The sequence below is a fragment of the Ixodes scapularis genome, unplaced genomic scaffold (assembly GCF_016920785.2).
Source record: "Ixodes scapularis isolate PalLabHiFi unplaced genomic scaffold, ASM1692078v2 ptg002725l_1__unscaffolded, whole genome shotgun sequence".
NCBI lineage: Eukaryota > Metazoa > Arthropoda > Arachnida > Ixodida > Ixodidae > Ixodes > Ixodes scapularis.
Genome location: NW_024610265.1, coordinates 133,519 through 205,607, shown reverse-complemented (window position 1 = coordinate 205,607; position 72,089 = coordinate 133,519). Strand labels below are relative to the sequence as shown.

General features: G+C 45.0%; 1 protein-coding gene across 2 annotated transcripts; it reads left to right on the top strand.

Annotated features, from left to right (window-relative positions):
- Positions 1 to 18,406: 18,406 nt before the first annotated feature.
- Positions 18,407 to 64,419, top strand: LOC8037980 (methyltransferase-like protein 7B). Of its 2 annotated transcripts, XR_005715023.1 has the most exons (4): positions 18,407 to 18,931; positions 60,119 to 60,373; positions 61,222 to 61,261; positions 64,388 to 64,419. XR_005715023.1 is itself a non-coding variant. In XM_040207658.2 (2 exons), the coding sequence occupies exons 1-2, from the start codon at positions 18,407 to 18,409 to the stop codon at positions 60,359 to 60,361; spliced, it is 768 nt and encodes a 255-aa protein (XP_040063592.1). In that variant the 3' UTR covers positions 60,362 to 61,122. The 2 variants fall into 2 exon arrangements, 1 of the variants encoding a protein (XP_040063592.1); XM_040207658.2 differs by lacking the exons at positions 61,222 to 61,261; positions 64,388 to 64,419 and having other exon boundaries at positions 60,119 to 61,122.
- The last annotated feature ends 7,670 nt before the right edge of the window (positions 64,420 to 72,089 follow it).

Sequence of the window (72,089 nt, the reverse complement as noted above, 5' to 3'; positions counted from 1 at the left end):
TTGTTCATCGTCGTCCGCGCAGGGTTTCCCCATCAGAGCGTTCTATAATCGAGGACCATGTAACTGATATGCTGAAAAAGGGTGTAATTCGTCCTTCACACAGTTCATCCTCGTCACCGGTAGTCCTGGTAAAAAAGAAGGATGGAGGCAATCGCTTTTGTATCGATTACCGCCAACTGAACAAAGTCACTTGTAAAGACCTTTACCCTATGCCACGCATTGACGACGCACTGGACTCCTTGCAGGGAGCTGAATATTTTTCATCTCTTGATTTACGGTCCGGTTATTGGCAGATCCCGGTTAATGAATAGGACAAAGAAAAAACTGCGTTCGTCACACCGGATGGCTTATATGAGTTCAACGTCATGCCCTTCGGACTCTGCAACGCGCCAGCGACTTTCGAACGCATGATCGACAACATCCTTCGAGGCTTAAAATGGAAAACATGCCTATGTTACTTAGATGACATTATAACCTTTTCTTCCAACTTTGAGGAACACCTTGAACGGCTTTCCGAGGTCCTGTCCTGTTTATCTGCCGCCAACCTCCAGCTTAATACTAAGAAATGCCCGTTTGCGGCAAAAACAATTAAGATCTTAGGGCATGTCATCAGCAAACACGGTAACAGACCTGACCCCGACAATATAAAAGCGGTTTCAGACTTCCCTCGACCACAGCGCCAAAAGGAATTGCGAAGCTTTCTAGGCCTGCCGTCGTACTTCCGTCGTTTTATTCGCGGCTTTGCAACCATTGCCGCTCCACTTAACAACCTTCTTAAGAACAATTTCACCTTACCTGGTCTCCTGAGTGCGAATCTGCCTTCACATCCTTAAAAGCAGCCCTGACTTCCGATCCTGTCCTTCGACACTTCAACAACAACTCCGCCACCGTTTCCACACAGACGCTAGCGGCTACGGCCTTGGAGCAATTCTTCTACAACCCGACGACTCGTGCGTAGAGCATGTCATTGCTTATGCGAGTCGATCTTTGAGCAAGCCAGAGCAAAATTATACAATAACAGAGAAGGAATGTCTAGCGGTGGTTTGGGCGATCGCAAAGTTTCGTCCTTACTTATACGGCCGTCATTTTTCAGTCGTCACTGATCATCATGCGCTCTGTTGGCTAGCCTCCCTAAAAATCTTTGAGGTCGTCTCGGACGCCGGGCGTTACGCCTGCAGGAATACGATTATACAATTGTTTATAAATCTGGCCGAAAACACCAAGATGCCGACGCCCTCTCACGATGCCCGCTACCTCAACCCTCGACAATTACGACTATATTAAATATTGAGGCGAGTTCATCCCCGACAGAACTATTTGATGGAATAGGGATCGCCACCCAACAACGCCAAAACCCCCAGCTACGTAATATCATTGCCCAAATGGAAGGAACCTCACCTACGACAAACGCTCGCTCCCGACGCCAGCTCTTGCATTATCAGCTTCAAAATGATATTTTGTACCGTCTAAACTACTCGCCCCACGGACATCGTTGGTTTTTGGTTATTCCCCGTACCTTACATGCCCTGGTTCTTGAATCTCTGCACGACGATCCCACAGCCGGCCACTTAGGGCTCTTCAAAACTTACTGTCGTGTCAGAGAACGATATTTCTGGCCCGGAACGTACACCGCGGTGACAAAGTATGTATCTTCTTGTCTCGTATGCCAAAAACATAAGTGTCGCGCATCTGCACCCACTGGCCAATTACTGCCACCCCGCTGCCTTTCACAACCATTCGAGATCGTAGGAATTGACTTGTTTGGACCACTACCACGCACAGTCAATGGCAAACGATGGGTTGTAACCGCTGTCGACCACCTTACACAATACGCAGAAACAGCGGCTCTTCCAACTGGCTCCGCCACCGAGGTTGCGGATTTTTTCGTCCACCAGCTACTCCTCCGACATGGAGCACCCCGCGTGCTGCTCAGCGACAAGGCCGTACCTTCTTGTCACAAACAATGCAAGAGGTCTTAGCTGCTTGTGCAGTCATCCACAAAACAACATCCGCTTACCACCCACAGACCAACGGGCTCACTGAACGCTTTCATCGTACCCTTGCGCACATGATCGAAATGTACGTATCATCAGATCATACCAACTGGGATGCAATTTTACCATTCGTAACATACGCATATAATACGGCCATTCAAAGTACAACTGGGTACTCGCCATTTGAGCTCGTCCACGCAAGACAACCGACATCACTGCTCGACACAGTACTCGAGTATACTCCAACTGAGTCCCATACAACTCTCCTCGATGACCTCGTATCCCGTGCATCTTGCGCGACTTCGCACTGTTCAACACCAACAGGAACGAAAAACCCGACACGACTCCATCCACAAGAACGTCAGCTTTCAACCTGGAGACCTTGTTCTCGTCTCGTTGCCAACACGCAAGCCCGGCCTCTCTGAAAAGTTACTGCCTCATTACATCGGCCCCTACCGCGTCATCGCTCAAACAACTCCTGTCAACTTTCTCGTGGAACCAGTACAAACACACACCGATCGCCGCTACCGCGGCCGCGAACAGATTCACGTCTCCCGACTGAAACCTTTCACTCCCCGCTCAACGGCACCCCTTCCTTCCCTCTGTGGCCAGATGGCCACCTTTCCGCAACCGGGGGAAAACTGTGAGGGCACTTCTGCGTAGCACTGCCCACGGACATCGTCGTCGTCACTTTTGGCTGTGGGTGGCGCGATCGGCATCGTCAGCTGATTAGTGGCACCTTTTTTTGAAACGTTCTATAGCTATCAGACTCTGATAAAAAAACGTCATCTGACCGACCTGTCTCTGTCTCACAATATATATATATATATATATATATATATATAACGAAAGTGGAGGAGATCCAGGAAAGGCCTTTCTTTACTGCACCGACTTTTCAAGCGGGGACCGCTTTTCTTCAGGGTGAATGGTTGTGAAATGATTTCACAACCATTCACCCTGAAGAAAAGCGGTCCCCGCTTGAAACGTCGGTGCAGTAAAGAAAGGCCTTTCCTGGATCTCCTCCACTTTCGTTTTACGTCCAACCGGCCCGTTGAACCTTCTTACCGTATATATATATATATATATATATATATATATGTGTGTGTATATATATATATTGTGAGGGTGTTTATGAGAGACGTATATGATGGTGCGATGTGGGAAGACCGGAGGCGATCAATGGCGGAACCACGGCGGAACGGCTGGATCGCTTACAGATCGTGTGGCGAAATATGCAGCGCGCGCCCCTATTTCACAAAGATGTGCGTCGTCGTCTTCGTAACAGTTCCCCCCGGTGGTGGTAGTGCCGGTCATCCGGTACTGTAGGGTCGTTAGGGTTGGGGCGAGTAAGGCTTGATGCGGGAGACGTGTACGATGTCTTCTGGTGTGGAGCGGTGGTCGCGGGGCGGAGATATTGGTAGCAGCTCGTAGTTTATGACGGAAAGACGACGTATGATGCAATATGGACCGGTGAATTTAGGTAGGAGTTTTTCACATTTTCCAGTCTGGCGATTTGGTGCCTTAAGTAAAACAAGGTCGCCAATATTATAAGGCACTGGTATGTGGGTGTCCGCGTGAGGAAGTTGTTGTCGTTGTTGCGATTTCAGAGTTTGTAGCCGGGCGAGTCGACGGGCGTCTTCGGCTCAACGAATGATCTCAGCGGCGAAAGGGTCGAGAGGTGTGTGAATATATTGCGAAACAGTGCCGAGAGCAGTGAGAGGGTCGTGAGCGTCGAGGAGATAGTAAGGAGAAAATCCTGTAGTTGTGTGACGTGCGGTATTGTAGGCGTAGGTGACGTAAGGAAGGGTTTCATCCCAGTTGGTTTTTTATCGGAAATGTACATGGACATCATGTTAGCTAGTCTGTGATTCAGCCGCTCGCTGAGGCCGTTAGCCTGCGGATGATAAGCTCTTGTCACATGGTGAATCGTACCGACGAGCCTGAGGACCTTGTTCAGTAGCTTTGCAATGAAGGGGTGCCACGGTCGTTGGTAATGGACTGGGGAGCGCCATGGCGTAGTAGTATGGAGGTGAGGAAAAAGTTTCGCAACTTCTTTTGCGGTAGCCTCAGGAACAGATTTGGTTTCTGCATGGCGGGTCATTTAGTCAACAGCTATGATGATCCACGGGTTGTTATTGGTGAAGACGGGAAACGGGCCCAAGAAATCAATTCTGACTCTCTGAAAGGGATGATGTGGTGGGGACATGGAGTGCAGTGTACCAGAGGGTTTTGTCGTTGGACTCTTTCTGGTTTGGCATTGGTGACAAGAACGGACATATTTGTTGATGGCACGGTACTTCCGGTCCAGAAGTAGCTGGTTTGGATTCGAAAGTACGTTTTGGAGAAGCCTAGATGTCCGGCCGTTGGGTCGTCATGGTTTGCACGAATAACATCTTTTTGCAGCTCTCGTGGAATGACAAGAAGCCAAGGACGTCCTTCCGGCTCGTAATTTCGTCTGAATAGGTTGCCGTTCTGAAGGGCGAAAAAACGCGCTGAGCGTGCTGTGCTCTGTGAGACATGTGGGGTTATCCCAAGAAGGTAATCAATTATCGGTTTCAGGTAAGGATCAGACGCCTGAGCTGCAGAAATTTTAACTTGTGTCAGAGGTTTTCTCGTCAGCAAGTTTCTTGTGTCTTGATGAGGAGCGACGAGCGGTAGAGGGCATCAAGACAAGCCATCGGCATCGAGTTTTTTTTTTTTTTTTCCAGATTTGTAGAGGACGGTGAAGCTGTAATCTTGCAGTTTGAGGGACCCTCACCCAAGGCGTCCTGAGGGGTCTTTCAGACTGGCGAGCTAGCAGAGTGCGTTGTGGTCGGTCACTATATGGAAGTGAATGCCGTAGATATGTTGGGGTGAAATTTTGACACAGCCCATACAACAGCCAAGCGTTCGTGTTCAGTTATAGTGCAATTCCGTTCACATTGGGTAAGAGTGCGACTCGCGTAGGCATTAACACGTTGGTTGTTTGGAACGTTTTGAGCCAAGACGGCACCGATACCATGTCCACTATCGTCTTTACGTATTTCGGTTTCGGCTCCTTCAGTAAAGTGGCCAAGAATGGGACTGTTCGTCAAGGCCGATCTAAGGGACTCAAAAGATTGGCGTTGGAGTGAGCCCCGTTTGAATGCGGCGTTATTGCGAAGGAGCTGTTTGAGAGGTTCAGCGACGTCAGCAAAGCCAGGGATGAGCTTTCGGAAGTATGTGCATAGTCCAAGAAAAGCACGGACGTATTTTTGAACTTCTAGAACAGGAAATACAGAAACGGCTCTGAGTTTGTCGGGGTCCGGGCTGGTGCCATTGGCACTACTGCATGGCCAAGTACTTTCAGTTGTCGAGCAGCGAACGTACATTTCTTCGAGTTTAATTGTAAGTGTGCGGAGCGAAAACAACCAAGAGCTTGCCTCAGTCGGTGTATATGTTCATCAAGTGTGGTTGAGAAAACGACGACGTCGTCGAGGTAGCATAGACATATATCTCAAGTGAGGTCGCCGGGCCATGTATCCATCATCTTTTTGAAGGTCACTGGGGCATTGCTCAGACCAAACGACATTACGTTGAACTGGTAGAGGCCGTCAAACGTGAAAACAGCGCAAAAAATTGAACAAAGGACAAGTGAAAGGAGTGCACGGACAAAGCGCTGGTAGAGGCCGTCAGGTGTGACAAACGCTGTTTTAGGTCTGTCAGCATCAGCGACTGGTATTTGCCAGTAGCCGGTTCTGAGATCCATCGATGAAAAGAAGGATGACCCTTGGAGCGCGTCTAGGGTGTCGTCGATCCTGGACAGCGGGTAGACATATTTCCTGGTTACTTTATTCAGACGGCGGTAGTTTACACAGAAACACCCGGACCCATCCTTCTTTTATACGATGACGACGGGTGACGACCGAGGGCTAAAGGAAGGCTGGATGACTTTCGTCTCCAACATTTCGGTGACGTGCTGTTGGATGACCTTGCGCTCTTTGGGTGAGATTCGGTACGGTCTGCTTTTCAGTGGACGTGCCCCTCCAGTGTCAATGTGATGATGGACAACAAATGTTTGAGCAAGGGCTTGACTGCTGAAGTCCAATAAATCAGGATAAGCTTTAAACAAGGTGACCAAACGATGTTGGTCCTCGGGAGGTGTCACTCATGTCGCGTGCAGAAGCGGGTAGACAAGTGGGAGGGGGGGGGGGGGGGGGGAGAAATGTTCCAAAAGAGTGACGATGTGGTGTTCCTCATACATGGTCATATTGGCGGCCCGAGTGTTCCGGGGAAGTATTTGCGACTCCGTAGATGCGTTGGTGAGGCAAAGACACATACTGCCTTCTACTAGGGACACGATGGAGCACGGGACGACAGTACTTTTCTTCGCAAATAGTGATTCAACAGGTTCCACTAGTCCAGATGTGCCTATAAACCACGCGCCGGCTGTGAGCGCTACGGCAACGGCAGACAGTGGTGGAAAAAAGAAGGTTGTCGTTTGTAGGAAGGGTCATGTTGGTCGAATGGGAGTGATCAGTGACGGGGTCGATGCAGCTCAGCTCTATTTCGCCTCTAGCACAGTTTATGAAGGCGTCTCTGGACGTCAGGAAATCCCAGCCTAAAATAACGTCAGCGACGCAGTTAGAAACGACGAGGAATACGACAATATAGGATATGTCTGCAATGAGAATGGACACTGATGCACATCCGAGAGGTTGCACCGATTCGCCGTTACCCATGCGCAATAGGTGCATGTTGACTGGAGTAATTACCTTACGTAAGCGACGGCAGACATTGTCTGATATGCATGATTTGGCGGCTCCTGTGTCGACCAAAGCGACGAATGTGTCTCCTGCAATATGAACGTTGAGTGTCGTCGGTTTAAAAAAAGGAGGGTTTTCGGCAACTTGTGGCAGTGCAGCCTGACCTCCGGTGGCAACACAGGCTGCCCTCCTTAGTTTGACGACAGCGTCGATGCTGCGGCTGCGTGGTTGAAGGGTGACACTGATCGGCAACGTCTGGTGTACGGCGAGGGTGATCGACCGCGGTGGTCTTGAGATGTTTGTGAATCATTTGCAGAACGGCGTGCGTCGGAGGAGCGGCTGTCGTCAAAATATCTCGAATAGCAGGACGGATTACCAGGTACATGATAATAGGAGTTATTATCAATTCGTCGACGGCAGTAACGGCCGATGTGACCAGCTGTGTGAAAATAGAAGCGCACCGGGCGCTGGACTTTTTGTTCTCCAAGTGTCGGTGCGTCGTTGTTGTCCATAAATTCGTCAAGGGGGGAGGGGGGGGGGGGCTGGGGGTGGTGTAGGAAGGACGTCTGGTAGCGGGGTTGTGTGTCGTGCAGCATTGGGCAGCAGGGTGTGGGTGCTGGTGGTGCTGGCACGTACGTAAGGGTAGGCGGAGCGAGTGGTTGGAGAGCAGGTGTACTTCGTCCTGTACTACCCTTTGTATAGTTTCGGTGTCGCTCCGTTGGTTTGGGGTGACAGCTGACGATCGTGGTGTGCCGAAGTACGCCAGCAATTCCTGGCGGATCATTAGCCGAATTAATTGTGGGAGGTCGGACGCCGTTGTGGTCTGTGGGGATACTTGGGGCAGGCGTTCGAAGGGTTCCTTAGTTATACGGGTGCTCTGCAACTCCTTGTACTTCTTGCACTCTGTAATGAGGTGCTGAACAGTTGGAGCCGATTTTGGAGCTACGCTTGAGAATAGCTCGTGGGAAAGCCCTTTGAACAAATGCCGGATTTTGTCTTCTTGGGTCATGTTAGTGTCAACGCGCCGACACAGGCGAAGGACGTCCTCAATGTAGGACGTGGAGGACCCGGTTGTAGTTTGGTACCTTCGTGCAAGTTTATCTTTCACCTGTTGTTTGCGGCATTCGGGTTCGCCAAATATTTCCGCGAAAGCCAATTGGAATCCGTCTCAGGAATTTATCTCTTCTTTGTGATTATCAAACCATTCGAGTGCGGTATCTTTCAAGAAGAAAACCACATTCGCGAGCTTGAGAGTATCGTCCCACCTGTTATGTAGGCTAGCCCGGTCGTAACTTCTTAGCCAGTCGTTGATATCGGCCTATGGTGCTCCATTGAAAACTAGTAAATCTCGCTGGCGGTTCTGGATGGGCGTTGTAGTGGGTGGTCGTTGTCCGTTGGCATTGCCCGCCTCATCCGGCATTGCGTTGTGTGTTGAACGTCCGCTGCGAAGCTCCAGGGCCGATCACGATAGCACAGGAACCAAGAGGTTGGGAATCGTCTGCACCTCCACCACTTGTGAGGGTGTTTATGAGAGACGTATTTGATGTGCGATGTAGTAAGACCAAGGCGATCAATGGCGGAACCACGGCGGAACAGCCGAATCGCTCCCAACTCGTGTGGCGAAACATGCAGCGCGCGCCTCTATTTCCAAAAGATGTGCGTCGTCGGCTTCGTAATTTGTAACATTATATACACACACACACATATATATATATATATATATATATATATATATATATAACTGGGAAGAAAAAACCCTTAGTGAAAACAGCAACAACGCACGATTCATTCTTCGACGTTTTGGCCGGAGTCCGGCCATCGTCAGCGGAGTCTGGCCTTCGTCAGGAAGCTGACGAAGGCCGGACTCCGGCCGAAACGTCGAAGAATAAATCGTCCATTGTTGCTCTTTTCACTAAGGGTTTGTTTCTTCTCAGTTATATACCCACGCCTTCGGCCTCCTGCCACCATGTCCGTTGTATATATATATATATATATATATAAGTCGTCTCCTGACGAAGCCCAGTCTCTCGGCGAAACTGTCGATTAAACTTTCGCTGTTGTTACTCACCGCGAGTTTTTCACTTCGTTATATATATACATTTATATATATATATATATATATATATATATATATATATATATATATATATATATATATATATATATATATATATATATATATATATAATACTCCTTTGCCTACATAGTTCATGCGGCCTGGTAAGCGCACTTTAGCCATATATACACTTTATATATTAAGAAAAAAAATCTAGAACAGAGTTTAATTTATTTCCTCATTTCAAGCCTCCACAGCCCCCTGAAACTGCTTTGTTTAATGGGTCTTTTATATATTTTAAGACAGTACTTGTTGAAGAGCGCGTTTTTCTCTCTTTTGTGACCCAATTGAACAGGTATGTACAGATGTGAAGATTAAATCTCGCACCTCTCCCGCGTCGGTTGTACTTGCTTTCTCCTCTGCGTTTGGACTGTCTTTTACAGCATTTTCTTCTAGTGAACGTTTGCCAGCACTTGTGTCAGTTTCATTATAGAGACCTCCCAAAATCGGATCGCCGATAAGCGATACCTGCTGTTTTTTGTGTTTTTTTTTTTTTTTGATAGTCTGCGTGTTTTGTCGCCTCTAAGGGATGCCATCTTCGTCTCCTATCAAATTAGCTGTGTTAATTTCGCCAGAATACAAAGGCCCAAACCGTAAAAGCTTTTCTAGCAAGCGAGCCAAACAACGCGCAGGGCATACATTACTACAACAACGAACACTGCCGAATCTTTAGGTTTTGTCAAAAATAAATACTGAAAATCCAGAAACATGAACTGTATTTTTTTATTTAATTAGTTATTTAAATCTCAAGTCAATAGAAGCATTACAGAAGGGAGCCGGTGACATAAGTAAAAAACAACAGTAGACAAAAAAAAAGCGGCAAACTTGCACCAACAAATATATTATACAATAGTTATATTTCTCTTCACAAAAAGGATTAGCAACTTAGTTCATAATTTTTTGTTATCGGGGATTTTCGGTGACGGCTAGAGGAAGGTGATTTTATACTATATAAGTGCTGGACATGAAAGAGACTCGTAAAAATATTTTGTTTGACCGGACAGGATGACTACTTTGACGGTGGTCGATTTTGTTTTCTTCAGAAATGTGCAAGTTCTAGGCTTTCTTTAATAATCACATAGTTACAATATAGGTTCTAAAATAAAAAAGACGAATTTTTGCTTTACGTTGTGAAATATATAGTTTATTTATTGAAGTTATACCTGAGGTACGATTATAGTTAAAAATGATATAGCCAGATGTGCGATTTGTAAATCTTCTATTTCTGAGATAAGCAATTCCTGATTAGGATCCTAGACAAGAACTGCATACTCCAGCCCAGTGCGAGCCCGGATTTAGAAATTGGTATTTGAATAAACTGAAAGAAGCATAAAGATGTCTATTAAGTTATTCAGGCTGGCGGTTAGAGTTATTCGCAGCATAATCGACGTGAAGCATCAATGAAAGTTTAGACGTTGCATGCACACCCTGGTACTTATATGCTGAAACAGTTTCAACAGTGTTCAACAGAGTCACGACAAAAAGGAGCTGGCGCAGTGGAGATTAGTAAACATAACAGCCCCAAGGCTGCAGAAAGCAAAAAAAAAAACACACACATAAACTTTGTGCATGTGTGTGTGTGGTTCTGTGTGTGCTTGTCTGTGTGTTCTTGCGTGCGTGCGTGCGTGCACGCGCGTTTGTGCGTGCGTACGTGCGTGCGTGCGTGTGCGTGTATGCGTGCGTGCGTGTGCGTGTATGTCTGTGTGCGTGTGTGTGTGTGTGCGTGCGTGCGTGCGTGCGTGCCTCCCAGCCTGCCTGCCTGCCCGCCTGCCTGCCTGCGTGCCTGCCTGCCCGCCCGTCCGCCCCCCCCCCCCCTCGCCCGCCCTCCCGCCAGCTTGCCCGCCCGCCCGCTGGCTTACTTGCCCGCCCGCTTGCCCGCCCGCCCGCCCGCCCGCCTGCCCGCCCGCCCGCCTGCCCGCATGCCTGCCCGCCTGCCTGCCCGCCTGCTTGCCTGCCTGCCTGTCCACCGCCCGCTCGCCCGCCCGCCTGCCTGCCTGCCTGCCTGCCTGCCTGCCTGCCTGCCTGCCTGCCTGCCTGCCTGCCTGCCTGCCTACCTTTGTCGTTTTGGCTTCCTGCAATCCCGTGGGGTTGTTGTCAATTAATCTTTAATAGAGATATTGTTTTGGTGGTAAGAAGGACGTATAGTTTTAACACGAGAAACACTCATAATATCTCACTTATCGGTATTCAGTTCTATATTTCAGAGATTGCACCACTCGAAAATATGAATATCCTAATGTAGGAGATAGACATTAGAATCACTATTAAGTTCCCGATAAGTCACACAGTCATCGGCAAGAATACTAGATATGAACGTACGTTGCCTGGCAGGCAATTCATATAGGTGCGGAAACGGAAGGGCCCTAAGACAGAACCGTGGGGTGCGTTTGAACAAATTTAGAAAGGATGAGAATCAGTACTGTTAACTGTTACAAATTAAGACTGGCTATAAAGGAAAGAATGCAGCCACGTAAGAGCGTTAGTATCTAAGTTATGCTTGCTCAACTTAAGGAAAAGTTGTTTTTGTAATAAGTTTTCGAGTGCCTTTAAAAAATCAAGATATACAAAATCCGTCATAGACCCCTTCGTCATGAATGGAATCAGAGAAGGCAGTTATGACATTACTGCAATAAAATTACTGACATTAAATTACTTTGTTGCTGTAATAATTAATGTAATAAATTACTCTTCTACGCTGGTAATGTAGTAATGTAATTAATTTCTTTCACGCAATATTTTTGAGAAACTTACTCCTACTTCGGTAATCTCCTTTTCCAAAGGCCCATCTGAGAACAAAATCGGTGACGCGGGAGACGAGAGTAAGGCAAACAGACAACTAAATTAGAGTAAATACGCAGGCGTTCTAATGCACTTCCATTATGAGTAACCTTGAGACAAGGAACAGAAGGGACAAGGACAACACCGTGCAGTACCCAGCACAGAAATGATTTACTTAAGGACCAACGTCCTCCCTCGTTCTCTAAAACACATCACCACATCATCTGCAGTTCTACATTGTAAAAAACCTTGCCCTAAAAAAACATTCAAGAGTGGGTTCGGAAGGGGAAGCGGATGAGGGAAAGCTTTCTAGTGACGGCATATATGAGAGGTTACGGTTCACGGAACTTTAGTCAATACGGAATCATGGCGAAAAATAATTGGGGACTGTTCCAGGCTAGAACGTGGAGGGCACGGCAACTACGACGATCAACACGTTTCAAGACCCGTGACGAGACGTCAGGTGTTAATCTTAGATCTCTTGCCGAGAATTCTGAATTTCTTGTGTCTAGCAGTGTCCTTGGTAAGTAAAGAGACTTTTGTATGCTCCGGTTCTCGCCTAAGCTCACAGCGCGGTGGAAGCTGCGGTCTCTTTGAAACAGTTGTGCGTTGATCTTTCACCGCTTGATCACGGCCCCGCCAATACCCACTGGCGGAGAGGGAAGTAAGGTGATAAAAGGGAGGGCGGTTGGCTGGTCCGACAAGCGCCTAGCTACTACCGTACTTCAGCTTAAGGTGAGCGGAATATAATCGGAAACGGCGAAAATCGAGTAAAGCATGCTTACCTTGGGAGGTTATGTCAGGGAAAAGTAAACGCGCAGATACAGCCATTTTTTGGGGAAGGACACATTTCTTGAGGTAGCCACCACCCCTTTCCTTCTCTGGAGTTTGTCACCAGAAAACATTCGGCCTCCTCGCGTGACCACGCGCGATAATTCGAGGTCTTCTGGCGTTAAGAAGCAGGACTCCTCGAGAAGAATGTGGGGAAATGCGTCGACCAGTGCTCTTGTAAGAAAACAATTCGGCTGCGTCTGAGTCAGCAAAAAACAAATCTTAGGCATTTTCTCAACATCTTGAAAAATGAACTCGGGAACCATATATCCCGTTTACCAAAGATTCCATAAGGGACAGCTCAGCACACCTTACAACAGTCGTTACGACGTCATATAAAAAAGAGAGCAAACCAAGGCCTGACCAACCGTAGTGGACGGCTTCTCCAAGGTCTACAGGACGCAATAACATCAGCGATTAACCGATCAACTTCACCGTTGAATGAACAACAAAACCGGTGAGCTGTTGTTGTATTCATATCTCAAGAAGCTCTAAATTATATTTAAGACTTTCGTCGTCACGAGCACAAATTACTGCCTAAAGAATTTAAAAGTAATTTCAAAGTAATCTTATTACTCTTCGAAACAAATTGTAATCTACTGTAATTACTTTGTCTACGGTAATTTGTAATGCAATTGATTTACAATTGCGTGTTTCTGAGCAAAGTAACGAGTAATGTAATTTAATTACATTTGAAAAGTAATATGGCTATCTCTGAATGGCATGTACTGAGCTTATTTAAGAAAATAAAACCCCGTTTCACGGCCCCCTTAACTAAAGTAGGCAATCTAAGAAAGCTGAAACTCTGGTATAACATGAAGCTAGCGGTGATGATAAAATGTAAAAGGTTGAGTACGCAATATTACGTGGATGAAAAGATGCTACATAAAAAAGACGTTACTCAATGAGCCGACGTCCACCAAAACATAAGATTCATGAAACCGTAACTTGAAATTCTGAGCGCCTGTGGCGATTATTTCAGTGAAAAGTCTTGCCATTGAGAAGGACGATGCCGTTTCTTTTATGTTGACAAGCTATTTTTATTGACATATTTGTTGCAGACACCTACAATCTCAAGATATGGTTTGATGCAAATTAGTTGGATGGAGACGTCGGTTCATACTGAATTTTTGTTTTTTCTTTGGTATCTTTTCAGGCAGTTAACGTCATGTGCTCATAGTTTCGTTTTCTATCGCCACTTCTAGCTTCACATTTTAGTGGAGATTCAGCTTACTGCGACGCTTAGTTTGATTTTTGATGGCCGAAAAATCAGGTTTATTTTTTGAGTAGCACCCTACAAATATAATATGACACAACATTTGTGACTTGCATGAATATGACTTGTAAACTGCAAGCTGACCAGCATTAAGAAACTAATTTGAGCCCTAAGAAGCTTGCAAGAAGAGTAAATGACATGAACAATGATTTTACATAACTTACTGGTCAGTAATGCAGGCCGATAGTTAAAGACCATGCTTGCCCGATTTGCTTGAAGAAATCATTCTCCATACCCGTTAGTCCTCAGGTATTTGAAATGTGTGAAATGTTTGCTGAAACAGTTCATCCAAAATAATGAAAGGGTGACTGCAGCAGGAAGACCCACTTTCTACAGTCGCTACTTGTCTTTCTGCTGTCGACTTGGCTCGCCGAGATATAGTAATGAATGCACGCTACGTCTGGGCGACGAAGAAGCCACGCGACAGTGCGAATGTTTCAAAGTTGTATGGGCGACGAGGTTCAATAAAACGTTTACGCAATCAAGAAATACTGTTTATGAACTTCCACGTGTGTAAATTCCAGCAAAATAATGTGTTCGTGTTTAGGCATGATACTCTGAGGCTTTGCTTCCAGTTCACGGAAGATCACCAAAGATAATCTCGCTCCAAAGACAACTGGAACTTGGATTCCCATTCTGTGTTTTATCTGATAAGTGCACCTCGTGTTTCACTAGACTCTCAAGGAGAATAAATGTCACGCTGTTATCTTTGACTTGTCTTGTTTTGTTGGTGGAACGATGTCAAAAATCGGAAAGATATTCCTTCGGACCCAGTTTAACAAACAGAATCGTTGGCTTAATATTCAATTTGTTTTATATACGTTTTGTAGAATTGCTCAGGAATCCAGTTCAATTCTTCTTTAAAAAACAAATCGCCAAGAAGTTCGCTACGGACTATTTAGCACGAGCAGTGCGATCGTGTTTTGCTACACAAAGTCTTCATGTGTGAAACTTGGGGTCCTGGTGGTTGTCAATGGCGTAAAACGATAACGTACTCTTTTTACTGAATATTATTTTGGAATCGTTCCTTCGTAAGCCTTTAGAAAGACATATAACTTACGCGTTAAAATGAAATGGTAGGCGTACTATTTTGTTTAGCTCGATAGATATCTTTAAAAAAAAGCTTTACTAACAAGAGGCAAGGGAATCGGAGAGAAATCCGTTTTCTGTACTGCTCCATTAAAGCGAAGGGAACGAACGCTCGTATTGCTATTCGGTCCTTTCTATAGCGCAATAAATTCTTGTAAAATCATTATCTACTGAGAAAGTAAATAATTACTATAAATAAAAGAAGCTGTGAGGCATTTTGTTTTCTAGATTTGGATACTAAAATTGGTGACGAATGACAAGAGGATGATGTAGACCTTTTCAGCGTCTTTCTATTTTGGCACACACAGTAATCAACAGAATGAGCCCGGACGCAGAGGCGACATATTGATCAAAGCAGGCAGCACTTTATTGGTGCTCGAGTGCACCGCGTGGTTAGATACAAAAATGATTTCAAGTTACTTTTCTTTTTACACCAGATGCAGGTGTTTATATTAGGGACTTATAGTTGGCTGCACGCTAGAGCTTCGCGTAGCTAGGTGGGGCTCGTCCGAGACTTCGAAGCATGCATTGATCTCTCGCCCGTTAGACCGACAATCCGCAGCGTAGGGTCAACTAAAAGTTTCTAATGAGAGCTACTGTGCATAAACAAAAACCGGTTAAGTGACTAACAGCTTCAAGAAACGCGCGTGTGGCGAGTGCCGGAATCTTATGATGGCTTCGCGGCCAATATCATCGCGGCGTTAAAGGGCTTATGATGGCTTCGCGGCCAAATATCATCGCGGCGCAATTAATTTTGGCTGGGATAAATTACCTTAGAACAAACGTTTACAAATTGAATATCCTTTAATGAGCTAAAGGACGGAGGGCACAAAATATACTAGCTAAAGGAAGGAGGGCACAAACTAAATATAGCTAGTTATTTCTTGCCTCGTTTCCCTCAAAAGCTCTCCGCCTGTTTATGCTGTCCGTTCCTTTTTCTTTTTGACCAGTAGAGCAATTTTTAGTTTATTTCGCAGAAGGAAATTTCAAAAGAGTGTAGAAACAATCACTTTGCGAAGAGCAGGTTCTCGTTAACTTTTGTGTTACTTATTTTAGGCTTTATTTTGTGGGGTCCTCGCTTGGCAGCAGTCGGGCGCAGGCGAGCTGGTGGACATGTATTCTTTTTTCAGTGCCTGGGACCGTGGCACGAAAAACAAAACTTTTAGTCGAAGGAAAAGACACATAAAGAGGACCTTTTGAACTAAGCTACTTTCTTTGCTTTCACGAACACTCATGCACCCAGAAATCTAAGGCCGACTACAGCCATCCCTTAACGTCGCTAAAGAGACCTACACTTACAGCAGTAGCAGGCTACCGGAAATTGAACGCACTGTTTAGCTCGAAAATTGGTCGCTTAAAACATACACAAAATTAACCTTTATTCCCACTCCCCTTCTCGCTCACCTTCAAACTGCAGAACAAATCCGACCTTCACCAAGAACGACTGGTAGTTTTCAAGACTGACCTTCCAAAAGCCTTAACCTCTTCCCCACTCGCCCGTCTTGCGGACAGCTACCCCGAGAAGACTCTGTTGTTAGGTTCAAACAAGGGACTTGGATTGAAATGTGTGAGGTTGTTGTGAAACGCTCATGCAATGTGGGGTAACCCTTTAACAAAAAAAAATAATAAAATTACCCCGCTCCTCCTTCCCGGCTCACAGTACATCTAACTCATCTGAGCCGCATAACACAAAAAAAAAATTGTGTGCATGTTATTACAGCCTGAACTTTGTTTCAACGGGCTATTTCTCCATCAGCTGTAAATGAGCAAGTTTAGCCAGTGCGGTACAACCACTTGCCTGGAGTCTCTAACGTGCAGAACGCAGTAGAGATACACGGCCGCACGCCGGTAGGATGCTCATGCAGATTGAAACGGGCAGGAGTGGGGATTGAGCCCAGAAACCCTGGGTTCTGCAACGCGAGCTTTCACTCCACGTGCTCCAAGCTGGTGTGCCCTAGCCCACTCGGCCACCGATCCTTCGCCCACTACTCACATGAATATGATAAAACCCTAATAGTTTTAAAGGTGAATATATATACTAATAGAACCTTGCTCCGGGTTGTTGTCTTTTTTTTGCTTTCTTTCATCATGGCATTTAAACTCGCGTTGAGTTTTGATGGGGTATATTTATTTAAAAAATATTCGTTTGGACTAATTATGGTAATTATCACAATAAAGAAACAATGTATAAGTAACGATATGTTTAATTTTTTAAACAGTAACGCGGACGAGTTCCTTTTTCACAGATGGAACTTTAACGTGAACGCGTTCCAAAAATCAGAAGGAACGAGGAACGATCTGTCGTTCCTCTTCTTGAGGAGCGTGTACAAAACTGGGTCTACATAGAAAACGCTTGCCTTGATTACACACAGATGCCAATGCTAAGAGGAGCATACCGTCTGAGTCACAATTTGAGAAAGTCTTAATGTGGATGAAGACGGTTTTATTTTCCAGGTTAACTGCGGGCTAAATGTCTTGAATGAGGCTCGGCATTTGCTCAAAATACCCAGATAAACTCTCATTAAAAACTCGAAATACATATAATGCAAACCGCCAAAAAAATGATATTGTTTATTTACAGACGTAGTCAAAAACAAGCATCTGGATCATGATATCTCTCAATGACGCTATTCCTGAATTCAATTATTATGAGTTTTTCGTAGAATTGCAGGCATAAATACGCATGCGCGGGAAGAATATTATTAAGTTTTATAGTGATAACTTTTTCAAGATGCTCATATTAAAAGAAGAAGGGTTGTCTGTAATAATAGAAAAGGAGAACCTGTGGAACTAGGTGGGTTATATGTTTCTGAACTTTACAATTAAACTTCAAGTACAGTTGTTTACAGCATGGCTTTGTCGCTTTATATTTCTATTTGTTTAAGCGCATCTACGAACACTATTAGCGCCGGCGGAGGGACACGCCTCTGCTAATAATGGGACGAATTCTATAGCCCTTTGGGAGCATATCGCTGTTTGTAGAAGAAGGCACCGCAAACTCAATTTTTTTGTTATGAATTACGACATAGTTTGTCTTGCAGCTACGGCAAGTTGGGCTCAAACACGTATCGAGCGTTCATAGCATTGTTGGGAAGTGTACACGCAGTTAATATTAAATTGTGAAGACCAATCTTATTTGTCAAGTACTTAAGATCTGAAAATATCAATAGTGGAACTCGAGCAGATTTCTGATGCTTGAATTAGTGTGCCTAAATAATTCCCTTCCTAAAATCCAGTACTTTCTCAATCTCTAAAATTTGAAAAGTTCTTAGAAACTGTCGAATTCTATAGAGACCCGAAGAGGCCCTGTGCGTCACGCTCACAACCACAGACCTGCTGCGAAATAAAGCCAACTGAAACAAAGAGGGAGGCTCCAACCGGTTGGCAGGATACCGTATCAACAAAAGGAAAGAACAAAAGAAAAAGATAGCGAGAGACGTGCGATAATCGCGCGTTTATTGTTGAAATCTCTATCTCCTATTGTGTCAGAGATAATATAGTACTGATACCACGAAGGACTGTGCACATTTATCTTCTTATGAGGGAGCTTTCAAGGAGTTAGTCTTCTTGAAGGCAGACCCGATCGGGAACTCCTACGATGGCCAGGCTTAACGACTTTCTATTGTCTTGTTTTTCCTACGGGACCGTGACGCTTAGTGTGTTCCTGTATGTGCCGTTCAAGATGAGTAAGAAGCTGCACGAAGCGTTCTTCGCGCGCTTAGTCTACCCCCTGGCGATGTACTTTTCGGGAGACCGATTGACTGCGGTACGCCGTCATGGGGTGTCCCAACTAGACGACCTGGTGTCTCACGACGGCACGCTCAAGAAGGAGGGCACCATCAGGGTCCTGGAGATCGGCACCGGCTTCGGCGCCAACTTTGAGTACATGCAGCGGAACGTTAAATACTGGAGCTTAGACCCTAACGCGGAGTTCGACTACGGATTGCGGAAGAACCTGAAAAAGAACCCGAACGTAGAATTGGAGCGCTGCGTTCACGAGTACGCCGAAGACATGCGAGGAGTTCCCGATGACCACTTCGACGCCGTGCTAATGACCTTTGTACTTTGCTCCGTAACCGAAGTGAGGAAGGTCCTCGCTGAGTGCAAGAGGGTCCTGGCCAAGGTACGTCACTTCGGGGCTTTTTCGTTGCTTTTTTTCGCTGTTTCCTTGTTGTCCTTGGACTCAGGTATGACAGGGGTTGTGGGAAAGCCCGACTGTCAAGGCTGGTTATTTAGAGGAAACGTTCAGAGGCCATACCACAATCGTGGCTTGGGCCTCCATGAAGTTTGTCTTACCTTGCATGTGACGATGAAATGCTTATTTAACTTTAATACCAAAAATATGAGGGTATAGATCACCGGTGGTACAAAAATGCTCCTCCTTTGTGCTAAGTAAGGTTAGGTTAAGTTTGGCTAAGCATCTGGACAGGGAATGATTGAATGTTTGCGTAACTGCTGTACACTTCAACTACTTTTGTCTAACAGAAATGCTTAAGTCTTCAATACACCTGCTGCAAAGCGTGCATAACTTTACGGCGCTCCAAAAACAAATTGTGGGTGCTGACTTTATGGAGCTGAATGTAGGAGACGACAAAGGCGACCTTGGAGGAAAAAGAGGCAACAGAGGCGACTTGGCGAAAATGAATGAAAGAATAAATGTTTATTGCCATACGTTATACTGGCTGGCCTGCCTCGAGTCAGCTGGGTCGGAGGGGGGGGGGGGGGGGGGGAGGGAGGCAGGGAGTGTAGAATCTAGATGAAGGAGCCATGACCTGCCGACTTGAGGTCTAGCAGCCATTGTTGTTCCACATACTCGACAACAGTACTAATTTACTAAATACCCGGTTCAAAAAGTAATTATAGATATTGCTCAAGTAATTTTCACTGCAGAGTACCTTGAGTAGACTGCACATACTTAAAATATATTTAATCCCTTTTGAATATACTTCTGCACTGCGCAATATTGACTTCAGCGGCACGAGAATGCTATATGAAAGAAAACAAAGACACTTTTGAATGCTACAAAAATGAAAAGGAGATCGCTTTATGTATAGTCACATCGTTGAAAATGACACCTTGTAGTGGTAATATTATGCGCAGCCCGGTGGCATAAGTTGACATATATAAGGAGTTTATGTTAAACAAGTATTTAAGTGGATTACCCAAATGCTACAGTTAAAGATGGCAACTTCAAAAAAAAAGAAGGAAAAAAAAACACAAGTGGACGCTAAAAGCAATCCTCTCTTTCTCCTGGTTGTCGATTTTTTATATTTTGTTTTACCTCTTTTTTTGTATAAGTGCGTTCAGAAAGGCTTACAGCCTGGGAGTACTCTTTGGTTGCATATTGAGAGGCTGACATTTTTGCCATAGCGGGGTCATAGATAAAAAAATATTTACTTTTTTTTGCGGTTCATCTTCATTTTTTTTACCTGTTCTTTAAATTTCTTTTTGAGTCGCCATTTTGGGTCCTTGTTGTTTCCTGTTGTGTCTGGTACCTACTGATTCAAGTTTTCAATCACTCAGCTTTGCGCAATTGATGGTTCCTATTCCCGTAAAAAAACTTTCTCGACAATTATTTTCAACCATTACAAAATTAAATTGAAATGGGTACAAGATACAAAGTAATGTAATTAAGATTGAGTAGTAAATACTTTTTGATTTAATTGATTTGCAAGAATACAAATTACTATCAAATGTATTTGAAATACAGTTTCTTGCGCTGATTATCTGTGTCATACACAAGTTCTTCAGGGAGCCGAGTGCCGCATTACGGTGCTTTATTTCCCCGACTGAAATGATCCATTCGCACCTTTTTAGAGCGCAGCTCTTAAGGCCCTGTCACACTGAGGCAACAGTTGGACAACTCTATCCGGCAACACGGGAAAGTCGTGTTGCCGGTGACCCTGTCACATCACGGCAACAACAACACTCGGGCAACATGTTACTGCCGCCCGGCAACCGTGTTGCCAGATTTGTTGTCCGACAACCCTGACACACCGCGCTGACGGCGAGGACAACACGGGGAACACTCCGCCATCTTGATTGTTTACCTCCGTTCGTGTGCGGCGCGCTATCGCTGGAAATGTGACTCTACAAAGTGCTAGTGCGTTCGAAGGGCCGGGAATTACCACGGTACGACATCAACCAGTGACTGTGATTAGAAATCTTGACACGGGGAGTATTTTCCGCTGTTGATTTTATCGAAATGTTCTTCATTCGCTGACAAAGCAGATAGCCCTAACCGAAAACAGTGACATCGCTGATATATTTTCGGGATGTCCTATGTCTACCGTAAAATTGAGTTAGCCCCGGCAGTACCCCAAAGCGTCTTTTGTAGCGTGGTGTTGAGCTGAACTGACAGTGCTTCAAAACCGCGTCACCGACACGATCGGCCTTCATAACAATCGGTGGAATAAATATTTTGCAACGCTGTCTATTTGCCCTACTCCTGCTATATGATCGCTTCATTCCCCAAAACGTCCTGAGTGTTTTTGAAACAAATCAGGTGTCTGGTAGCGGCTGTTTCCAAGTTCCAAGCATCAACAATCATGATCAGAATGGTCGTTTTAATGCTTCGATTTTTTAATCTTTGGTTTTCTGAATTATTTTTATGATACTTCATCAGCGGGTGAGTAGGCATGTTATTTTATTTTACTATCAGTAATGTGAGCTGGTCTCTCGGCAGTTCTAGTTTCAAAGCCAGTCTGAACGTTCACGACCGTAGCAGTGACAATTTCGAAAATCGCTTTACGTAACTACGCCGCAAAAACATTAATTCAAAATTAGCTGCATGCCAGCCCTAATTATTGTTAAATAACGTTTTCGAAGCCTTTATTTGAGTAACACGTTATGGATACCCTATTGAAAATTCCATCAAGATACGTAATTTGGGACACCGACTGCCAGTCAGCAGCCTTGGTGGAACGTGCCCTGATGGTCCATCAGATGACGTCTGACTGCCACTGCCAAGGGAATTTTATCAACAAGGGCAGCATTTATATAAGAGTAAAGCTATACGCACTCATAAATATCGCCAAATACCTCGACAAAACAAAATGTTCGAGAAAGAAAAAAAAACACAAAAAAGCAGGTCCGCCACGGGTCGAACCTGCGTCCACTTGCGTGCAAAGCAGACACCTTAACCCCTATGCTAGGCCACCTTTTTTTTCTTTATTACCCTATGCTACGCCATCGCTTAGGAAACTCGATTTGACCATTGGTTTTATACGAGTTTAGCGGAGGGCGTATAGCAATTTCCGTCCGAAGCTCGCTCCGGAGTGCGTATAACTTCACTCATTATATAAAGCTCAAATTCCGAGGTGGCAACCTTGGATGGCTATGAGACGGTTCACAAGCCGAGGTGGCTATCTCGCATGGCTGTGAAACGGTTCACAAATCCTTAAAATGAATGTAATTCATGACATCAAAATCAGGAAAAGTGTGTACCCGTCCTTTGATTTTTTTCCCCCTTTTTGAAATTTGCGGTTTTCGGGCAAAACGGACATTCTTTTACAAACGGGACCACAGGCACCGTAAGCATGTTTCAAAGAAACGCCCTCGATGTCTGAACCTTTCGAGACGACCGTATACACTTTAATTCACAAACCCTATGCGACTGCGTTGAAGCTAGAGAGCAAGCATGCATGCTACGACAGACAGCCCTGGCTTCCACAAACTAGCGCGAGCAGCAGACATATCTGAACTACGCTCGCGGATGCTTTTTGGCTGCACTCTCATGAAACAATAATAACGAGGTACGACACAGTGGTAAGGCCAATAGCCCATGCCAGATAGAAAGGTATAAACTTTCGAGCCCAAACCTCTCGGACCGAGTCAGGAGTATTTTAGTATTGCAGCGCGAGATTCCGACAATGAGCGCATCACTCTATAGGATGCTTCAGCTGCATATGCAGTTAAGCCTTCAGCATGTTATGCAAAGCACTCGTACATCACTCGCCGTACTTCAGTTCTACTCACCTGCCATGTAGAGTACTTTCGCGCCGTAGAGCGATCCTTTTGTTCGCGCGTCTCAGGCCCAGTAGACCTGGTACACCCTCTCGTCTTCAACTACACCGCTAAAGTCCCTTACATCGTCGGAACTCACAACAGGCTGCGTCTTGTCGAGTAGAAATTCTACTAAAACATAAGACATTGTAGAGCCCGGGCAGGATCGACAGGTTGCAGCAAGCGGGCAAACAAAACCAGTCGAGAGCGATCGTTCACGGAAGCTCGGCGAAGCCTCTATGGACGAAGCGAAAGTGGCGTGTTCGGCGTTTCGGCGGGCTTCTGATCAAGGTTGTCGGTCGGTTGCGTGTCATACCTCTAACATCAGCGGTTTTATGGGCTCACGGTTGAAATCGTTTTCTCGTGCATAGATTATTTTTTGTATTCATAGATTTGAGAAAATAGTGGTATCCGAACGAACTTTACGTCCTTTGAACGTACGTCTGTCTGCACGTCAAAGCTTTTTGACGTACAGTCGGAGACAATCTATGTACGATCAGAATCGCCACCAAGACATCTTGATGGCATTTCGCGGCGGCCGACTGCTACCAGGAAACCATCAGAAAGCCGACAAGTGGAGTCTGACTGAAGTTTGACTGTCGGTCAGAGTAACTTGTTGGCCAATCAGACGTGCTTGACGTACAGTCAGGCACAGTCAGCGGCCCACTAGAAAACATTCACTGCCAAACAGGGTTACATCGATGGATTTTTCATTTGGGTAGGGTCTAGCTGTACCATCGAAGCTATGTATGTTGTCATGTTGCCGGCCCAAAATTCTCTCAGCCAGCGATCAGGGTAACACACGTTGTCCAACACAAGTTGCTGCTGTTTTTGTTGCCGAAAGCTTGCATACCGAGGCAACATTTTAGTTGTCGTCCATGTTGTCGCGCTGTTGCCGCGATGGGACATGTTTGTCGGACAACATGGGGAGCGAGCAACAAGTTGCCCGACTGTTGGACGACGTGTTGTGTTTATTTTTTATTTTATTTAGAGGATACTACAAGCCATTGAAGGCCCAAGTAGGTGTGGGATACAACAGATACATTCACACATATACAACGAAAGCAAATAACGCGACATTAAAAGGTTCACAACTAACTAGCAAATATACAGGATATATTATTTAAAAAAGGGGAGGGGGGGAAGCAAGCATCAAGCAGTATGTAATTTCATCACCCACTAATACAAAATGACCTATCCAGATGTAGTATGAAGGTTTATACAAGTCTAATGTCCATGCGAAAAAGATGAAGGTGCAGCAATGTACAAAGCAAAACATGCTAGTTATCAAGACGCTCAAGACCTTCTACAAAGTTGGTGTCGATAAATAGTTCAAGAGGTAAACCGTTCCAGTCGCTAATAGTGCGAGGGAAAAAGCTAAACTTAAACATATTAGTACGCGCAAAAATGGGTGTTAGTGAAAACTGATGTCTTTGCCGCGTAGCTCTTGACGCTAAATGGAAAATATATTGCAATGGGTCTATGCGAGTCTGTCCTTGCTGAAGATGAAACAAGAATTTCAACCGCGCTAGTTTCTTTCTGGCCTGAAGAGTCTGTATTCCGTTAGCCTGCATAAGTTGAGATGGTGAATCCAGCCTTCTATACTTTCCGTAAATAAACCGAACCGCTCGACGTTGCACCATCTCCAACTTCCGGATATCTTTCTGAGTGAATGGATCCCAAACGATATTTGCATACTCCGACTTGGACCTGACTAATGAATAATACGCATGTAGCTTAACCTGAATCGGAGCGTCGTTCAACATTCTTTTAATGAAACCCAACTTCCTGGATGCCGAGGTACAGATATGTTTTATTTGAGGAGACCAAGAAAGTGTGTCCGATATAATCAAACCAAGATATTTACATTCTCGCTCCACAGTAACCGGGGTGTCCGCGATATTATAAATGTATTCAAAGGGTTGCTTCTTTTTTGTAATACGTAAAAGTGTTGATTTACCAGAGTTAAGCTTCATTTTCCACGTATCGCACCATGATACAACGGAATGCAAACTATGATCTAGCAATAACTGATCCGAACTCGAAGGTATTTCTTTTAAAATAATGCAATCGTCGGCAAAAAGACGTATATGGACACGTGCGTCAATGATTGATACAATATCATTTATGTACACCAAGAACAAGAGAGGACCTAAAACGCTCCCTTGGGGGACCCCTGACGTTACAGGCAGAACTGGGGAGATGCAACCTCCGACGGAAACAGACTGTGTGCGATGTGACAAGTATGCAGCAATCCAGTTAACAAAACCATATGGAAGACCAAGCTGTTCAAATTTAAAAAGCAGCTGTTCATGAGGCACCTTATCGAAAGCTTTGCTGAACTCCAGGAAAAGCACATCAATTTGACCTCCCCTATCGAGGATTTGCACAAACTCATGGATGGTAGTGACGAGTTGGGTCGTAGTTGATAAGCCTTTGCGAAAGCCATGTTGAAATTCTGTTCGAAAATTACGACTGTCCAGCGGTTCATTGATTTGGCTGCAGATGATATGCCCTATTATTTACACGAAGAAGTCAAGGAAATTGGACGGTAGTTCTCAACTGCTAGGCGATCCCCTTTTTTGTGCACAGGTACCACTATGGCAATGCGCCAATCATTTGCCAGCGAGCTGTTTGAGCATGATGCACGAAAAATAATGAGAAGATAATGGGCTAGGGACTCAGCGTACCGTCGTAAAAACGTGTTTGGAATCTTATCGGGACCAGCACTTGTTTTCGTTTTCAGTGACAACAGCAAAAAAACTATGCCGTAATGTGGTGGAAATCGCATAATCATGGTTACGGATATCGGAGAGAACCGACTGAAAATACTCATTGAAATGGCACGCTATAACACCAGGATCAGCTGAGACAGTGTCATTCACCACGATTTGCTCAACAGGCTTATTTTTTTCAGTCAAGTAGAGCCAAAACTTTTGGGGGTCATGTTTAAGATTGTTTAGAAGCGTACCGGAGAAGTAGTTGTTTCTAGCCACTGCAATTAGGCTACGAAGATCGCTCTGCTGATTGGTGACATCACATTTAACCGGCCTTGATTTCTTTGCTCGTTTTATCCTGCGTTTGAAATGTATGATTTTTCTGTTAATCCACGGATTATTACGATTAATACGCTTGTATTTTGTAGGTACAAATTTGTCAAGGGAGTATTCACATAAGTTCTTAAATTTTAGCCAAAGGGTATCAACATTTGTATCAGTGAAATTATCAAGATTTATGTCAAGATAATCGAGTATGCTAGTATCGTCAGCTCGCGAGTAGTCTTTGAAAGGTGAATATATAACTCTTTTTGTAGGTGAAAAGCGCTCAAGTAAACAAGTCAAGAGGACCAAATAGTGATCAGATATACCCTGTTCAACAGATATGGTGCAATCACTAAGCGAATTGTTTACGAAAACAAGATCAAGTATTGAGTGACTTGTACCATGTACTCTGGTTGGATCCTGAACAAACTGCGTCAGATCAAAGGCGAACATCATATCAAAATAATTTCAGTTGCAGAAGAAGAACCACACATATTTGCCCAGTCAACGGACGGGGTATTAAAGTCACCAGCCAGGATTATTTTATGACTGCTAAATTTAAACAAGTGGTCAAATAACCTGCACAAGTAGTCAGGAGTAGCAGAGGGGGGTCGATAAACAGTTCCAAGGATAACAGTGTTGCCCCAACAGTTAAGGCGTAGAAACAAGCTTTCATGATTTTCTATTTGGGTTTCCAGGACCGCTTCAATGCCTGGTTTAAGTAAAACAGCCAGTCCGCCACCCCTTCCATCACGATCCCTGCGAAATACATTATACTGATCCAGAAATACCTCTCCGTCACCAATGTAATCAGTAAGCCAGGTTTCGGTTATAACACAAACATGCGGGTCATGCGTAAGAAGGATAGATTCAAGTGCGTGTGATTTGGTGACGACACTTTGTGCATTTAAGTTCAAAAGTCGAAACTGTTTACGATTAGGTACAGGTCAGTCAGAACGGGTGGTTTTTATCTGGGTTGAAATACTTGCGCGTTTATTTTTGTTTTCGTCCCATACAAATACACAGTCATTCACGTGAAGCTTATCATTGAATAGATAAACACGGGCGCCTTTATCTTTATCGTTTCTGGCACTCTCCCACAGCATTTTTTTTTTTTTTTTCATAAGTGTAGCCTGCGAGTAATCATTGTTCATAAACACTTTCGAGCATTTAAGTTTTTTAGCATTACGAAGGATCTCCGTTTTGTCATTGTAATCCTGAAAGTATAAAATAATCGGTCTTTTGGAGCCATGTTTACCAAGCCTGTGAGCACGCTCCACGGACGAACACGCAACGCCCAGTTTGCTTTGAAAAAGTTCAACAAGTACTGTTCTTTTTAATTGGTCGTCGGTTTCATTGGGAGTTTCGGGGGTGCCATGGATTACAAGGTTTGAACGGCGACTTCTGTCTTACAGATCAGTAATTTTTGCATTTTGTTTCAATATAATTTGCTCAAGAGCAGTTACAGTTTGCTTTAGGGAATCAATCTGCAAAGTCTTTATTTGTATTTCGCTCAGAGTTCTCTCGATTCACGTGTATTTAGACGTTAGGTCTTCAATTTGTTTTGTCATTACGATCGTGTCGAGCCCTGAGCTCAGATATTTCACTTTTAATCGCGATTTGGCCTTTAATGATTGTCTGAAACTTTTCTTCAGTTGTAGGCACCGGGTTTGACTCCACATCCCCACACAAAAGAAGCGTACATACTAACAAACAGTCATGCGCAATGTGACAAAAAGTCCGTGGGCACGGCACAACTACAATCGTGATATCATCACTTCTAAACGATCTGAATGAATAACCAACCTGTAGGAAGAGCCAGCAGAGGTTAGGCGACATGCTTGCTCGACAATCGCCGTGCCCACTGAAGATGAAATGTTGTGGCAGCTCCCTTTGTAGGTGTCTCACAGGTGACGTAACCGCGGAAACGGAAATCGATCCAAGCGCTGCGATGACCGTGGTGGGCTTCAGCGCGTGGAGATGGCTGGCGTCCGGCACGGATTTACTGAGTGTCATCGTGGGCGTGGGGGCCAGGTGGCTAGTGATGTTGCATTCCCCGTTGGAGCATCCCTAGAAGCATGACAGCGCCTGTAGGAAACGCCAGCAGAGGTTAGGCGACATGCTTGCTCGACAATCGCCGTGCGCACCACGGCGATTGCTGTTGCCGTCGTGTTGCCTCAGTGACAGGGCTTTTAGGCGCCCGTTTCTGGCTTGAGCGGCGTCGCCATCGTCCTCAGCGTCGGCGTCGGCGTCGGCGTAACCGCGCGGTGCATTATGGGTAAATTTCCCCGCTAAATCTAGCGGAAAAATTTCGCCGCTAAATCTAGCGGAAAAATTTCCCCGCTAAATCTAGCGGGAAAATTCCCCGCTAAATCTAGCGAAAACAATTCCCCGCTAAATCTAGCGGAAAATATTCCCCGCTAATAGCGGCAAAAATTCCCCGCTAGATCTACCGGAAAAAATTTTCCCCCTAAATCTAGCGGAAAAATTCTCCGCTAAATCTAGCGGGAAAGTTTCCCCGCTAAATCTAGCGGAAAAATTTCCCCGCTAAATCTACTGGAAAAAATTCGCCGCTAAGTCTAGCGAAAAAAATTCCCCACTAAATCTAGCGGAAAAAATTCCCCGCAAATAGCGGAAAATATTCCCCGCTAAATCTAGCGGAAAAATTTCCCCGCTAAATCTAGCCGACAAAATACCCCGCTAAATCTAGCGGAAAAGTTTCCCCGCGAAATCTAGCGGAAAAAATTTCCCCGCTTAATCTAGCGGAAAAAATTCCCCGCTAAATCTAGCGGAAAATTTTCCCCGCTATATCTAGCGGGAAAAATACCCCGCTAAATCTGGCGGGAAACTTTTTCTGGGGGTCAGGTGACCTCCGAGGTCACGTGATACCCCTTCCCTGCTTCTCAAGAGCTGCGCTCTAATTCGGCGTTACAGGGAGTTGCAAACGGCTTTCATTTTTTTCGTCAGGCACTGGAGAGTCCCTTGAAATGTTCTTCCTTGTGCTGACGGTGTTTAGGAAATTTCTAAAATGTGTCGTGTACGACTGACGTGGCTTGTCTGTCGTGACATCGGTTGTCTTGTGAAGGTTTAAGCTTTTTACCTCGTGTATTTGTTCTTTCCGAGCATGGAAGTCATGGCCGTGCAGTTGGGAGTTTTTCTCTACTTACCCTGCTCATCCTGTTGTAACCGGAGGTGCGGGTATTTGCATATAGGTATAAGGATGTTTAGCCTTTGCTTCTTATGGTATTGTTTTAACCTTTCCATAAAATATATTTAGTTTGGTTAGATTGAGTGGAAACAGTGCTGGGAATGAGAGAGTGTAAATGAATTAGATTTCTGGAAGCTTGGTGCAGCATCGCATTGCCGGACATTTTTAGTGCCTCGACATCTACTGTATTTTGATCTCCGCGAACGCCGCGCCATGTGGGTTCATCCACCGACGCCTGGCTGTGCGTGCCTTTTCCGTGTCTCGGTAAAGGGGCATCCTGGTGGTTGAGACAAGCCCGGGAACCTTTGGACTGCCCGGTGCCCCCTGGGTGAGGCATTACACCACTTCGGCCCCAGGTTCTCATAGAAGGGAGTCCTGGTAAGGCCCGGCAAGGATAATTTAATAAGTTGCCTTCCCTTCACCTCTCCTTTCTTTGTCTTTTCTCTTCTTTTCTTTTTTCCACTTTCACTTTCATTGGCGGCAAGGGTTGACGTTGAGTGGCGATGGACCTCCTTTTAGACCCACACCTGGGTATAGTCTCCGGGAAGCACTGTTAGAGTACGTCTTCAGCAAAGTCATTTTTGATATGAGGCTGTAGCAGCCAAGAGAAGATTAGGACGACGAGTGAAAAAGGTGACTGGCGCCTGTGCAAGGGAACAGAGCTCGAGGGATGTTTCCACAGCCAGAGCCATGGCAGCTGTCAACCAGAAGACACCTCTGCTTAATCATCATGAAATGATTTAATAAGTGGTGGCCCGGGTCAAGCCCCTTCACAATCACCCCAACGCTCATGTTCACCGATAAAGATTTGCGTCATATGTGCGCCATTTCATGAATACATTTACGTCTTCCAAAGTACTGGACCGCCGATACGTGGGTATGGTTCGCCCCAGTCGAAGGACAGTTATCCACGTAAAGGTTCACCTCTCAGTCCGCTCTTTCGCCCTAAATTGCGACCGAGGTACGAGATCTCGTTCTCGACCCGCGAGCGATATGCCCTTAGTCTACTTGAATAGTGCGATGCCACTCTTTTTTTTACTTTGCGAAAATACGCTTAGAATGAATCCTTAGCATTAATGACCTATTGGCGATGTGCGCGACGGAAAGCGTCGCTGTCGTCGGCATTCCACGATTGGCCCAAAAGCTGACTATGATGTCGGAAAGGGTATACCATCGACGGAAATAAGAGGAATGAAAGAACTTTAATTTCGACGGTGTTGGCAGTGTTGCTTTGAGAGCGCAATGATATCAGGCTTCCACCATGCTATTTACAAACACCATCGAACTTGCTGTTCGCAAGGTAAGGACGTCACAAGGGGGAACCATAGGAGGGCGCCACCAAAACATCTCGCCGTTAATAAAACACGCGTTCGATTTTTTATTACACAATAGCACAATAATTTGTCCATATGCTTAGCATGGGATTATAACGAGCCTCGTCAAGTCCCTGGGCTTCCCCTCTACACATAGTGCCGAAAAAGACCCTGGGCGATTGGCGACCTTGGGTGATTACGGCGCCTTGAACTACTCAGCAGTACCCGATCGCTACCCACTACCGCAGATAATAATAATAATATTAATAATAATCATAATTTTATTCGGCTTGTTCTTTCTTCAGCACGTACGAGGCGGGTCAGTCGAAGCCAGGGTCGGCTTGTGCGACTAGACCCCGTGGTGATGAGAGTGATTGTTCTCAGGTGCGAATACAAGACAGCTATACACAATTTAAAGTTGTTTCACGGGTTGCACACACAAATAAATGAGTACTTGGCCTTATATACAACATCGAGTGCACCACAACGCATAGAGACGTGCATGCCTAGATCTACACGTAAATATACATTTAAATGCATATATACACTTGAACATCATGGTGCCAAATAGGCTGATGGTCGCACAGTCACTTACGTGGTAACAATAACTAGCCTCCTGTCGGTTCTAGAGAGATTCCAGTATATATTTATACTGTAATATCATATGATAATATAATAATACTAATAATAATAATAATTATTATTATTATTAATATTATTTCCTTGTTTCATTACAAAATGAAAAAAAGGTGGAAGAGAGGGCAAAAAGCTGCTACTGCAGCTTGACGAGGCCCTAGTTCTCATACTCACGTTGGCGGAAAAACAGCGTAATATAAAAGTACACTAGACCCAACAAATCATATATACGCCAGCACACCACTCCAATCATTATACTTATGGCGAATTCCACTGGTCGTTTTGGAGCGCACCGGGATCGACTTTTCTGGAGCGATTGTACTTCACAGGGCGATCGGGATTGAGACAGACGTGTTCAACTTGTTGTTTTGGAGTAGCTCCCGCTCCGGATCTCGATCTGGATCCGAGAAAAGTCGCTCCGCCGATTTCGGCGGGTTCAACCGTAAACCAGCCGGGCCAGCCCTCGGCGCACACACGTGACTTCCTTTCTCGCGGGGCATCTCGCCTGATCTCGAGCATCTCGCCTCAGAATAATTCGTAATGGCCGCTCGGGAGGTGCCGCCTGTGCTGCTTGACGACAGTTAGTCGTCTATTTGCTCGAGCAGCTTCCGGCATTCCGGCAATCTTTGCTAGAAGCTCCTGAGCCATTCCTGCCGCTCGCGCGTCGAACACGTGTTAGCACCGCGATTGCGAAAACGTCTTTGAAACGACCTCGGCGGCCGCGGAAAAGGGATTCCCGGGCAGGTGAATGACGGAAAGGCATCCGCCGATCCCCGGAGCAGTGGTCATATTCAAACTGGGGATCCGTTGGTGGCGCGATTCTGTTCGGATCATGTGCTCCATTCCGGATCTGGTCAACTGATCCCGGCGCGCTCCAAAACACCCAGTGAAATTCGCCATCAGAAAGACAACTAAAGGACATATGACAGTCAGCCAGAAACAATTTCGGAACACATGCGTGACACTACACGGTATCATGTACAAAATGGGATTGTAGTATATATGTTCGCTAACATTCGATTTGACTTTCCAAATATACACACATCATTTGCTTCAACTTCATTTAGTAAATATGGTAACAGATGCTTTACTAATGCAAAACCGTAATTGGTACGGGGTGTTGAAACATTTCAGGTCTCGCCATGGCAGGTAACGTATTTGTGATCTAATCTAGTTGAACATGACAATGCAGAAATGAAAAAAAGTATTGTTGTGTTTTAGGGCTACATTATAAGTCGCCAACATCCGAAATCTGTGCAGCTGTTCAATAGGAGTTACACGATGCTTGAAAAAGAGTTCCTTAGAAGAATGCAAAAAAGAAACATTTAAAACAATTCGAATTGCCCTGTTTTGGGTTAGTAACAGTCTTGTTAAGTGATGCTTTGTTGTTTGGACCCAAACTAAATGACAATATGCCTAGTGAGTATAAACCAAGGAGTAATATTAAAGCAATTTTACGTTTGTTGGAAAGACATAAAGGCTTCTACAAGAGACGCTGTGAAATCTAAGATTTCACAGCGTCTCTTCACGGTTCTACCATCTACCCTAATATATGTATATATACACATATATATAGTAAAGGTTACCATCAGAAAGCAGTGCACCCACCCGACATCCCCAAAAACAGCCATCGGCTCTCCATTCAGTCTTTTCGGGCACGTGAGAATGCCTTTTGGCCTCCGAAACGTTGCCCATTAATTTTACCGCTTTGTCGATACATTTTACCGCTTTGTCGAGACATAATCTTTTTTGTACATATCTTGACGAACTCCTTATTTACAGTGTTTACCAAGAAACACACCTCAAACATCTTAGACTTGTTTTTCAACATCTTGATGATTGCTGTCTCATATTCAATAAGGACACGTGCGAGCTCGGTGTGACTGATATAGATTTCTTCGAACACAGCCTCGACCAGCATAAACTTCGACCACTCGATGACGAAGTTGGAGTCGTCCAGCACTTCCCTTGGCATTTGTCTATCTAGAAACTCCAAGAATTTCTTGGTTTAATTGATGTCTACCGGCGCTTCATTCCCAACTGTGCAGTGATCCTGAAACATATGACAGATCTTTTCACGGGCGTCTGCATCAGCGCCCCAATGAACTTTGGAACCTGACCAAGCTTGCCAATCAGGTACTACCCAACACAATTCTGCTATTTTTTCTAAGGCAGAATGTTCCGCCCAACGTCATGGTCGACGCCTCGAATATGACCTTTGTCGCATTTTTGCAGCAGTCCATTCGAGCAGTCTGGCACCCCTCGAGCTGTCTGGTACCCCAATTTATTTTCTAAAAAAAAGTATAGAATATTTAGAATGCCGCTACAGCACCTATGGCAGCGAGCTTGTCGCCATCTATACTTGGCTATCAAACACTTCAAACACGGCTTGCAAGTTCAACAATTTAGAGCACAGCTCTTAGGTGCCCGTTTCCGACTGGAGCGGTGTCGCCGTTGTGCTCGGCGTAACCGCGCGTGGCATTTTAGGACGTTTCCCATAATGAGATCACGAGTGCCGTCACGAGTGACGCCACAAAGGTCACTCGTGAAAGTCACAACCGTCACAGTAAAGGTTACGTGAAGGTCACGACATTCATGTGACCGTCACTCGAGAAGATCACGACCTCTACGAGGCCTTCAGAACTAACGTCACGAGGGAGGAGGGAGGGAGGGGAACGAGAGGAGGAAAGGAGGAGGAATGAGAGGAGGAAGGGGACGAGGAGGACGGAGCAGGGTGAGAGGGTTTCGGAGTGAGAGGAGGAGAGGAGGTGGGAGAACATAGCGGGAGAAGTGGAGGGTATGGAGGAGGAGGAAGGTCATACACTCCCTCCTCCTCCTCAATAGCTGCGCTCCAATTCGGCATTATAGGGAATTGTAAATGTCTTTCATCTCTTTTTTTATACTCACGTGCCAAAAGCCTCTCAAAACGCCTTGAAATTGTCCAGCATTCGTTTTTGTTTCCACGAGAAGCATGCCACATTTTATTGCTGAATCCACCGCAAACATTCGTCATGTCAAGGGATGCCGCAACCCAGCAGCAGACGCTCTCTCGCGCATTACATCCACCTGTAATTGCAATGCAATGCCATCTGCCATTGACTTCACTCGCGCGGCAGGACGACAATGAAGTTCGTGCGCCCAGTTCCTCCTCCAATCGTTTGCAACTCAAAAAGAGCACAATACCAGATTGTGATCAGCCTCTACTTTAGTATGTCTGGACTGGTGTGCTGCGGACCGCCGTCCGTTCCGCATTTCGCCGTCAGATTTTGACACATTACATGTGCTCTCTCACCCCAGTATACGCGCGACACAACGCCGTGCAACCCAATGTTTTCTTTGGCGTGGTATCACTAAGGATGCTCGAGATTGGGCACGTACTAGTACAAGCATAGGCGATTAAAAAAACTTATATTAATCAACACACCTGGGGCCCTAATCTGGACACTTGGTGAAAAAGTAGGCGAGAAAATTGGCGGCCGTGATTGGCCAACGCCGAACTCGACCTTTGCGCCTGCCAATCATAGCCGCAGAATTTCTCGCCGACTTTTTCACCAAGCGTCCGCATTAGGGCCCTCGACGCCTACTGAATAATTTTCACCACCCACCACCTGATTTAATAGAGTTCAGTCTGATATCGGCAGTCCTTTACCCCCCTCAAATGTATTACCTACAAACTTGCATCGACCGATTTACACGGTGACCCGAAGCCTAACAAATTCCCGATATCGAAGCCAACATCATCGCTTGGGTCTTCATTAGCAGATGGGTCGCAAGATTTGGAGTGCCGCCCAGCTTAAGAACCGACAGGGAACGACATTTCGAGTCGTAGCTATATGCTTCTCTCAGGCAGTTCCTTGGTAGACCTTGGTAGACCTTCATACGACGTCCTGCCGCCCAATAGTCAACGACATGGTTGAAATATTTCATCGGTCGTTTAAGTCGTCACTCAAGGCACAGGGAGATTCCGTGAAAGCACACTTCGATTCCACCAAATGGTGGACACAACTGCCCCTCATTCTCCTTGGAATCCAATCAGCGTTAAAATATCAGCTTGGTTGTAGCTCGGCAGAGCTCCTATACGACACTACTCTGCGAGTTCTCGGAGACGTTTCTCCCCAGGGCGATATAGAAGTCGTGACCTATGCCGGGAACTGGCGTCACCAAACTAAAAGCTGTCATGCGCCAAATCCACGCAATTCTAACATGTCGTCAGATACGGTCACTGATTTATGTATTACAAATTATCCAAACGTCCACACACGTCTTTGTTCGGCGGGACGCCGCCCTAAAGCCGTTACAAATAGCGGTATGACGGCCCTTTCAGGTCGCAGAACGACGAGATAAATAATCTGGCCTGGAGTTCGGTGACCGAACAGACACGGTGTCTGTCGAGCGACTTCTGCCTACTTATCTGGCCACAACCACACTCTAAAAAATTAAAAATGTGTATTATTACACCTTTTGTCCCGTATAATACACACCAAAACTTCAGTTCTCTGTACAGCGCACTGAATCACAGTACTAACTTTCACAAGAGGCTTGATAGCTGTGAGGTACAACTTATTAAAATAGTTAATGTACGTGTTACTTACTACACAAAAAATGACCGCATCTCCACGTGGTGAATGATGTTGATTGGGGCGAAGCTGTGGTGGTGCTGATGATACTGATTTTATTGTTCATAGGTAGTACTGATGGTGCTGATATTTTTTATTGCTCATAGGTAGTGCTGCGTTCCGGGTTGCGTTTCGACTTTATTATTACTGCTTTATGGTCGGTGAAATGCAGAGCCAGTGGTTCTTCTAGCGGATCAGCTTGAATCCGCTAAAAGCCGTGGGAACGCATCTCCACCGCTTAAGTCAACGGTCCATGTCAGAAAGATAATGTGTGGTATGGAACGTGGTTATATACGCATTTGAGCATTTGACCGCAGCGCCCTCTCGTCTCTGAACGTTGAGTCAATGCATGCAAAGTCTAACGCGATTATATACGCATTTGACCGCAGCGCCCTCTCCTGCATAGACGTTGAGCGGCTACATGCAACGTTTCATCCATGACATCTCCAGCTCTTGAGTTACTACCACATCTCAGAGCCCCCTATTCGTCCCGCAGTCATGGCTCAGTGGTTAAAGGGGTACGGAAACCAAATTCTGGAGCTCATTTCTTTGTTTCAACACGACGCAGGTAGCAGCACAACCACAGAAACATAAATATTGCGCTAGAAAACGCAAGAAAACATATTTTAAAGTGAATTAAACGATAATCAAAAACCATCTGGTAGTTGGTTATGAAGCTTCAATGGAATGTCGTGACGACAACATGCCTCTGAAAGCAGCGCCGCAGCGGTATGTCCGCTCACTGGTATAGATTGCCTAGGCCTGAACGCAATACCGAGGCGTCTTGGTGGAAAGAGCCAAAACGAAGTGAGCCACCTTGGTTTCAGCTCTCGCGCGACGTGCAAACGCGTGCTTCGGTTGTTCTCAGGTTTGGTGCGCGTGCTGGCCCCGCGATATCTACAGCCCTTGGGTACTTCGACAAAGCGAGATTGTAACGCGTTGACGCCTCCAAGTGGCAAAACTCGTCACTACGGTGCGCTTGGTCGTCCAAGGCATGATGACGTCAAGACGTCTGCCGGATCTCCCGAGATGCATCGCGCTCCTCCATGGCTGATTTTGAAGCGCTCGCCAAAATCGCGGCATTTAGAGCATAAAATATAGCCATCTGCTCAAAATACGACCGTGCGATTATTCATTACAGGCTTAGCTGATCATATTGAACTCATTTCTTGATGTTTTCTCTATATTTCAAGTTTCGATTCCGTATCCCTTTAAGGTGATGAACTAGAAATCCATTGGTGTCTCCCCGCACAGGTTCGAGTCCTGTCGACTGCGCAAACATTTTTTTTTTCTTTTTTTAAGAAGACAGATGGGATGGCAATCGATGTGAGCACGGACGCCGGACAAGGCTAGACCCTAAGGAGCTTCGCCCCTAAAAAGAACATAATCGGGGTTTTCTTGGCCCCACTGCAAAACCTCAGTGTTTTCTTTTTGTGGTATTTCATACGTACTTTAGCTGTTTAATAAGTTATATCGCACCGTTATCAGCCCCTCGTGAAATTTCGGGCCGTCTGTTCGGCTATAGTTCGCTGTACGTCAATCTTAAGTTTTTGGGTGCATTATAGGGGAGAAAAGGGTGTAAGGTGATACCCCTTTTCTTAGAGTGCACCAAGACTCATTCACTCCATAATTCCATTTATCAAAGATCTGCTCTATCCCTATTCTTCCCTCCTTCTACTCCTCAACAAGGTCACATCACGTGGGATAGGCTTCTCTGCGGTCTCAAAGGAGTTAGTAGTTAATTGTTTAGACATTGGGAGGTTAATCTAAGAGAACATGGCAACATTGTTACCCAGAGTAGATGAGAAATTTGACCAGTGCAGTACAACTGCTAGCCTCCCTAGTAACAAATCTTGTATGTGTAAGACATTTCTTCGTCCAATGAACGCATATGATCAAATACGATCTTATAAGATTGTACAAGAACCATATAAAGAGATAAAAAATCAATATACGATTATATAAGAAGTTTGAAAACTGATAAGAAGTTTGTTAGAACTTCATATATATTCGTATATTGTTATTTTATGTTCTTATATGGTTCTTGTAAGCTCTTACAAGATCTCAATTAATCATATACGTTTATTGTGCAAAGCAATTTATTACACATATACGATTTTTTGCTAGCGCTGGGGTATTTAACGTGCATCGCGCAGTGGTGATACATGAGTGCACGCCTGTACAATGCTGATCCAGATTGAAATGGGCAAGGGTGGGAATTGAACCCAGTATCCCTGGGCTCTGCAGCGCGAGCTTTCACTCCGTGTGCTCTCTTTGCCGTCTACATCAGTAAAGGCGGGCAATCTGTAGCAGCTAAGAGAAGACAGACGGTGAGTGCGAAAGGTGACTGAAGCCCGTGTAGGCGAACAGAGGTCGAGGGAAATTTGTACGGCGGCTGTCGATCACAGACCCCTCTATTTTATCACCATTAGATAATCTTGTACTATGATGCCTAACTCCTTGTTAGGCTCCGTAACGGGCGATGCACCGCAGATTCCAAACACAATCTGTCCTGTTATGACGCCCCACGCCTCCTAACCCGGTCAGGGCACGCGCTTTAAAGGCGCTGTCTTGAACAATAAAACATTAACAAAAATCCAAATGTAAAATTGTTTTGCAAAGATTTTCTTTTTCGGTTATTCACTGTTTCGATGAAAAGAAATCAGTTACAAAGTTATCACCCTTCGTTGTAGCCAAAGTGCTTGGGCACCTTGTAGGGTTCTCCTACAAAGCTAAAACATTGCGCTCTGGAAACATGTTTGTATAAGTAAACATAAAAAAAGGTAAAGCACACCTCAAGTTGCTCACCATTGTTGACGTGAAGGTGTTGGTGAGCCCTCATCGTACACTAAATGCTATTCGTGGAGAACTCTCCGAGGACGACTTTTTGCACATTCGTGAAGAACTCTTCGAGGGACATCAAAGTTCTAGCGTTGTCTCTGTCAAACGCCTCAAATTTTGGAAAGATTGTGAACAAATTCCTTCGCACCACGTTATCCCCACTTTTGACAGATACATACTCCCAAAGACAATCAAGGTAGGACACCTGAACTGCCACATCTTCCCTTACGTCCCCGACCCCCACCGGCGCCTTTAAAGGGGCGGTGCAACAATATTTAATTCGAATGCTTTTCACTTTACACGAGCTTACTGGCACTAATGGGACTCAAGGATAGTCGCACGCAAAGCCACTGACCAAGAAACTCTTTTTTGCGCTGTAATTTTGAGGACAAAACCGAGCGTTTTCGTTCAATCTCTCCTTCGCAAAACCTGATGACGTAGCTCGGCGGTAGCAGTACCGCCCAGTGACGATAATTGAATGCGGCTCATAGATTGGAACCGAGCATTGCGTGGGCACTCGATTTAGGCTCGTGATAATTACTAGCTCGAGAAGCATTCGAGTAGTGTCCTGTGTCCAATCGCTGCAATGACGACAACAGCCGAACCATAACAATGCCTGGAACTCAGCGCGTGTCCTGTGCCTTGCCAACCCCAGCGCATGGCTATGATCAACATTGGCGGCATATAATCGGCTCCAGATCACGTGGCCGCTTGTTCTGGCTGCGAGTTGAGGGGATGAATTCTGCTCGTTTTCCTTTATTTTTTTTCTGCGACTTCGATTGCGTGTAGTGAAAAACGAACGGGTATTTCACAGGTCATTAACGTCAGGGATTCGTTCTAAGCGGTATTTGCGCAAACTACAAAAATCGTTGCATCGCCCCTTTAATGCTCGCGTTTTGATAAAAAAAAAACACGCAGCTCTCAAGGGAAGAAGACATGCACGAAGTGGGTTGTCAAGGTCAAATTTCCCAGCTCTTGTGAGGTGGCTGTCGACCGCTCCACTAATTGCGGTGAACCGCAACCTACTTATTATCATGTCTGTTGTTGCAAATCGTATTGTTTTATGAAGCGCCATTGATGTTTCTGCTAAGTAGAAACAAGAGCGCAAAGAAATCAGTGCGTATAGTAAATGACGAGATAGGAAGCAGTCGCGCGAAAGGGCGAAAAGATACGAAGAAGAACGGGTGACGATTCGGAGCCACGCCGGTGGCTTCTTGTAACACCATGTAAATAGTAAATATATGTTTTTTTGTTTCCTAGCAACATTCACTGACATTCAATCCGCAACACTGGCCTCCTCTGGAAGCAAAAAAAAAGTTCTTACCAGGAAACTAAGCGAGAACATCCCTATCTTATACGGCCTATTGGGGGCGCACTAGTTCTTATCGAAATGGCTCATCTGGATAAGCCATCTGGATGAGCTAGCGGTTGTATTGCACTGGCAAAATTTATCATCTAAAGCGTCTATAGCTGAGACACCAGACGACCATTGAGGTTGACTACCGTCCGGCTTTACAACTATAAACATATTATAAATATGATCGTTGTTGAACAGCATATAGAGGTTGGGACCGCGGTGCGTATGTAATTATAATTTTTCAAAATACGAGCGATACCTTAACCTTATTTCAAGCTTACACGTCAGGAAAGTGAAAGCAAGCACTTTTATGCTGAGTCCAATCATTCAGGAGCTTAAGGCCGTCATTCTCACACTGCGGTACCACCATCGCTAAAAGTTGCGAATAAAACAAAGCCGTGATAGTCCGAAGAAGCCCTGCATCACGCTTGGTGTCGAAGACCACCCCGGTTTGTCCTGAGAACTTGGCGGCCGATCTCATTGACGGACGGGGCAGCTACGGTTTCTCCATCCTTCGGGGTTAGCAGTAGCACGCGTGCTGTTCCTCCATTCAAGGACAGGTCGGCAGCAGCCACGCCTGTCCTCTTTTCCAGGTCCCCCCTAGGGAGAGGGAGCGAGGTTCTCGCTCTTGGTGGTTGAAGAGCACCCTCTCTCCCCCGCCCCCCCTTACCAAAGGAACTTCATGGGCCTGGGAAGGGAGGGACCAGACGAGCGCGTGTGTCCCCTCGCCCAAATCGTCTGCTACCCTCCCAGCCGGTCGTGCTTGAGGTGACCTTTCTCATACTTTCGTTCGAAAAAATGGAGTCTATAAGGAAGGCGTTTCAAACCTGACTTTATCTGTGCTACAAACTAATTCCCTCGCACGAATGCTGCCACCTTCTATTTCATACTATTTCTTTCTAGTTCTGAGCGCCAGTTGAAGATAGCCATAAACATACCTTCCAATAGGGCTGACGATCGAGAATGTATGTAGGTTCTTTCGTCCAAAAGATCCTTGTACTTTTTCCTTCGCACCTTGGGCTGTCCTCGGATTTATCCCTGGAACTAACTGGGAATCCTTTCACAGTCACAAAATAGATATTTTTTGAGTGATATTTGGTACCTAGTTTAGTCTTATTTCCCGCCTAAAGGCTCTGAAAACAAAAACCCTTCGGTGTATAAACCTAGTGAATATTCTATCTCTCAAGTCATGGGGTTCTGATAAAACATGCCTACTACGCGGTTGTATAATGCCCTTGTACGATCTCGTCTTTACTACGGTGTAGTAGTGTGTGGATCGGCCAGACCATCTTTGCTCATGATGTTAGGTCCAGTCCGCTATTTTGGCTCAGGGCTAGCTACCTTATCCTAACATATGCTTACAAGATTCTGGCTGACCCTCAACATACGACTTACTCTTCACTCACGAGGTCGATGTTTCCTCGTCTTCCTCAATTAGATAGACATCATCGCACCATTAAGCTCCCGGCTTTCGGCATCTTTGCACTTCGCTGCATCTCTCACTAGAGCAGGTGGGCCTCGCTCGGAGAGCCAACGACGGTATTTTTCCCTGGAGTACAATGCCCGTTGCTTCCCACTGGTCCCCAACGAAAGTTGAAAAACATTGCATTTCACATGCAGTTGAACAAGGGGTTTGAAAGGTACAGTGCTCAACGAAACGAAATGAGCCAGCGGAACGCGTGGCCTCCAGAACTTGCTGCGCCATCTACCGATAAAAGACGGGCTGCCTGGTGACGCGAGTCGCACATGCGCAAAACTGATACGAGCGCTCAGCGGCTGTTCGCACACAGGCGCGCAACCCCCGATAATCTGCGCAGGCCATGATTTTGCGGAGTGACCACGTTTATTTTTCCTCAGAGACACTGTCGTGATGATGTGCATGAGTTTATCTTGCTTCAAATATATAAAAAAGAAAAGATAAAGCTTCATTTTTTATTCCATAAAAGATTGATGAGCCAGCGCGTCCGGCCTTTTGCAGCTATAATATATTCATGCAGATAGTTTTATTTTTTCGTGGTTTTATTCAATTTTAGCGAGCGTCTGACAGTCATTAAAAAGCGTGTGCTGTGTCAACATAGTTTATTTGACATGTTACACAATGCTGCGCCTACCAGAAAAAAAATAATATAAGTAACGTGCTTGTTTTATTATCAGCACCTTACTCTAATATTTGCAGAACTCTCCATTGGCTTCACAAATAGCATTCATGCGACGCGGAAGGGATTCATAAAGATTCACCACCAACTCTGGACATTGCCGCAGCCTGTCCCATTCTTCCTTCACAGCATCCCATAGCTGGTCAGTCGTGACGGAGTGAAGTCCTCGCCGCGATAGCTGGATCTTCATGTTTCCCCAGATGTTCTCGATGGGGTTCATGTCAGCCCCTTTTGGGGGCCATGGCATAACCGCCACTCCGCGTTCCTCTAGAAGGTCACGCACACGATTTGACTGATGAACAGGACAAAGGTCATGTTGAAAAAAAAAGCATCCGTCAGGGAAAGGTCCCTCAAGAACGTAAGGAATGAGCTCGTGCTCAATGACGTCGCAATACGTTTCGGAGTTAAGCCTCTGGATTCTTACAAGTGGACCAAGTCCTTCCGCTGACAATGCCCCCCAGACGTTAACGGTTTGTCGCCCACTCCTGCCCACATGCTGCAAGTAAGGGGCATCATACCTGAAACATCAAAATCACAAATTATAAGATCCGGCTTGTTAAAAATTGTCGTGTTGCTCAAAAGTAACATACCGTGCACCTCGCGGTCTCCAAACTTGTTTTCCTTGGTGCCAGTCAGTTGAGAAAGAGGACTCGTCGCTGAAAACAACGGTTTTCCAGTCTTGAATCGTCCATGATGTCTTTTCCATGGCAAACCGCAGGTGGATATCTTTTTGTCGAGGAGTTAAAATTGGCTTCTTGCACGCAGCATAGCTCCTAATACCCGCTTCTGCAAGACGGCGTCGCACAAGTTGGTCACTGACATTCAGACCAAGTTCGCCTCGAACGTCACGGGCCGTAATAAAAGGCTGGTCGACTGCAGCCGCGACGATCCATCGATCTTCCTCATCGGTAGTGGACCTTGGGCGGACGTCGTGAGGAGCGTCATGGATGCGGCCGTTGTCGTCTCGAAACGCCGTGAAAATTCGGGCCACTGCGGTTCGGGTCCTTCCTGTCATCCGGGCGACTTCTCGTTGGGGCATTCCCGCGCGGCATAGGGCCACAATTCGCCAGCGTTCGTGAATTGGCACTCGCGACGGCATCTTCACGAATGGATACTGATGGCAGTGAACCGACAATTTATAGAAAAATAAATGTGAAGTGAAATGGCACTGTGCTTTTTATTAAAAGAAAAAAATATTGCCCTTTTGTTCCTTTTCTTTCATATTTGAGACAAGATAAAAGTATGCACAGGGCGTCAAACAGATCGCGATAAAACCACGCGGCGATTAAATAATAAAAAAAGGCTATCACTCTGCAGAGATTACCCATCGGGGGTTGTGCACAGCGTGGGAACAGCCGATGAGCGCTCGTATCAGCTTTGCACACCTCCGACTCGCGTCACCAGGCAGCCCGTCTTTTATCGGTAGATGGCGCAGCAAGTTCTGGAGGCCACGCGTTCCGCTGGCCCATTTCGTTTCGTTGAGCACTGTACAAGTCAAGTATGACGGTTATGTTCATGTTTACACAGATGGCGCCAAGACACCTTCTGATATTGGCTGCGCTGTGTTTTCGAAACGATTTTACTTGCAGCTTTACGCAATATCAATGGCGATTTTCTGCATTATTCATAAAATATTAAAAAGGGTGGCTCTGTTTTTTCGTCCTCGGAGTGTGATAGTTGCGATTTGCTGCGTTAAAAATACTAAAATATGCGTGTATCACAAATTCAGTGGAAGCTCAACTCTGCTCTACATGACGGCCAAAGTATAGGATTTTGTTGGGTACATAGTTAAGTTGGCATAAAAGGCAACAAGAAGGCCGACAAGGTTGAACGGTCTGCAGGGAACCTTCTCCAATCGGATTCTTCTTTACTATATCAGGGTAAAAAGCCATTTGTAAAATCATCGCTATTTCGTTGCTGGTAGTTGCAATGGGAAATAGAGCGCGAAAACAAGCTCCATGTTACCAAGCTTGCTCTTGGGGCTTGGGAAAACTGTTCATGCGAAAATCGTTCTCATAAAACCTTGTTCTGCCGTCAGAAAATCGATCCCTCTTTTATTTTTTTAGAGGTCCGTGCTTTGGGTGAAAGATTCAACGCTCTGTGATCAGCATCGTTATATTCTCTCTATTTAACATATCATGTGGTACTGTCCCGGTCTATAGCCAAAGCGTCTCGTTCATTTTCCCGAGTTTTTTGACAACAGGGTTAATTTCATTCGGCTCGCCTGCTAAGACAGAATCCCGTGGTCCCTTTTAGTCGAAAAATAGACTTTCTTACTAGCATTGGCTATTTACACCAACTCTAAAGGTTAATGCAATGATGCACCGAGCTGTTTAAGAACTCCCTTTTTTTAATCCTGGTGAGGGGGGGAATAGAAGGGCAATTAAACATGAATCTCCAAACACAACTGAGCTTTATTTCACAAAACAGAAAATTAAATAAGCAACCCAGGGAAAGAACCCTAACAGGCAAAAAGAAGACGGCAATGACAATGCTGGCGTCAGGCCTACCCAAACCATGATAAATGCATATAAAAAGGGTACACCCAGCAACCCCCGAATCAAGACTGTGCAACTAGAAGATGGTCATTTTCACTGCAATATGTATAGGACCAAATAAGAAAATAGTCAAGGGGAATATCCGAATTTTCGCTTAGCAACAAGGAGAAAGAGGTTAGTAAAGTACTAAGAAAACCACAAATCGACAACCACGACAATAACCTCCCCAAAGAAGGAAGACAAGAAGTGCAACTTTGACGCCACGCGTACCTAACCAGAAGTCATCCAGCCAAGGAGAGTATAAAATAACCTCCAAACCAAGACTTCGCAAAAGAGCGATTTTAGATGGCATTTTCATCCTGATAACAGCTAAGAATATAGTCAAGGTGAAACCCGGACGACCGCTAGAGCAAAGAAAAGGTAAGATAAAATAACTAACAAAGAACTGTTAAATATAATGGAACGCGTTCATGCTATTGCCAGTTGCTAAAACAATTGGCATGCCTATAAATCATAAATGACTTTTTACTAAATGTTTGTAACAAACCCTTGCCCTGTGGAGCACTTAAGTATTTTCCCAAACCTCACAACTCCCTCAGAAAGAGAGAAAATTTGCTAATTATAAACCCTCGGATTTGTTTTTTCACCGCTCATCTGAGTACAATTAAACTGTCATTATGACACCTTGCCGACTAACCCATAGAAAGAATCACACTTACAGAAATCTTATACACTACACCCAGATCGTAATTCATGGAAGGGTGCATATGTTTTTTGTTACAACCCACATACTTTGACGAAAATGTACAAGCCGTTCGAGACACAAAATTGCGTTTATAAAGAAGTGCCACACCAAACTTTCCTACTAGCGCCTTAAAGGGACCATGAAATGACTTTTTTACTTTTTCCACATAACTTTTATAATAAACCGTCAATGTTCACTGAATGCCGAACAGGCATCCGTTTTCGTCTCGGTTTATTAACTTCTACACAAAAAATTAATGAAATATCGACTTTTTCTTGACCGCAAAACAAGCCGTGACGTACGATGTTTCCGGAACCGGAAGTTCTCTCTGCAGTAGGAGATGCGAGCGTTAGCGAGTTGGGGTGCGCCGGTGGGTTTTACTGCGCCGATGTCACCGACGTATTTTCTGAATCGGCGCCTCTCATCGCCGCATCGCAGCTGAACGAAATTCAATGAGATACGTTGCGCTACAGCGACAGCATGAGAATAGTCCCATACGCCGGTATGCCTGTTGGGAAGTGCATATGGGAACAATTTGCCGCGGCGTTTTTCGCGGTCTCGGAGATGCAGGAGCGAGCCGACGTTAAAAAAGATACGTTTGAACTGTCAGCAAGAGCCACGTAAATACCTGTTCACACTCGGAGCGGACGCGCGCGTTTGATGAAGTGCTGTATTCGCGCTGTTGGTAAGCGCTTCGGGACCGATCTTTTACAATTGCAACTCGATACTGACGCGACACTCGGCAAAGAAAGGTTGGACCGGTATTGCACGTATACCTCCCACGAACTGTTACAGCTCGACAGTGACGTGCAGTCGGTCAGAATAAAAATGGCATACCAATAACAAAGTGCACATACCGCGCTACGAAGGTAATCCATACAGCGTTTATTTCAGCTCTATATCACACAAAACAAGGAGAGGATCGACGAGGGTCCCTTTTCGACGAGTGTTCGTCAACACTGCCTCGGAAAACAAGGGGAAGAGATTGACCTCACCTCTTAACCTAAAATTGAGGTCAGCGATCAAACTATAATACGGAAGGGTCCACAAGGGTAGCGCGGGCATATTCCATTCAGTACGCCAGCCGGTCGTAGGCAGACGGTCTTGCGACGAAGCAACGCTGCGCCGAGTCGGAGTGCCTGCTAGGCCTATATTCTGAGAGTTTCGTCGGAGCGGGATTCGCGGCTGTTGTCGCTCTTCTCGGGTGTTTGTGGATCCAGCGTTCTTGTTCGTCGTGGTTTGTTTTAAGTACATTTCTTTCTTGCTGCTTGAAGTCGGCACGCGCGAGATGAACACGTAGAAAAATAAACGTTCAGTCAGTCAGAGTTTTGAGAGGAAGGAAATTAAAGGAAATAACCGTTCTGAACTTGGCCCTGCCCTACTGCGCACGCGCAGTAGCTGCTTCGTTTACCACACGATAGATGGCGCTTGGCTCTCAGCATTATCAAATTTGGGAATTTTCGCCACACATCTCTAATTATGCTACAAAATGTGGATCTGAATATTATTTAACAAAACTTTTAGGAAACATTCGCCGGCTATTTATTGTTTACGATCGCGGTGCTGGTGAGGTAGGCTCTTACCCAATAGGCGATGTGGATTCGGCTGACGTGCACCGATTCTGCGTATGCATCGTAGTGAACAGGCAGAGCTTTCGAAGGAAAGAAGTCGCAAAAGAGTCCAGTTTTCTTTTAAAAGTTCTATAGCAAATAATTTTTTTTGGCTCCCTAGTCTTGTGTTTTTGTGTTCCTTTTCACACCTTTTACGACGTGCGGTGGATGAAATTCGATTTTAAAATCATTTCATGGTCCCTTAATAAGGTCACAAGAGACATCATGAAAATAAGGCACAAAGACAACCCTACTCTTTTACTCTTCTCTTGTCCATCTTTCAGCAGTTTAGAATTTGTTAACAATAGATGACCGCAGTTACGAACTCCCTGCTATATTCAGCAAAGGAAAATCTACGGAGCTGCTTCTTTGAGCCGGCACAAATAATTTGAGAGCAAGCCAGCTTGAGCGAGTTCATTAGGACAGACTCGACAACTCCCTATTCAAAAGTTTTAGAATGACAACTTAACCCAGAGAGCAATAGCTTCGAATCTGCCCTACAAAATTTCAAATAAAGGCCATCCTTAATTTAAAAAAAACAAAAACCCACAAACTAAAACCAGCCATTACGAACTTCTAATGAAAAAGGCAGCTCAGGGGCAGTTTGTAAAAAAAAAAAAAAAAAAAAAAAAACTTCCCTGATCTTTTTACCAACAGGTGAATCAAGACAACACACTAAAATATCGTCCACATACCTGCGAACAGGTACTGCACCCTCCGCAACCGCTTCAGTTGACTGAGACACCAGAATATCCATACCTTTAACGTAGAACTCTGACAGAACAGCAGCAATTCGAGAGCCTAAGTAAATCCACTTTTTGCATATATAACTTATCCTGAATTTTGGTCACTGTAGACCCCAAATAAGACTCAGCAAGTTTGATAAAGCTACCGACGTCGATGCCCGATTCCGATTCAAACCGCACCAAATTCAGTTCAAAGATTTCCCTCTACCCCTGGAGAAGAATATGCTCATCCAAAGAATGAAAAAAAAAATCTTAAAGCAGAAAAAAAAATCCCATCCGACTTAAAACGGAAAAATAGAATTTAAGTCAGCGACTGGTCAGCATTTCTCAAGGCAAGTGAGCTAGACGTATCATTGCACGCGAAACTTTTACCTTTCTGAAAAAAACTGAGAAACAACCCTTTTCCAGGAGCGATTATCTTTAGCTATCACTCTCGAAGAAAATCAACATTGTGGCCCTTCAGTAACAAGTTTACGCATAACGAATTTACTTTCTCGCTACTTATCTTGTTTATCAGAGACGGAAAGTCGCAATCCTTCACATTTTTCGTAATCGCTAAACGGCTCAATTTTATAGAACCTCAAAAGGCTGGAAAAGAGAACCGACAACAAACTGTACCTTCTCTTTGATAATCGGAACTTGAATGACGCCCTAACTTACCCGACGTATATGTTTGTAACAGCACTCAACCAGAGCTATCCAGTTCGTCTCTCATCCTCCAAACGGCTCCAAAAATTCTATTCTCATATCTACACGAACTGTTCATCATATTACTCGACATTTTCATATACTAATCAATAAAAGCTAACCATTCATTATTAGATGTGTTTTTGTGTTCCTCTTCACAAATGTTAGCGACAATATCCACTTTCAAGGGCTTTATGTTTAGACAGAACTTAGGCCCATTTTCAAATACACGAATGACAGATTTAGACAGCGGTACGAGACACGGATTACAAATTAGTTAGTTTTCCGTTTCATGACTATGCCTCAGTCGCTATCAGTATCAAGATGCAGTCTACCATAGCTTTGTTCCAGATGCTCGGTTAGGTGGTTATTGTTTACCTTCCTGGTTGGGTACGCGTGACGTCAGCGTTGTTCACCTTATCGTCTTCTTTTCCGCGGGGTGCATGTGCAAGTGTTGTCATAATTGTCTATTTGTAGTTTTGTTTGTAGTTGGCTGGCCTCTTTCCTTTTGTTGCTAAGCGGTCATTAAGATGTTCACATTGAATATGTAGTCAGTTAATATTATGCGTATCACGGTAGAAAAACCTTCCATCTCTTAAGGGCGATGCACACACAGTTACGTCGAGTCCGACTAAATGCTGCTGCATCGGCTTGCGACGTGCGGGTTTCTATGGCAAAAGCTGCGTCGGCTCCAACAAAACTGGTTTTGACGCCGTTTTGTTGGAGCCGACGCAGCTGTTGTCATAGCACCCCGTACGTCGCAAGCCGTTGCAGCAGCACTTGGTCGCACTCACGCAAATGTGTGAATCATCCTTTTGTTGTTGAGTCTTGGTTTGGGGGTTGATCTGTACCTTCTAGAGGAGAGTGTATCCTGGTTTGGGTACTCGTGACACCAACATTTTTATCACCGCCTTCTTTTGGTCTGTCCGAGTTCTTTGTCTTGGTTGTCTATTTAAGGTTGTATTTTGTAAAGTAAACCTCAGATGTTCTTAAAGATTTGTGTTGCCCTGGCCTTCTGTTTACGAACTATAGCTTTACGAAGTAAAAGATTACACATTTCTGAAACCCTCCCCAATACATATTGTGTGTTTTTTTAAGCTCAGATGGCCTTATAGCTCATGCGCTACTAACTTCCAAGGGTTATCATCAATACATCACTTTGTGGGGTGTGTGTGCCCTAGTCAATTGGGTGATGAGTTTGACAGTTTGGCTTAAGCTGCTGCTATTTCTTCACTCGGCTAAGGCTTTAGTGGAATCTTCAGAGTCCGGGATTTTTTCATGTTTACGGTGTTCGCGCGCCTCCTTGATAAAAGCTCCGATTGAATTTAGTTTAATTTTTTCTTTTTTTTACGCTGAACACTTGGGTGGAGTGCACGTTTTTCGCGGTCTTTATTCGATCGTAAAAAGCAAGCGAGGCTTTGTGCACTCCCTCGGCTGCGACATTGTAATACACATCCGCCAACATGGCGCTTCCGTCGTACATTGAATCCGGGAGAAAAGCTCACCGGAGAGAAGCTCACCATAAAACCGGCTGTTGAATCTTGCGTAGCATATATCAATTTATTATCATTCAAATTTGTCAACTTTGTGAAAAGGAAAATGCCCAGTCTTGAAATATTGGCTAAGCTTATTGGTTATATTGCTCCCAAATTAATAATTGCAGGCGAGTGTTTTTCTGATTTACTCTCTAGGCGACGAAAGCATAAGCGCCAACTACGGGGGGGCAGTGGGGCTCGTGCCCCCCCCGGACGGCTTCACGGGGGGGCAGAGCCCCCCCCCCCCCGGCCCCTTTTTAAAGAGCTTGGCTTGGGTCTGCGCCCATCGACAGTGGACTGTTGGCCGTCCTGACTGGCAGCTATTTCACAGGGGCCTGTTTATTCCCGCTTCTTATTTCCTTTCAGGCTTTTAAATGGTGGATCTCGGGACAGTGACAGGTCAGACATTCAGTGGAGAATTCCCCTCAGACGGAGTCAGATGCGCGGAATATGTTGTCTGAATGAACAGCTGAAGTGCCCGCTTCAGCTATGACAGGCTAAAAAAAGTCTTGAAAGCGTCGCGACATCTCTGTCGGTTTTTAGACAACAAAAATGCTTCTGAGAATAGGAAGCATCCCCGACACAGTGAGTCAGTGACTGATTCTGCAGACCTGCTCGCCAAGAAAAAAATTTTAATTTCTTGCGCGTCTACAAATGAATGCCCTTTTGGCCAAGAAAATATTGTACACATTTTTGATTGGTCAGTGAAGGGCTTTACTACCAGTCTTGTCACCGAACAGCGACTCGAATACTCGTCCAGAAAACAACTTTTGGCGGAAAAATTTGTAACCCCAGCTTCGCGCAAGGTATAGTGGTATCAAATGGTCTTTGCTACCGTCTGAGAATTATTTTTGGCCCTCTTAAAATTGAAGTCAGTCGTATAATTAAAGCTTCTTGTGCCACCATTACCCCACTCTCCCCTGCTGCATGTGTTATGCAGCAGGGGAGAGTGCAAAGCAACGTGCAACGAGTCTTGTCACATTTCAAGATGTGGTGGACCTTCTTTCGGGAAAAGCAGGTGAATCCTTGAGGGTGCTCCTTCCAGAAGTTGTCAAGCTTCTACAAATCGCAATGACGATTCCTGTGACTTCCTGTTCGTCAGAAAGATCTTTCTCGTGTCTCCGGAGAGTTAAAACTTACCTGCGCTCAACAATGGGACAGGCCAGACTCAACCATACCGCCTTGCTCCACTGCCACAAAGAGCTCGCTAGGCAAGTGGATCTAGATCTTGTGGCTAACGAGTTCATTCATCGAACGGTAGTTAGAGAAAACACGTTTCATGTTGAAATCTAAGACCACTCTTCTCGGGAATACGCTCTGAAATATCTTCCGTTCCTGAAGCTTGTTATTTTCTCAGTCGTGTGTATCTATATTTGTTTTTATCTATTTGTATAGAATCGAAGAACTGTAATAGTTTTTTTATTTGTGTGTTCTGAGAGTGTAAAACACCACTGTGAAGTGTCAAATGCTGTGCTCGCGATCCCACTATTTGGACGCTGATCAAATTTAAATGTGAAGCATACATATTTTTCTCGGGTCTTTTCCGTAGCATTATTTGACATATTATTTGGAAGAATTCTTATTTTAACTTGCGTGCTTCCGCGAAAGGCTGAAATTATCTGTCTCTTTTATGCACGTGTTCTCATTGCTACAATCTGTTCATTCTGTTTCTTTTTCTTACTTCCTGCTTTTGTGAGTGAGCACGTTAAGGAAATGTACAAAACAAAAACAGCAGTGTACGATGAAATGCGCGAGCAGATACGTCGTTAATGCTTGTATGTTTGCTCTATACTTTTTTTTTTAATTGTAAGCGTTTTGTAACCGTTGCATTGAGAATTGCTCAACGTGTGCCTCGTGTGTCTGTTCATTATAAATGTACCACACGAAAATACAAATATTAAAATATTTTGGTTACAGCAGATTCATTTTCTCCTGTTCACCATTTTCAAAATTAACACTTTTGGTGCGCCTGCGTATCCACTCGGGGAGTTTGGTACTATATGGGCATCTCAAAATACACTTTACACACAAAATGGCCCGCAAAATTTAGATCCTTGGTGCAACAAGTAGGAATATTCCTGAAATACGTGTTTTACTGGTCACATTTATGCAACAAAATTTTAGACCCGAACTACCCCTGCAGAAAAAAAAAAAAGATTCGCTTTTTTGTACTGGTAGTTTAGTCTTGCAATATGTTTGCATAAATGTGGCCAGTAAAACACGTATTCAGAGAAATTTCTACTGGATGCCTCAAACCGCTGAAGTTTCCGGGTCATTCTTTTGCGGAGCGTCTTATTTGGGGACACCAGGTAGTTAGCTGTCACAATGTCCGTGTCCGTTTGTTTATGTCCTTGACCCTTTTTCTCCAGTCTCGGGTTTACCAAAATGCTCGGTAAAAAAGGCTCCGACTGCTGCAGGTGACCCTTATGGGGAGAACCCACGGAACAAATAAAACAAGGACCTTCTCCTCCTCTCCCTTCCCCCCCCCCCCGCAGCCTCCCCCCCCCCCCCCCCCCCCTTTTTTTTTTTGAGCCACATTCCGGGTCTGCCCCCCCCCGGGAAAATGGAAACTCTACGCCGCTGGACGAAAGTTTAACTGAAAACTTGATGAACTTGAAGAACAGGGAAAAGTTCGAAAACTTAATAATGTATGGCTAAAACCTAAAGAGCAAAACGATAATTTTTGAAAATCCGAAAGTGCATGCGCAACAACGCTGTGCCTAAAAGTTTCTTTGAAGGTTTTGATAGCCTTTAAAAACAGGATGCAACGATCAGTAGGATATTGATGTTTTTTTCTTCCACGGACATGCCCGTTTTCTAGCCGTTCGTGCTGGTTTTTCCACATGTTACCTTTGTGTGATAGTGCCCTTCTACGGCTTGTCACCCATGACCTCCAGAGCTGCACCCTCTCAGCGTTGTTTCTTGTGACGCATATACGAACTTAGTGTTCTGTAAGGTAGCGGATTGGGCGAGTTGGTAAACGTGATACATGATGAAAACCGCTCAGACGACGAAGACGGAGTGAAGCCAACAAACACGAAAGGACAAAGCTGTTCTCCCAACTTAAGTTTTATTAATGAAAATAACAGAAAGAAAATAGCGTAGCCAACACTGATAGCATAAACAAACACCGACTTATCTGTCAGGCACCACACAATCTTCGGAGCTTAAACGGTTCACACACCGCTATTCATATTAGCGCGCGAAAAACAAATCTCTTTATCTGACAAAGCTACCGACGGCGAACTGTGAAGCTGTCAATAAATTATTGTCTTTGTTACGAGTGTTCGATGTTCTGATTTTATACTTGCGGCGTAATTAATATACACAACGGGTGATTACTAATTTCTGAGGATTTAGTAAATATGCCCAATGAACTTCAAGAATATTACAAAAAAAGGACAATTATTTTTTTAATGAAGTGACGAATTCTAATTGTGTTAAATTGCCACGTGCGACCCACAATCCGCTAGCTAAGAAAAAAAAGAAATCGGTGAGCTTTTCTGCGCATCCGCTCAAAGGCCGGTGAGCTTTTCTCCGCATCTGCCGGTTTTGCGGTGAGCTTTTTTCCCCAGTAAGCTTTTCTCCAGTGAGCTATTCTCCAGTGCGCTTTTCTCCAGTGAGCTATTCTCCAGTGAGCTTTTCTCCAGTGAGCTTTTTTCCGCCGCCCCGTACATCAGCTGACCGGTTGGCACAGCGAGAAAATGAAGCACTCTGTTTTCTAGCTGTACCTATCGGGAGATGGCGCCACAAGTATACTTGTCGTATCGGTGCAAGGATGTTTAATTTTTTCTTTATTAATAACTTTAGTAACGCGACTGTTTCCTTAAGGTCCTGTATTCCCACAATACTTCTTTTTTTATGTAAACCCTTTTTAAAGCAGATTCTTTTTTTTTTCGCAACAGAGTGTAGATACCGAAAAACACCTAATCTGCGGAGAAAATGAACCCCGAAAAAGAGCAACGAATTTAAAAAAGGTAAAACCCCAAAACACGGAAACCTATAACCGTTTTTACCTCGAGCACCGCAGTAAACCAAATCCTGCTCCTCGCGGAGCATTACTAATTTCTCCCTTCATGTGAATAATTAAGATATGTGCAGGTAAATGTTCGATTATATATTTGTTATCTTATCAAGACTTACAGGTTCCGAACGCCAAAAGCATCGCTTTTTCCTCCAATAACCAAATCTAGTAAGAACTACTTCGCGCCGCGTATGAAGAGTGCGCAAAACTTGCTTTTTTCTTGAGGTGAAAATGGGTATAGGAAAATCCCTGTAAATGGATACGCGGAGCGCAATTCGCCTTTTCCATTCCATCTCTCCCTGCACGACCTCAATCTTGAGCGAAGACGCCGGTCCGCCATGATTGATCGGCGCACCTCCCTGTCTTTTTCTCGGCCTCTCTCTCTCTCTCTTTCTCTCCGTTTTCACGACGGCATTTTTGAGCGGAGCTTGCCGGAGCAGCCGGGGAGGAGGAATATTTTGAACGGTACATCTCGTCACGTGTATATATGCGGGATATTCACGTATAATTATACTCCGTCTCACCGTTACTTGGCAAGCTGCGAAACGAGACATTGAGCCAATCAGTGCGTCAGGGGGAGACACGTGATTCACTAGTTACGCGTAGTGCAGTGGAAGCCACGGGCGGGAGAGAGAGAAAAGCCGCCTTTGGGCGAATTTTGAGTGGCAGGCTATTCTTCTGGAAAGAAAAAAAACACCTCTGGGACACACAGAGGAGGGTCCAGGTAGGGGAGGAGTTCCATCTTCCCTTCTTCTCAAACTTGTTAGGTTACACTCCCGCCATTGTACCTTTGATAATATTAATAATATTTTTTTTTTCATTTCTTTGGAGAAACACTTACAGTAACTGGGTCACAAAAGCAAAGAAGACTGCTGATCCGTGAGACCAGGCCAACAAAAAACATTTACAAATGAAAGGAATAGAACACAGTATTACAAGTAACACAATAAAGTAATTAAACCGAATTTTAAAACACAGCAATATTTGCGCCACGTAAAAGGAACTATTCTCCACATGCAAATGAAAACGAAATCGCTGAGCACTGAAACACTAACAGATTCTAAACACCGTACGACCTCACGTGAAACATGCAATGAAGAATAAATGAACATCAAAATCGCGTAACACAAAAAATGAGTTAGGAAAAAATACGAACAGGGAAATCAAGTTTCCCTGTTGGGAAATTGGTGGCCGAGTGGGCTAACGCACACCAGCTCGGATCACGTGGAGCGAAAGCTCGCGCTGCAGAACCCAGGGATCCTGGGTTCTGCCCGTTTCGATCTGGATGAGCATCGTACCGGCGTGCGGTCGTGTATCACTACTGCGTGGTGCACGTTAAAGACCCCGGGCTAGCGGTTTTACTGCACTGGCTAAATTGCTCATCTACAGCTGGGAGACTCGTCGCCAGTTGAAGCAGACCAAGTTCTAGGCTGTATAAACATACAACAAACCCAATTTTTCAGGATTTAAATTCTAGACACCACTTTTTAGGAGCTCTCTTTGCCGTTAGCGTGGATGATATACTAATCAAAATCTCTGGTGATTTATTAAAAAGGGAAGGAATATAATGCCGTTTTATTCTCTTTCCGAAGCTCGTAAATATTCCGGGTATCACGTTCCCTTCTGTGCACCTCAGATTGCTCTTTTTGACCTCAATTTCGGAGATCGTTTCATAAATTCCTGGTGAATAATACATATTTCTAAGTTTACAAAAACACATTATATTTATTTATTTTATTTTTATATATTTGTACTAGGTTTTCATATGTGGTTCCGTACGCAACCTTACTCGCAATCCGTTTGAGTAGTCATCTATTCCCAGTTTTTTTTCTTCTACACATTGACCGAAAACAGTAACACAAGCATGATTCTCCTAAGGCCAGAAAACAGCTTTCCTAATATTTATACCACAAACGCTCTTTAACCGGTAAAGATACGCGGATATTTTGCGAAGAGTTTTTTTTTAAGAAATTCTATGTGATGGTTCCCTAAAACATGTTCGTCAAAAAAGATGCCTAAGTACTTAACACACATCGTATGGAAGTGCCATACTTTTGCAAGAGTTGTCATGCCCCAAATTTAAATAAATACCTACCGTTAGCTTCACCTGTTTATGGGAATAACGGAAACAAATAAGTTTAGTTTTGTTGCTATTTACTGAAATAGTATTGGCAGAAAACCACTGCAATAACATGTCCACGTCCTCTTGAAATATTGAAATCGCGTTTTCGTATCTGTCATATGGTAAAAGTAAAACTGTACCGTCTGCATATAAGAAGATTCTAGACTGTAGCGGTAAAAGGGTTAACTCATTTATGTAAATGTTAAACAACAACGGGCCCCAAAAGTGCTCCCCTGAAATACACCGCACTGAATCCGAGTTTACTACTAACACAATTTTCTATTTTCACAAATTGAAATATGACTGTGTGGTAGTCATCCAAAAAATAATAAAATCTGAAGCCCATTCATTCAAGTTTTCGTGGAAGTAGCGTATTATCGATGGTATCGAAAGCTTTGGATAGCTCTAGGAATGAAGCAAGAGCAATTTTATTGTTATCTAATGTATCGTTGATACAGTCCGAAAAATCTTTTAAAAGTGGTGTGCTTTTATTTTTCCGAAAACCGTACTGCAAATGAGTAATAAGAGGAAATTTTTCACAGAAGGAATTCATATTTATTTCAACTCATTTTTTTATGATATGAGAAATTACTGGCAATACAGATATCGGCCGGTAACTCCTGAAATCTTTTTTTATTATCGGCTTTGTAAAGGGGCCTAATTACTGCAACCTTTAGCTGTTTAGGAATTTTTGCTGTTGTAATGGAAGCGTTAATTATTTTAAGTAGTACTTGCTTTAGATGATCGATATTGTAACGCAAAATGCGTATACGTATTTTGTTTATACCTGGAGGCTTTGTTACGGACATAAGATTTACTATGGTTACAAGATCATCCTCACACATTAGAGGCGAGTCTGCCGAGGTTTTGTTACTGAACTTGGGAGCGTATGATTTTGTTTCTTCTGGTATAATTTTCTCTCTTAAATATTTAATGTCTTTGACAAAATCACAATTAGAAGAGTCTGCTAACATCGAGTAGTCATCCACGTGTGCGAAATGCTTCTTGATTGCATTATCAATATTACATTTTTCTTCCTTCTAATTAACCGATTGACAAGATTCCAGGTTTCCGCTCAATTGTTTACCGACTGGCTAAATTTTCTCATGTAATGCTTCCTTTTTGCCAATCCAATTTTGGATATTAGTTTATTGTGCACCTAGCAAAACTCCTTGTTTAGAAGCACGTCTTCAGGTTTAAATTTACATCTGTTCCTTCGCCTGTCCTTGGTGTGACATAATCTTAAAAGTTCTTTGGCAATCCCCACATTTTCTGGTCGTCGCTGTGTGAGTTTTACTTTCCTTTTCAATTTTCGGTATATATTCTGTGGGTACCATGGCGGCTCCCCAGCCCAGTTGCCCGACTGCGGGGCACGGGTGGCGAACTTTCCCGCTTGGCGGCAGAATCAAGCCAGGCACGCGCACATCGCGCGCGCAGTCTTGATAAGGCGGATCAGACGCGCCGCACAGGCTGGACAGGCAGTCGCTGGCTGGACTGAAGCGCCGCCGGTGCTCGTTGGTTTTTGTTAGTATTGTTCGTCGTCTCGTCAATGTCTAATTAAATGAAGTTTCTTGTCGAAACCGTTGGCTCCGTGTTATTCCTCTGGGTCGGGTATGCCGCAAGGCAAACCGACCACAGTTCTGAAACATGCCTACCAAAGTATTATATGCTGAAATGTGGTCCAGGGAGAGTAAAAAAAATGCAATCATATGTTCTAATTAATTGGTTTCTTTTTGCTGTTATCCAAAATTATTCTACACCAGTTACTTCCTACTGAATATTCAGTTTGCCTTTCAGCCCATATCAACAATATAGTAAAGTAATGATCCGCCACTTTTTTTTCTGATGACGTCAGCTAGCATAAGCAAATTACTGACTCTGGTAACTATATGATATATAATTTTGTATTAATTGTATCGCCATAATGGTTTTATCTAGTGAAGTCATGTATTAAATACATTATCAAGTCCAAAAGAAGAGAGACTGTCAAGGTAACTCGAGACTCCGTATTTAGCCTCCTTGAAAACATCAAGGTTAAGAGCACCGGCGAGAACGAAATATTTATTATTATGAAACTTACTAAATAAAGCAGACAGTTTTGCGATGAACAGATTAATCTTGGAGCCCGGTGGCCTATACACAGCACAGACAACGTAAGAGACTACGTCTCCGTGGATGGATACAACGCATGCTTCTGAATGTTCCAATGAAATTACAAGTCTATCCGATGTACACTTCTCGTTAAAAAAACATTACTAGTCTACCACTTTTTTTTCTCGGCATAAATAATATGCATAGACATCATCTATGGTGAACGTTTGGCATAATGTTTTTTCTAGATTAATCTCAGTTAAAGATGAGAGCGTCCAAGGAAAATAATCTTTCTAATAAAAGCACCATTCGTTGATCCCAGTGTTTATTTAAACTACTCACATTCAGGTGCAGTAAGTTTAACTTTATTTCACCAACTTTTACTTCCCTTAAGAATCGGCTTGTGTGTAACTCTTCATGTTTAGCTATTTTTTTCTAATTCTTCGATTTGAATAAACAGCTCAATCCCCTTTTTGGCGTACAAACATTTTCCCATTTCTGGTCCATATAAACTTGTGGGTTTTCTCTTTAGACGGTTCTTAGCTTGATATAACAAATTCCTGTTTCGTCTGGTTACGTTTTCAATGATATAAATGTGTTTCTTCCTCAGTGCCACTCGATTTTGAATTCAGATGCCTCTCATTTTTTCCTCCTTGAACCTTACCGAGAAGGAAGGTATTTTTATTTCCTTTGCTCTAAGCTATGCACTGCATCGACGGCTTCATCTGTTAGTTCGGTAAGTCGTATTTTTGCGGCAAATTCAATAATTACTTCCATTGCATCCTCATTCGGCTGTTGAGTGACTCCGTGAATTTCAATATTCTGTCGTCTAGAATATTGCTCAGGCTTGTCCCCTACGGTTTTTAGCTCCAGTATTTCCACACCCCTTTTGGTAATGTTTTCCCACCAATTCACTAGTCTTTTTCTGCAGACCATGAATTGTTTTTTTTCAAAACTACCCAGTCCTAAAAGTATTCCGTCCTGTTGCGTGGAAAGGCTGTTTAAGAATGCCTCTATCCCTTCAACGGTTTCGCCGTGATTATCAAGTTTTGCCAACATATCATCTACTTTGTTAGTTTGCGTTTCCAAGCGCTTTTCAAATGCCGGTAATCTGACGAGAACGTCTGTCAGCCGCTGGCCGATTACTTCATTTTCCTTTATTAGTCTTTCGATGTTAGTTCCCCGTTGGGTTTTCCTGTGCTAGATGTCACTCTCTTATATATAGGGGCTTTTGCAAATATGCTAATTGACGGCTGGCATGTACTGTGTATGTATTATACAACCCAATCCTCTTATACAACCCAATCCTCGTGGCTACCTTGGGGCACAGCTTTCTAAGCATTTTGTCCCACGCCAGAAATTTCCCACTGTGGTCGCAGTGCTTGCCTTCCGAAAATTTCAACCTGGGGCTGTCTGATGCCACAGATTTCATGTACGCAATACATTCAGACATTTCGAAGGCTCTCAAAGACAAGAAGAACAAATGCAGACCAGCGAAATTCAAGAAATAAGTCCGAGAAGTTCAAATGAAAGAACTACGCTTACCTATAAAAAACAGAGGCGCGGCGTTAGCTTCTTAATTTAGTCAAGTATTTTGCTGGTCTGCGACAAGTTTTTCAGCGTTCAGGGCTTATGTAGTCGAATCCTCCGGACACTCGATGCTGCTGCAAATAGCTGGATCAGCTGATAATGGCCTGCCGGGCGCCGGGCGATTGCTCCAAGCGCGTGCAACCGTAGCTAGAAGACTTGGCGGCGATCCGATCGTCGTCCTTTGCAGCGGTGTTGATGCAATGGGAATCTACAAAACAAAGGCGCGGCGTTAGCTTCTTACTTTCGTCGAGAATTTTGCTAGTCTGCCGTGAGGGCTGCCACGCACGTGCTTCGCGTCCTTCATTCTGATTGGCTCGATGAGGCCTTCGCAGTTTGTCTCACGGTTAACATGCCGTAAGACAAAATGCCGTAAGACTAACCGTAAGATAAAACATATCAGCAGGTGAACGGGAATTAGCACGCTGGCCCGAAAACTCCTCTAGGGCATATTTTAGAGCATACTCTTATGCGCCATTTTACTCCTTTGCAGGGCGGCAGGTTGGTATTCGTGGAACACGTGGCCTATCCAGAAGGGACCTGGGGCTTTCTAATACAGACGCTGGTCAATCCGCTGTGGTCTTTCACCTTCCTTGGATGCCACATAAACAGGAGACCGGAGCGCCTGTTCAAGGATGCAGGCTTCGACCAGATCGAACTCAATCGAGTGTTTCTCTCTATGCCTGGAGTGTTGAGTCCCGCCGTGTACGGCTGCGCCGTTGTAGTCAAAGACTGATCCTGTCGGCACGTACGCTTTTTCTTTTTTTACAGATGCTGGAGCTAGTTCTGCACGAAAAACAGTGTTAGTGGTTGCGCGTCACATGTAACGAGGTTACTCGATTCTTTTTTGGTAACGTAGCAACATATTCGTTACGCTTTTTTTTGTTTTTTCAAAACATTGACGCATAACATACTCACGTTTTTTTTATTTACAGTGATGGGTAACGCAGTTAGGCTCCTCGTTTAATGTTTTTGCCAAGACTTCAAAATTAATACACTTCTTGTTTTAGGAGCCAAGTCATGTATTCTCGCACTCATCCCACAAACCTTGAAAGCATTGCCTCTCTTTTACAGCGATAGCTGCTATGGGCTCTTGCCACCACTTTATATGACGTCCGTCGTCGATGTAGTAGCAGTAGTTGCAGCTGTTGATGTAGTAGTTGTAGTTGTTGTAGTTTGAGATGTAGGGCATCCGTCGTCGATGTTGTAAAATCCTTAAGAAAGAAGAGGAAGGTTTACGAACTCAGGTAATCCAGAGCTTTTTTTTTTTTCTTCGTGGCCAATTTAGACGAAATGACTAAGCGCATAGGCATACACACAAGTACAGGCTATTTTATAGCGAACCGGTCACTTAGCGGCGGACGACAATACAGTCGATATTTTTTAAACACGCCAATTACTCAAGTACTGGCAACCAGTCAGGGGTATCATGTAGCGCACAGTAACCCTCGCGCATAAACGTTACGGTTTCAATTAAAATGTTTTTTACTGTTCGAATGTTCACACCAGTATTATTAACACTCATTTTTGTCCTTCATGGACTGTGGAGGCGGAAAACCATGAACATATTGTAAGGAACCTCCCCTCGTTTTCCAGGGGTAAAAAACCAATGCGGTGCTCCCGTGCTCAGTTAAAGGTAGGTCCTTTTTCAGCGTACGTTGAAGAATGCCATAGTAGAACACTTAGAATTCACCGACCACGGTACAAATATACCTTTCTAATATAGCCATGGTTTAACAGGCAGGGCGCCGCACTGCAATTTAAAGAAAAAAGATTTCACCGAAGGTTTGATCGGTACACAGTACATTCACCAATAGATACGTATCGGCCATCGCACATCTACTAAATCTTTATAAAATCGTTTTCAGGAAATTTAACTGCAATATTCAAAGGAAAGACGCACTTTGAATATTCAAAAGAACGCACAACTGCACACAAAAACCTTGTACACTCGCACATATTTGATCACTAAGGACAGCACAAACCCATGAAGCGCGTACTCCAGTTGCACCTGCATAATAGCACGCAAAAATTATTTCTGGCCATGTAAAAACACAAGCCTAGGCACAATTTGTCGTAGATATAAATGGGTCAATCCTAGACAACCATAAGGAACAAAACGGAATATTTTTGTACGCGCCGAGCGCTTTTAGCTTGAATTCCTCTCGAAAAAAAAAAAAAAAAAAAAACTTATTGCAGCTTCTGCACGTTGAAGCGCGGCATACAGATTAATACCAAGTTTTTACAGTTAAAATATATTATAAACAGTAGTGTGCTCAAACGTCGAAAAGTTCCCACCCCTCCAAACTTCCGCTTTTGCCCTCACCTTCTCCGTATTTTCGCTCCATAGTTGCTTACTGTATCGAGTGGCACCTCGAGATACCTCGCAGGCAAGGCCGTACACAGAACATTCATAAACTATTCGTGTGTGCTGGTCCAGTTACCATGCCAGAGACCTACGCATTCGCCCTAGTTGACACCAATACCCATTTACTTTAAAAATGAGATATCAATGCTGGTTACCTCAAGAACGTGTCCTTGGTCGACACAAAAATACAGAAACGTCGTATGCATAAGAAAGAACCATTACTTCACAAGAGAGTAAATCAAAACAACCGCATCTCCACGTGGTGAATGATGTTGATTGGGGCGAAGCTCTGGTGGTGCTTGTCTGCGTAGACGCTGAGCCGCAGCATGCCGAGCCTTTCGTTCGTTTTCATCCATGTCACGCTGCGGTCAAATGCTCAAATGCGTACATAACCACGTTTCATACCACACATTGTCTTTCTGACATGGATGAAAACGAACGAAAGGCTCGGCATGCTGCCCCGTACGAAAATGTCAGATTCAGGCCGGAATGAAAAATGCCGGTTCCGCCTAGACCCAAAATTGGGGCACCAGCTTGTATCCAGCCCGGAACCGCGCAGTTCCAGTCCCATTTTTAAACCCAGGACCGTTGCACCGCCGGAATTCCCGCTGCGCTCACCACTGGACTCTACAAAAGAATTTCGCGTTATGCCCTTAGCCGTTACAACCGAGATCGTCGTGATTTCAGACCCAGGCGGAGTGGGTCTGAAATCGCGACGATCTCTCGCTTGTAACGGCTAAGGGCATCGCACGGAAGACTTCTGTAGAGTCCAGTGAGCGCAGCGGTAATTATGGCGGCGCACACGGTCGTCCAGGCGTCGTCGCGTCGTCATTAAACAGTGCACGGAACACACACACACAGCACGCACAAGCACAGTATCCAGTGTTGAGTGCGTCGGGAAGTTCCGGCGGGCAAGCGGTATCCGAGTTGCCCAAGTATTGTCACCAAGCACACCAGCGCAACCAGATGCCGAGCCAAACTGCAATGGGTCGGCAGCTTCATACTATATAAAGATTCAAAGCCGAGGTCAGTGGGTATCCATCCAGGGCAACGATGGGCGCGTCAGTATCCTTGCGCCCGCAGCGCGAACGTCGCCGCCGGCCGGCAGTCCGACGGGAGCGGAGAAGAACCGAAACTGTCGAAGCGCTGCCGCTGACTGCAACAGACAATGAATGCAAGGCGCGCGTCGTCGCCAAACACGGTGCACGGAACACACACACACACAGCACGCACAAGCACAGTATCCAGTGATGGAGTGCATCGGGAAGTTCCGGCGGGCAAGCGGTATCCGAGTTGTCCAAGCATTGTCACCAAGCACACCAGCGCCAAGCGCATCCAGATGCCGAGCCAAAGTGCGATGGGTCGGCAGCTTCACACTGAATAAAGATGCAAAGCCGAGGTCAGTAGGTATCCATCCAGGGCAACGATGGGCGCGTCAGTATCCGTGCGCCCGCAGCGCGAACGTCGACGCCGGTCGAGCGCCGACCGACCGTCCAACGAGCGCGAAGAACAAAACTAAACTGACTCGCAGACAAAGCCGGGCGCGCGCGCGGAGAACGCCCGCTCGCAGCGCCCGCGTAGGGGATGCAGCGGAGGCGCCTGTCCCTAACACGTGACACGCGAGAGACCGCGAAAGCGGCGAAAGTGGCGTAAGTTCTCCGTGGTTCTCCGCCATCCCCCCCTCCCTCCCCTCCTCCAGTCACGCATTTGCGCGCCCACGGTTTGCGCGCCCGCTGGCTGGGAGCCGCTGGCTGGGAGCAGACCCTACTGGAACAAGGGGAGCGGATCAGATTCACCGATCACCGTGCGATTCCAGTGCGTTGCGTCTCACTGGATTCGACTGGTTATGCCCAGAATCGCGCTGATCGGAACTGTACAGAAGTTCAGAACTCCGCGGACCCGAACTGGGACCGCTCCCATCTGACATTTTCGTACGGGGCGGCTCACCGTCTACGCAGACAAGCACCATCAGAGCTTCGCCCCAATCAACATCATTCACCACGTGGAGATGCAGTTTTCTTTTTTTTTGCCCTGCACGAGCACGGGAGCACGTGCTCACGTGCTCGTGAGCACGAGCATCCGACGCCGGACATCGGACGGACATACGGACATGTCTAGCCCCTAAGAAGCTTCGCCCCTAAAACACGTATACAGTCAATAGACAGTTTTGGTATAGCATTGCTGGATCTTACGTACTCAATACGCAATAGTATAGCGTACGCTAAAAATGACCTGCTCGGACCGAATTTAGTTGTGCGTTACGTTTTCGAGTGAACACCGCGCATAATCTTGGTTAAATTTGCTAGAGCCGTAGAATTCCGCGTGCTTATAGCGCAACCATGCTTCTGGAAAGAAATATTGAAAAAGAAAAAGTGTCCAATCATTTTATTTCAGATTAAACCAAGCCACAGCTGCCTCGTCAAGCGCGCTTTTCTGCGGGTTACAGAGGCTACGAGTAAAGAGTGCGTAGCCAAATTCGATCACGGAGCCTTCGTCAGTCGTCCCGCGGAAACGGCACCTTTTATCAATGCTATCGCGGAATGAAACTCATGACCCTGATGTCCAGTGCATAGCGAGAACTTCGGCGATTTCTTTTAGCGTCGTTCGTGCGTCGGCGATGAACTGTGGGATTAGGCTTAGCGTTGAGCATATTGCAGCGTCGACGCACACTGCGAGCGTCGAACATTTCCACTGAGCACTCCTTCAGCTGCAGGGCGATCTGATTCGACCGCGGTAGGTCCCAGAAAGAATCGCCGAGCTGAACACCACGCAGTTTCACGTAACACAGAACTTCGAAAATACCACGTCGCCCTTGCTGCGCCAGTCGAGGCAACCGCCATCTTGAAACTGGCGCTCTCGTTGGGTCCGAGATCTCTCGAGAACGTCCCGCAAGGCCCGCTAGCCAGCAACGCAAAATCCCCAGCGTTGCGTGCGTACGCAATAAGCTAGCCCTTCTATCGCGTTCTGCGCATGCGCACTCACGACCCGCAATCTCCTTGCGTACGCAAAGCTATAGCGTACGGTCCACTAAAACTGTCTATTGTTAATAAGTTTTAAACGTAAGGGTTCCAAGTAAATCGGAAGCCGCAAGGGTAAAAGTCTATAGCCTTGCCCTACAGAAAAGCGGACTTGTGCACTTTCACTTACGTTCTTATTTACAGTGATTGACAACGGACAATTTGCATGCACAATTTTATAACCCTCTAAAATTACAGACCCGACATCCGCATGCCCCAAATTATAAAAAAAAAAAAAAGCCGGTGCCGGGGGACATTGAACATCCTCGTTGGGCTCATTTCGGGTCCGGCGGCCCGACTACGGTCAAAAACCGGTCCCAACACCCTCTCCCTCGGCGGAAAGGCTGCCCCCCTAGTACAGTATTTGCACGCGCTTTCGCCGGGCCGGGGGAAGAAACGGCTGTGTGAATGAGGCCTAATAGGGAGTTTTAGTCGACCGTGTTTCCCCCTCCGCTAAGCCCCTCCGCTACCCGGAACTCAACAGCCAGGGCCATCGGCACGAAGGCGTAGTGACGATTTCTTCGTTGGGGAGGGCTTAGCGGAGAGGGAAAAACGGTCTACTAAAATTCCCTAATAACTTTTTCGGCCATATTTGCTGTTACAATACTTTCTAGGGGAACTAGTTCACTCGTCACAGTCAAAGAGGGCATCTCGTTCTAGGTGATCCTGTGGTAGGGAGATATGGTCGCATCGACCCTCCGTCATAGGAAAAGTGGACAAACGTTTTCACTTCATTCATCACCTTTCTGACTTTTGTTTATCTTGTTTTCTAAACAGTCTACCATCCCACAAGGGAGTATTGTCCTTCGTTGTGACCGCTCTTTTCCAATGCAAGCACTCTTAAGGGTTCCTTTTAGAGGGCTGACCTTTGTAAGGGAGTGCTAAGGTTTAAAAAAAGTTTTTGTTGATCTGAATAAGGTGAGCGTGTTAAAATGTTGATACTTAAAACTAAAAAAAAAAGACACGAAGGACGTGGACGATACAACTTTTATTTAGCAACGACGTCTGATTACGGATTCAAAATTTCCGGCTGTGCCCGAGATCACACTGATAAGGGGGTGCTAAAGAGAGGAATGAATGGGAGAGGAAAACCATGAAAGTTAAAATTGGTAAACGAGGGGGCAAGGGTGGAGGATCCATGATAGTTTCTTTCTACGGAGAGTTGGAACATTCTTTCCAGTTCCGGACTGAGAAATTTAATTTAATGTGTTGATCGAGTTGAGCATAACAGCCAGCCAAGCGGCCTAGCAGATAGGCCTGGTTCATTAGACCGAGACCTCTTCCGCTTACTATCGTATCTGCGCGACCACGGAGAAAGGTTTCGCGACCCTCGCTGATTTCCTCGGACACACATGATTCTTGGTTCAACTGTAACCACAAGCATCCAACTAAAATCACTAAACCAAGTAATTAAGCGAACAGACTTACCATATTTCCTAAGCAGCTCTGGCCCACGTTCTCCGCTGAGTCCCTGTTTTTCCTCCCAGCGGTCAAAACAGTCAAAACTGTTGGCGCGAAAAAGCAGGAAGCAAAGCCAAGACCTCCTAGAAGCTAAGGCCGTAGCGCTCTTCTCGTGACGTCGCAAAGGAGGGCCATCGATGGCGCGCGTCGAAGCGCCGAAACGAAGGCAACAATCGTGGATCAACCGTCGTAACAACGGGCCTTTAGTCACGAATGCATGTCCTCTTAACTATAATGAAAGCTGCACATAGAAATGGGGCTAAAAACATTTTATAACACGGGCAAAATATTACACCGCTAAATAATCGGTATGAAACGGCACGAGGTATGCGTGTAAGACGTCTAAAAAAATGGGATTGTTTTAAGTTCAAAACATGGAGCCAAGCAATTAGTGCTGTCGGAATGCATATTTTATACAAAATTGCTTCCATAAAATGGCGACAGATGCTGTGATTGGACACAGCAAAGCGGATCACAGTAAAATCTAGGCAGAAATAGTCAATGCGGGCGCGGCTACACAACTGTAACTTAAAATCATTTAAGCGGTGTTAACGGATGGTCACTGAATTATTGCATTACACCTGAATTATTGCATTACATGCCGTTCTGCTGTGCCATCTCGGGGGGCACGTTCAACACTAATGCTGAGGGAACAAAAAAAGCCGAGCAGTCTTCGACAGAGGCAAGCGCAAGTAGGATGACTTCGAGGGATCACGTGCTTCGTCAAAGTGTTGACTTTAATGTTGCCTCGTTCTATCGCCTTGCTCCTGCTCTCCTGTTTCGTGGCACCGGCAGAACTTATGGTGAATTCCGCTCGCAGATCTCGAGTGCTCCAAAAGCACTCCATTGGAGCGCGCATATTCTACACGCAGATCTGGCTCGAGTTGGTCATCTTCCGCTCGTAGATCTCTGGCAGCGCCTACTCCACGGAGCGCCTCAAACCCCGCCAAACTTACTCTGCGGGGTTTCGCAGATACTCCCGGAAATCGACAAAGCGGCCCACGTGATTTCCTTCGAAATCGGCAGTGCGCATGCGCTGCCGATTTCTGGCTCGAGTTGGTCATCTTCCGCTCGTAGATCTCTGGCAGCGCCCGCTCCACGGAGCGCCTCAAACCCCGCCGAGCTTGCTCTGCGGGATTCCGCAGATCTTTCCGGAAGTTAACAGGGCGGCCCACGTGATTTCCTTCGAAATCGGCAGTGCGCATGCGCGGCGAGGTTGAAGGGGTCGGCGGGCCGGTCGGGTCGTCGAGTTGGATCTCTTCGGGTGCATAGGTTGTTTACGCGGGATTGTGACGGCTCGAACGCCTCTACCTCGCGTAGAGGCGTTCGAGGATACGATACATGTTGAGTGTGGTAAATCGTAAGCGCTGACATCTGAGAGGAAGAACGAGAAAAAGAACGTCAGAAAAGACGGAGGCAGACGCAAGGTTAGGCCTGCTCCTTCTGCAGGCAATGATTGTTTACCTTTTTACACTGCATTCAGTCGGCATTTTCCCGTGCAGTAAAGCAACAAGAGATTAGGCAACGACCATGGAAGTGATGGTTTGTTACCTTTGTTTATTAAAGTCGTACCAGAAATCTTAACTCCACCGCTGGCAATCGCTGTCCGTCCCCCGCCGCTTCGAGGCGGCCGAAAAGTATGTGACGGTGCCGAACGCGGACGTCTTCGTTATGTGTGACATGGGCGCCGTGGTACGTATAATTTCGCCCGGCCTGTGTCGCGCGTTATTTCTGCAGCTAAGCAGTGACAGTTGTCACTGGTCGTCGCAAAGATCAGTCGGCTGAGGCCTTGGTGGGCTTGCCAAGTTCACGGTGTAGTCAAGTTCGAGCAGCGGCTATTTTGAACGGCGGAGGGGGAAGCGGTGGGGAGGGGTGTGGGGGAGGTCGCTTTAAAAATGCAATTCTATCTTCCCCTCGTCGATTCGGAGCGGGTCCCAAGGGGCGGAATTTTGCCTCCTTCGCGGGTTTTGGTAAGAACTCCGGATCTATGAGTGGGTTTAACCATTAGACAGAGTGGAGCTTCCCAATGTGAGCACTATATTTCCTTGCTCCGGACAAGCGGTGAGCGAGAATACTACAATATAGATAATGTACGCGGTGTTTTTTTTTTTGTTTTTTTTTTAAGCTTAACTGAATTTTTAAAAAAAGAAAGAAAACATGAAAGCTACATTAATGCGGTTTGCGCAGGTGAGTTTTAAGGCCAGGGGGACATAGTATAGGGGGCTACCCTATTGAAAATTCCATCAAGGTACGTAATTTGAGACACTGACTGCCAGTCAGCAGCCCTGGTGGAACGTGCCCTGATGGTTCATCAGATGACGTCTGACTGCCACTGATGGAATGTCCCAAATTACGTATGTGGTGGTCTTTGATGGAACGTACTGTGGTGGTCTTTGATGGAACGTATTGTGGTGGTCTTTGATGGAACATATTTGACGGAAGGTGTGATTGTGATCACTGCTGAGCTGATAGGATAGGCTAACCAGATTGCAGCGTTGCCAGAGAAACTATTGCATACTTTCGACTGCCATAGGATCACTGCAAGTTAACTTCAAGGAGAACAGCCAATAAAATGACCAGTAAAATGCAAAATCAAACCTGTTGTATCTTTATTAGGTCACAGAAAACGCCTGCCTTGAGCGATGCTCGATCTGAAAAGGTAAAACAAACAGCACTGTTAAAATAAATTAAGTTAAAGCAAGTGGTAACTGCAATGGTGAAACTGACAAATGATGATTTGGAGCTCTTGCAGCAGGCAAAAACTGGTTTTGGGGCAGACATTCTCACTTTTGGAGCAAACATTTTACCAATGTTATTGCGTCATTTCCAATGCAGAAGTTCAAAAATGCTATATCAACTTGGAACCTAATGCCGGTGCTGAGGGTTTCTCAGCACTGGTGAAAGCTGCTCATATTGAATCCGAACAAGGGAATTTGTGTGTACCCGTCCTTATTTCTTGTTTTTTTTTTCTTTCACTTTTGAAATTTGTGTTTTTTTTGGCAACAGGGACATTCCTTCACAAACGGGCTCACGTGCACCCAAAGCATGTTTCAGATAAACGCCCTCGATGTCTGACCCTTTCGGGACGACCTTATACTTTAATTCACAAAACGTATGCGACTCAGCTGAAGCTAGAGAGCAAGCATGCATGCTACGACAGGCAGCCCCTTGCTTCCACGGATGAACACGAGCAGCAGACATATCTGAACTATGCTCACAGATGCTTTTTGTCTGCGCTCTTCATGAAACAATAATAATGAGCTGCGACATAGCGGTAATGCCAATAGCCCATCTGTAAAAAAATTTGCCCTCTTTTACGGAGAAATCCTCTGGCACCTATGCTGCCGGAAAGGTCATCCGTAATTCTAATAACGGAAAAATCCTTTTAAACACATACACAATCCATAAATAAAAGGACATTCTGCAAAACAGATTATGGAAAGTGCTCTACTATCCGTAACGCTATTCAAGAGCTGTCCATAAAACAACGGACTGGAATATGCATTCTGTAAAACCTATTACGGAAATCGCTCTAGTATCCGTAAAAGTGCTTAAAAGTTGTCGGTAAAAGGGCAAACAGAGTAGGCTTTTTGTAACCTATATTACGGAAAGCACTCTTGAGTATCCGTAATCCTATGCGGAGCACAAGTTTGTCTGCTTCTTGCACAGGGGTTGCGGTGATGTCAGAAGGCCGAGCTCTTATTGGCTGATTGAACAAAAAAAAAATAGGGGGTAGACCTCATGGTGTCTAGCATTGTGGTCTACCCACTATATCCTTCCAATCAAAGCCAATGCGAGATCGTCACCGTTCTGATATCACCGTAATGTCTGTGCAAGAAGCAGACGACTTACTCTCCACATATGGCGGTGTCAATAGAAAGGTGGGCTGTAAAATGAGCTCGAAGAATTAATGCCTTCATCTAGCAAGCTGAACTTATCAAACGTTTTTTTTTTTGTGACACAGATTCCCATGAAAACTTTTAAGGTGCAACTCCAGTCTGTGAAAAATAGAACTAGATTATTTATATTTGACAATGAGCACCAATGTATACAATCGAGAGCTGCCACAACCTGTTGTGGAAAGCAGGCAACACAGCTGAGCAATGCATCTGCAGCAAGTTTCCTCAATGTCAGTTGTTTTTTCTTCTGTCAGTTCTGGCATTCAGACTAATGTGCACAATTATAGAAGGTAGTGGGATTACAAAATATTATCTGCAGTCTGAACGACCACCGCAGTCATTGCATTTTTAAACAGCGATATAAAGCACCTTCTCGACAACACCAAATGTCACTCTCACTCATCTGCGTCGGCACTCATGCTTGAAAATAAAGAGAATGCTGTTTTCACATTCCACAGAGACGGAGCTGTGCCTTTACATGTCACAATGGTGTTCACTGCTAAAAAGACCTTTGGTAAGAATATGAGCTCAATGCTTGTAGGTGCAGATTTCTCCAGTTCATTTAACAGCCAGTCCCTTAGTGATGCTGCCCTATACATAAAATAATGTTCATTATGACGCTGATACAACCAGGTTTTCTATAAAAAAAAGTTACAGAATTTTGAAATGGAAAAGGATCTCTTTAAACAAATACTGAGTACTCTTTCCTATGCTGCTTGCAGCAATCATGCAATGTCACCTGAATAATTGATGAGAAAATAAGAAAAGTACCTTGGAACACTTTATTTGGGTCCTTGAAGAGCCAAAGTAGAGCCCCCCGTGGTGTTTGCCCTTTGTTTTCAGATGCTGCATGTAGCATGATGTGCTAAAGAGAAAACAGAGAAAAAATAATTAAATATCTATATCAGATCAACAAGCTGTGCAAATTGAGCTTGCGCATAAAACACAGCCCCCCTCAGCCCATTTAATTATTAGCCATGAATCTTATACAAAAGTCAAATGGACATTGCCTCTAATTGTTCATCCTGTGACCCGATATCTAAAACCAATGCTTAACTTGAGGGTCTTGTTCTCCTGTTCCTTAGTCAAAACCGATACACTTCAAGCCTAAATTCGTTCGAAACTTAGAAAAAATTGCAAGGCCGGAATTGCAATAGTGATTTGGTTTATAATGTGAAGCATTTCTTGAGAACTGATGAACCAACCGGAAAACTCAATCCAGTTTGAGTAATGCTTTATTTCTAAGGTTCATGAGATGTTGCAGAAGAGTCTATGTAAAACTGGCTAAGCTCATATCCCAGACTTTCATAAGTTTGGGCAGCCACTCGAAATCTCCCGTTAGAATGAAGGGCTAGTTGCACTCTTTCTCGTTGTCGAATCAGGTGGTCAGCCTCGACTGCTTAGAGTGTGTGAACATAGAAACTTTTCTCTTTAGATATCCCTGAAGGTTTTCACAGAACAGAGCGGGTGAAAGATTGCATGTCTAATAAAACTGCTATCAAAAACTGGGGACTAAGCAGTAGTTTAGTCCCCAGTCCCCAATCTTACAATTTGGAAGCTCCATCCTACCCACGTTTGAGCACACCTGTGCACACGCTTTTGAGTTGAGCGAGTGGTAAAAATTTACAGAGTATTTATATATGGCATGCAAGTCTGTTTGCAAGCTCCACACTTTGTGCACCTGATTACCCCCAAAATGTGATCTAGCCATTCCCTTTA

Excerpts from the sequence above, each read along its gene's own strand:
- LOC8037980 (XM_040207658.2), top strand. The coding sequence starts at position 18,407 with ATGGCCAGGCTTAACGACTTTCTATTGTCTTGTTTTTCCTACGGGACC. Across the intron at positions 18,932-60,118 it reads GCAAGAGGGTCCTGGCCAAG|GGCGGCAGGTTGGTATTCGT; the intron begins GTACGTCACTTC and ends ACTCCTTTGCAG.